The 60,658-nt window shown below is 38.7% G+C and overlaps 4 protein-coding genes across 18 annotated transcripts; 3 read left to right on the forward strand and 1 right to left on the reverse strand.

Annotated features, from left to right (window-relative positions):
- The first annotated feature begins 828 nt into the window (after positions 1 to 828).
- Positions 829 to 27,742, forward strand: abca1a (ATP-binding cassette, sub-family A (ABC1), member 1A). The gene is made up of 50 exons (XM_079462950.1): positions 829 to 1,043; positions 2,854 to 2,958; positions 3,609 to 3,702; positions 4,422 to 4,563; positions 4,782 to 4,900; positions 6,686 to 6,807; positions 7,673 to 7,864; positions 8,507 to 8,596; positions 11,519 to 11,762; positions 11,844 to 11,983; positions 12,061 to 12,177; positions 12,555 to 12,749; positions 13,491 to 13,696; positions 13,994 to 14,170; positions 14,371 to 14,593; positions 14,812 to 15,033; positions 15,125 to 15,329; positions 15,418 to 15,531; positions 15,836 to 16,007; positions 16,100 to 16,231; positions 16,337 to 16,476; positions 16,555 to 16,692; positions 16,775 to 17,007; positions 17,139 to 17,211; positions 17,382 to 17,584; positions 17,679 to 17,727; positions 17,839 to 17,943; positions 18,559 to 18,707; positions 18,807 to 18,931; positions 19,289 to 19,387; positions 19,551 to 19,740; positions 19,851 to 19,945; positions 20,038 to 20,070; positions 20,167 to 20,272; positions 20,377 to 20,451; positions 21,101 to 21,270; positions 21,350 to 21,527; positions 21,656 to 21,771; positions 21,922 to 22,066; positions 22,185 to 22,308; positions 22,597 to 22,726; positions 22,827 to 22,947; positions 23,088 to 23,150; positions 23,232 to 23,338; positions 23,466 to 23,607; positions 23,691 to 23,825; positions 24,670 to 24,773; positions 24,871 to 24,963; positions 25,138 to 25,381; positions 25,809 to 27,742. Exons 2-50 carry the CDS (start codon positions 2,893 to 2,895, stop codon positions 25,947 to 25,949), a joined length of 6,798 nt encoding a protein of 2,265 aa, XP_079319076.1. The 5' UTR covers positions 829 to 1,043; positions 2,854 to 2,892; the 3' UTR covers positions 25,950 to 27,742.
- A 4,743-nt stretch (positions 27,743 to 32,485) lies between these two features.
- On the forward strand, positions 32,486 to 40,817 carry slc44a1a (solute carrier family 44 member 1a). Its single transcript, XM_079462156.1, has 17 exons — positions 32,486 to 32,743; positions 34,787 to 34,867; positions 35,425 to 35,511; positions 35,652 to 35,794; positions 35,926 to 36,062; positions 36,166 to 36,259; positions 36,367 to 36,536; positions 37,095 to 37,184; positions 37,274 to 37,413; positions 37,569 to 37,755; positions 37,935 to 38,103; positions 38,179 to 38,335; positions 38,449 to 38,532; positions 38,786 to 38,923; positions 39,447 to 39,683; positions 39,784 to 39,861; positions 39,947 to 40,817. Exons 2-17 carry the CDS (start codon positions 34,844 to 34,846, stop codon positions 39,965 to 39,967), a joined length of 1,956 nt encoding a protein of 651 aa, XP_079318282.1. The 5' UTR covers positions 32,486 to 32,743; positions 34,787 to 34,843; the 3' UTR covers positions 39,968 to 40,817.
- Positions 40,763 to 42,981, reverse strand: aptx (aprataxin). 5 transcript variants are annotated; one of them, XM_079462158.1, is made up of 9 exons: positions 42,827 to 42,980; positions 42,609 to 42,741; positions 42,492 to 42,538; positions 42,366 to 42,419; positions 41,991 to 42,233; positions 41,787 to 41,846; positions 41,458 to 41,684; positions 41,246 to 41,349; positions 40,763 to 41,151 (listed from the first exon to the last, which is right to left on the reverse strand). In XM_079462158.1, exons 2-9 carry the CDS (start codon positions 42,736 to 42,738, stop codon positions 40,997 to 40,999), a joined length of 1,020 nt encoding a protein of 339 aa, XP_079318284.1. In that variant the 5' UTR covers positions 42,739 to 42,741; positions 42,827 to 42,980; the 3' UTR covers positions 40,763 to 40,996. The 5 variants fall into 5 exon arrangements, with proteins under 5 accessions (XP_079318284.1, XP_079318286.1, XP_079318287.1 ...); XM_079462160.1 differs by having other exon boundaries at positions 40,791 to 41,151; positions 41,991 to 42,282; XM_079462161.1 differs by having other exon boundaries at positions 40,935 to 41,151; positions 41,991 to 42,282; positions 42,902 to 42,981.
- A 766-nt stretch (positions 42,982 to 43,747) lies between these two features.
- osbp (oxysterol binding protein) lies at positions 43,748 to 56,679 on the forward strand. 11 transcript variants are annotated; one of them, XM_079463040.1, is made up of 19 exons: positions 43,761 to 43,853; positions 44,987 to 45,157; positions 47,669 to 47,877; positions 47,993 to 48,155; positions 48,320 to 48,431; positions 48,517 to 48,715; positions 48,860 to 48,974; positions 49,154 to 49,214; positions 49,456 to 49,623; positions 49,700 to 49,945; positions 50,057 to 50,177; positions 50,559 to 50,662; positions 50,805 to 50,900; positions 51,015 to 51,202; positions 51,394 to 51,623; positions 52,855 to 52,902; positions 52,992 to 53,030; positions 53,481 to 53,519; positions 54,758 to 56,679. In XM_079463040.1, exons 1-19 carry the CDS (start codon positions 43,789 to 43,791, stop codon positions 54,898 to 54,900), a joined length of 2,517 nt encoding a protein of 838 aa, XP_079319166.1. In that variant the 5' UTR covers positions 43,761 to 43,788; the 3' UTR covers positions 54,901 to 56,679. The 11 variants fall into 11 exon arrangements, with proteins under 11 accessions (XP_079319168.1, XP_079319162.1, XP_079319165.1 ...); XM_079463043.1 differs by having other exon boundaries at positions 43,831 to 43,853; positions 44,915 to 45,157; XM_079463044.1 differs by having other exon boundaries at positions 43,852 to 43,910.
- The last annotated feature ends 3,979 nt before the right edge of the window (positions 56,680 to 60,658 follow it).

A 60,658-nucleotide genomic window follows, 5' to 3' on the forward strand; every position in this document is an offset into this window, starting at 1 on the left:
AGTGACTTGAATCTGCTCCGGGCTTCAACCGGTAGCCAGTGGAGAGAGATGAAAAGGAGTGTCACATGAGCCCTAATGAATACCGACAATAATGATTATTATCGGTCATGACATAATATGGTTTCTCTCCACACAAAACACGTGGTACTAGGTACTAGGTTGTGTCTGTGATTGTTTTACCCGTGAAAATAGTTGAAGAAGTTTCTTGACAGAGATGTTTTACGTGCATCGATATGGATATTTTAGATTTGGTTTGTTATGTCACACCAATATAGAATGTACCAATTCCATGTCAAAAATATTTTCATCAACTTTATTTTACATTTAGACTACAAAGTATTGCATTACGATAAGGTAGCAGGGCAGCATGAATAGATCAAACTAAAGTTATAGCTGTGAACATAGCTTTAACAATAATGCAAGCTATAGCTTAGCATTTGAGGAGAATAGGTAATGGAAGAGGCAAGCATCCATTGATTTCATTCAGCGAAGTATCCCAACCTACACAAGTTACAGTATTCATCAGGCACGCACATCTTCATGCAAATCTAAGCAGAACAACGGTAAAGGGATCTGCCTTGAGTCTGTGTAAGATTGTCTACTTTTACTTCTTTACATTTAGTCATAGCTCAATTTATTCCTTTATAATGCCATTCCTATGCCTAATCCAAATATCTGTATTGCATTTAATTTCTTTTGGCGTCTGTTGTGTTTCGATGTTCTAGGACCATTATTTAAGACCTCGAGGACATCGACGTTGCCCCTTTAAGAGCTGTTTTGGGTCTGCACGTGCTTTCCTTATATGTAGGCTCGAACAAAAACAGCAGCGCCTTTGACCGACAGTAACCTCCCCTCTCAAACCGGCAGCATTGCTTCCAGTATAAAAGGATGGAGGAGAGGAAAAAAATGTTCGTCCATAAGAGCACACAGCACCAACAGGACAATATCGCTTTAAGATAGTCTGAAGAGATCTTTTTTTATCTCTTCTCAAAAGGAATTACAGTTCATTAAACCAGGAATAATCATATTGGAGGAAAGAAGCGGTGAGTCGAGAAGTTTCTTTTTTCCCCATTTGAATGAAAAAATATTTTATAAATTGGACAATGTGCCACGTATTTTAACAACTTTGGTGATAGTATATCTGTTTACACATTTTAAAAAATCATCGTGTAGTCAGAAAAGCGCTCGTGTTGTTTTTGACGAACTGCATGTCTACCACATCGTGTCCGCTTTATTGTAAACAACATTTGGACATTCGTGTAGAAACTGCTGTATCGTTGACTCAACTCTCTTGTTTATCATGATAGTGTTTTTTGAGGCCATAATTTGTTTTAATTACCGATCAGCGCGAGCTGCGCGAAATGACCGAGAGTAACCTTTCCTCTGCGGAACAATGAAGATCACATTGCGCTTCAACTCTTGAGCGTCTGTAAAGTGACACGAATGTAACGACTATTAGGATTAAAATGCTCAAACGAATGTTAAACACGACTGTGCATTTAATATAAATGAATGTCTTTCCGTGTTTTTGTTTATTTGTGTTTTTGTAATTTGTGGTAACGTAGAGGTGTTATCAAAGATCTCGATGCTTCTACATATACTTAGATTTAACATCGTTACATTCATTTCAACAGACTTGCAATAATTGTTTTCTTATAGTTTTAGGTCGGTCGCGACAGTTTATCCTTCATTCTTTCTTGTGTGACATCAATTGTTATTGTCAAACAATCGTCAAACAGTTGTTGTTTTGCTGTAGGGCATGTGCAAGAAATATAATGCTTTACATCACGACATACGACGCAGGTGAAGTGATGTGAGAAAATGGTAAACAAAGGGAAAAACAAGAAAATGCATGTGTCCACTAGAGGCGTCGTTTTTTTGGTGAAACGTCACCACAAACAGATTGAGTGAATATCTCTAAAAAAAGATAATAATCAAAATTATTTCTCCCTCAGATGAAAAGGAAACGAAAGCACATTTAATATATTCTAAAATTCAATTCAGGAAAAGTATTTAGTTTACGAAATGATGTCATTCAGTTTCTGATGTAAGTCATTGTTATTATTGAATCAAAACAACAAAAGGACATCTTAATATTAAAATCAAATCCTTTTATTGTCACTCAACCATATACACAATTGCAAGAGTAGGTAAAAAGCTTGTGTGCAGTTCCGGTCAACATGCAGTATAGAGATTGGCAATAATATACACTAGACTTGTCTGTACACAATTACAAAAATTTGTTCCTCTGTTCAGTGTTTAAACATAACAATACAACACAGTGTTTAAACATAACAATACAACAGATGACACATCATTTACAGAAATAGATATGAACTTATCTACAGTGATGTATTCAAGATTCACAGTTAGACTGTTGCAAATAATGTTATGAAACAAAGCAACCCACATATTGTGGTATTGCCTTTCATTCTTTGTGGTGGTTTGATATCTACAGATAAGCTAAATGGTGTTTCAGTGCTAAGACACTGTGTCCAAACAGTTCATTTTACATTTAGTACCTACTTCTTTTGGGGACTTTTTGCCCATTAAGCAATCCGGCTTTCATGTGATGTGGCTTGTTTAATTTCCTCTCTCAATTCTCAAACTGCACAAACAAATTGGCTGAAATGGTGGAAAACACAGATCCTCACAATCTGTTGAATGTTTACTTGTCCTATAGTCTCTGTTTATTTAATGCAACTCCCTACTTATAAAGGTACACTCAGATAAAGTGGTGAAATATTTGTATATTTGACTTGTACCTGACCATTCGCCATCATTCAAAGAAAGTGTAGCAGCATATTGAATTTTGTTCCCGATTTTTTTAACGACTTGCTTTTGAAATAACAGTGAAGAGAAGCGGCCTGGTCCGTGTAGATCTGTGGCAAGATGGCTGTCTTTACCCAGTTAGGATTACTGCTGTGGAAGAACTTCACTTACCGACGGAGACAGACTGTAAGTTAAAACCTAATGTATAGGTACACCCACACACACATATGGAGTCCCTCGGGTCACTTTTTCAAATAGCAACATCTGTTAAGTTCTAGAGGTCACCAACAGACGCTATACCCTTCGTAACTAAATTAAATCTAAGTGAATGAATGCATAAATAAATCAACAATCTGCTTAGCATTTATCAATTGTTTGACAGTTTTATTTATTTTATTATTAAACCATACTCTAATGTCATGACGCTTGAGTTAAAATATGACATAATCAATACTATTAATGCATCATTTTACTTCCTGTGACATGACAACACAAACTGATCTCTCCACACTTTCTTATCAACCTTTTTTAAAACAAGAATGTCTAGTAGTTTTGCTTCAAAAAACGTATTAAATGATGACATATTGGACACCAGGTGCATGTACTTTGGCATTGAATGTATTAACCAGAGATTCAACATTTGGGTAAACAAGAAGCCATCATCATGAAAAACAGGAATTACTTGAATTGACTAGAGCAATTTATTCTAATGTTTTTATTCAGGGAAGGAAAGCCTTGGTTGTATGCAATGCTGTCTTAATGCCAAGAGTATCCAAAACAATAAAAAATGTAAAATAATAGCTGTGATGGTCACTGGGATTGTCTTTATTTTCCAGATTCAGCTGCTGATCGAGATAATATGGCCGCTCTTTATCTTTTTCATCCTGATATCTGTCAGACTTCACTATCCTCCACATGAACAACATGAATGTAAGTGTTAAAAACATATGTTCAAAACATAGATGGGGAAGGTTTACTGTGAAACCAAAAGCCAAATAAATGTGATCCACAATAAAAGTTTTATTTCTGTTTGTGTGACATTCACAGTCTTAATTTACTTAACTTAATATAACCCAGACTATCAATATTTGCCGTCTTTGGAAATCACACCCACCTCAGGGGAGGTCAAGGACAGCAAAATAACTATTAACAACAGCAAGAACTGTTATATATCTAAATGTCCCGTGTGTCAGTTACTATTCTAAATAGTAAAAAAAGGAAATATTGTACTTTATGTTGTAAATTATTATAAAACTTTGCAGACGTGTGGATTTTAATGGACAGTGTTTTAGCAACAGTTTTATGAGCTTGACCTATTTATCTGTTCCGCACCGATTTCACCATGTTTGGTTGTTACATATTGCCCCAGTTTATTATCAATTTGAAATGAACTTGGACAGTGCATGGGATTTCTTAACAGTATTTTGGAATCATGGAATATCAAGGAATCATCTTTTTCATTAAAAACCTTCCAGATGATATCCAAAAGATCTGTTAAAATCTAAATTTGAGTATTACCTTTTTTTAATGTATGTTCCTTGTCTAATTGTTCATGATGCAACTTATTATATAAAAGTATATATTCAGTATATATTACTTGCTTACCTCATTAAATGTTGACTTCTGATTGCTTTGCTCTATTATTCCAGGCCACTTTCCAAATAAGGCCATGCCCTCCGCGGGAGCGTTACCCTGGGTGCAGGGCATCATCTGCAATGCTAACAACCCATGCTTTCGCCATCCCACTCCTGGAGAGACCCCCGGGTCGGTGGGAAACTTCAATGACTCCATGTAAGCATTACAAGCATTGGAGATGAGTTGAATCGTGGAGAATTCAACTGTGTGAATAACTCACGATGCCTTCACTCTAAATGACATATTGTCAGCATTTATGATTTCGGAGTCATTATTATGAAACATATTATATTGGAAATCTTTATCAAGTTAATTTATGGTATAGGTTTTCAAGTTATGTATTTACCGTATATGTGTGACCGTCACATTTACAGTATCTCCCGACTGTTCACCGACGCCAAGAAAATTCTCCTCTACAGTCAGCAAGACAAGAGCTTTGTGGGATTCAAAGGACTGGTTAGGGCCTTGAGAAAACTGCAGAGAAATACTGAAGGTAAGTCTCTTCTGAAGCATATCGCTATTAAATTGGGAATCTGGAACGTGTGTCAGAGTTCATTCTTGGCATAAAGTTCACAGTTCTTGAAGTTTCTCTACCACTTAAGCATTTGTTGTTGAGTTGGCCTCAGATAATTTGTAGAAAAAAACTCCAGCTTATTCGTTTGAAGATACGTTTTGGAAGTCTTATCATAAAAGAAATACATCTAAAGTTAGTGGACTTTAGGAATCTGCTTCTTTTTTCCATCTTAAATCATATTTCACATCCCTCTGGTTTAATAACGGTGATGAATAAAGAGAAATATCTAAATTTTATCACTGAGCACTTAGGAATGTATTCTTCAGACATGTTGCATAACTACGAACACTGACATTCTTGATACTGACTGTTGGATTTAAAATCAAAACTTGAACTTAGGTGCCATTCATGTCTGTTAAACGTTGAGTTTTTTTCAATCATCAACCTTTAATAAAACAAAAGAGTTAACATTGTTTATGTTTATACTAATAACAATCATGACACATTTGCTGATATCTTCAGTTTTTTCATTTAGTCTGAAGGGATTGTTTGTTGTTGTTGAGAAAGGCATGCTGGAAAGACATCCTCTCACGGTTGACAACATTTAATTAATGTTCCCTGAAGATCCCCTGTTTGCACCTGGGGTTTGATAAAAAGGATGCGAGCATTGGCCGCAGTGGATAGTAAAGCCTTTTGAGACATTTAAACATAACAATTGTATTTCACCGGGACATGCACAAAAAAGTGTTCCGGAAAGATGTTTATTAAGAAGAGCTGTCAGAGAACATGCTGGAGTTATAAGAATCCTTTTCCTTCTGGTCACGTCCAGCTTTGAAATCATCCAGTTATGTAAATGATTGGCTGAGATTGTGGTTAAACCGTCAGAGCTGATGCCTATACTAAAGACAAATGTTTATTTTTACTTCTGCTAAGAACTTTCATGAGGAACATATCTATATTTATAGAAAGACCTTTTATCGCGTCTGTACAAATACATCCAAAATATAGAATTAACTAATCGAAAAAGTGAAAAAACCTGGTAAATTCTGAGAACTTAAAGACGAATGACCTGCAGTAACCTCGGCATAAAGAGGGAAGATTCAAAACAGTTCATACCATTGACTTCTGTGGAATTTACTGTCATAACACAATGAGCTCTGTGAATAAGCCTGTTTTTTCTTCCTTCTATAACTGAACATCCTGCACGATTAGAACTAAATGAGCAATCCTCTCGTGACTGTTGCAATAATCTAACGCAACTCTGCATTACCTCATAGGCTTTATGATCGCGCTGGGAATAGAGTCATGCTTTTCACAATGTTCTCAACTACACCCTTTGTTCAAAAATATAAATCATGCAGAAATTGTAAATCGTTGCTTTATGTAATGGGTCCATTTAATAAACAACAATTTGCATTTTGTTATCAGAGTGAATTGTAAGCGTCATCATACTTTTTGTATGAGTAATCTACACATTAGTAAATGCATTTGGACATTTACTTTTTATATTATTAGATTTATAAATTCAAAAGAAAATTTGAAAAAATGAGATCCATTGTCTTATAGTATAGCTTGGGCTTTTTCAAAATAGCCACTGCATAAAATATATTATTGCCATTCTCTCAATAAAATAAAAATAAAATGGGGTTTAAAAGGTTTGAGAAACATAAATTCAGTCTACTTAAATCCTACTTAAATATATACATTTATACATACAGTATATACTCTCTCTCTCTTAATGCTTACATTTAAATTTTTTCACAGGTTTCAAACTCAAGGACTTTCTGCGTGATAATGAAACGTTGTCTGAGTTTCTCGAGAAAAACGCGTCTCTGTCAGAGCATGCTGTGAAAGAGATAGTGGAGGCCAATGTCAACTTGGAGAAGGTAAGCCAACTGATCCAGACTAGCGAGTGTCCTTGAACAACCAATCAGAACAGAGAGTTTAAGAACAACAGTGAACAAATTCAGGATTTTTGCTGTGTTTTCTATAATTATCTTCACTCGTGTATGCACAGCATTTAAAAAACCCAGCATCAGTCAATTAATATAGTGTGTCACCCACCCATTTAGCTTGGAGAGGATTATGTAATTGTCGCTGGGTTATAGAGATATGAGACAATCTGTTTTTCAGACGTTTGAAGGAGAGTGAAGCCTCTATAGGTCACAATGGGATATCACGGTCAGATGCTGGAAAATGGATCGCTCTGCATGTGCTGTTGCACGGCGGAGGGGGGATGACGAAGCATAAGAGGGAGGGTTTAAAGTCACATGACTGTTGTCCTACAGAGCTACAGCCTGGTGACTATTCCTGGAAAACTAGAAGGGCTGATTGAATCTCGCACCTATGGCAGATGTTTAGAAAGACAGTGGCCGCTACGTGAACATTCAGCTTTCGGTTTTTGGAAAATGCATCTTAATCAGATTCCCATTTGGCTGTAAATCTTAGACAGAAAAATGGTTAAGCCACATTAAAATACAATACATATTTATTTCATTTTATTTTGAACAGATTAGAATTGACGATTGATTACATTTATTTAGTTAAAAGTTTTTCCTTTAAATTGTACAAAAATGAAATGTTTGTTGTTGTCAGAATTTGGTATGTAACGCATTGACATACTGTAAATACAATTTTAAATGTGGAGGTATATATGGTGTTTCTGACAAGAAATATAATTTATTAGGTAAATTTAACTTAAAAATGCGTTTGAATCCACAGTCGTTTTAACAGTGTTTTTCTGACCTACAGGTCCTTATTAGAGGTTTTGGAGTTCACCTCATAGACCTCTGCAATTCTACGTCTTTGGAGGATTTTGTGACCATAGCTGATAAGGATGTGTCCCAGCTGACACAAAACATCATCTGTCAATCATCTACTGAATGGTTAAACAATGCAGAGAGCCACTTCCTTTCCAATCTGGACTTCCTGAAGCCAATACGGGTAATACAATCTTTACACAAACTCTATTTATAGAATTCAGCCTTGTTTTTTGATAACCATTACAAGCAATAAGATGAGGCAGAAGTTTTTGCTTGATTGTTGATGATGATTCCTCTTATATAACGACCCGTATGAATAAGGTTGTGTGTAGGCTACATTAATACAATAAATGCTTTGTAAAGTACACGTTATCAGAGTCAAGTTCAATCTAGGACAAATATATTTTTGTATTACAGACACAGTGAACTTTGTCAGTAAACAGACTAATATTGTGGTCACACACAATATGTCGGTGTAATTAGTTCAGCATATTTGTACATTAGAGGCTAACAGCAGTGGCCACCAACCAGAGGTCTTCACATATGTCTTTGTGAAGAGTCTGTGTGTATCTGAATGTTTCCTTTGTCTTTTGAGTAAAAAGATCTCGAGACGGTTCATCATTACCGAGTGATTTAGTTATGTAAGTGAGGGAACAACGCGCCATTTAACGTTTCTTTTGTAAATCACAACAGTATAGTGTTCGCATCACCCCAGTTATACCCGATGACCTGAAAGATGCGCGAGTTCGTAAATACAAATACACCCAACTTGATTTTACCATGCACTTCATCAAATAATTGTTTTTATTCTATGGCCTTGCAGAAAGATGTAAAGTCTGACCCAAAGATTATCCAAGATGTGTCCATGGCAACAGACAGCCTGCTGGAGAGCTTGGGAGCATTAGCCGTGGAGGTAAGTGCCTCCTAAAATATCCGGCACCCCCGTTTGAGGATAGAACTAGACACCAGACTGAAGTGTTTGTTTACCCCTGAAGCTCGAATGTTCTAATCCCAGATTAGTCAGTAATGACTGATCACAAAACAAACTGCAACTTGTTGAACCTCTTCACGAAGTAAAAGCTTTGAGAATTATTGACACACATGAAAAGTACAATTTTATGCAATTGTCAGAAGATTGCACCAGCTGTTGACCTGGATTGTACTGCTGGTTTCAATATCTTGAATTTTGACAAGCTAGGCTATTCTCCTCCCCAATTATTTTGCTTTGCTGTGGCCAGATAGTAATCTTTAACCTCTCCGCTTTGCCTCAGTATCAAGAGACACGAAGCTTCTTTTGCTTACGGGGTGAAAAGCAGACAACAAATTCCTCTTTCAGTTTGCACCCCAAACATCTCCGCCATCAGAAACTCAAGAGCTGATACTTTATATCTGTTAGTGGGGGTCTTCTGGGGTCTACTCTCTGCTTATGCATCGGGCCTCAATGTCCCAGCTGTAAAAAGCAGACCCAAGGGAGCGTTCGGTGAGATAGCGACGGAAACTTGCCCCGGCAGTTTCAGCTTTTCTTGCCAGCATCGGGGAAAAGTGCTGAGCTCGATAGATACGAGATAACACCCATTTAGATCTCTCGCAACATGTCTTCCACTCAGTTTCCTCATCACACACAGTGTTTGTTCGCTGGGAACTTGGAACATTTTTAGCTAGGCATGGTGTTATTTTCTGAAACAGAAATCGACCAAACGCCAACACAGGCCTGACAGACATTAGTTCCTCTTTGTTCTTGCATGAACTCTAATAACCCGTGCTGCAGCAGGCAGCCCGGAGGTTACTCTAGGTCGCAGCCTATTTCTTGAGTTACTCGGCTTTGTTTGCATGTCTGGCCTGCAGAGCTTCCTCAGACACCTCATCTGACATTTAACAGATAGTCGACAGATATAAAAGCAGGCCATTACTAGCTATAGCTGCTTTGTATGAACCATTCAGAATTCTAAGATGTGTCCAGAGGAACTCACTGTAAAGTGGAGGAGGTGCTTGAAAATGTTTGTAAAAAATAGAAGTAAGCCCTTTTTCCTTTAATTGATGGATATTTTGGAATTTGCTCATGACAGTGTTTAAAGGGATACCACACCCGAAAATGAAATACCTGTCATGAATTACTCACCCTCTAGTTGTTCCAAACATCTATACATGTTTTTGTTTGGTTGAACACAAAGAGAGATATTTTGGAATAATGTTGGCAAACAACTGTTCTGAAGTACCATTGACTGCCATAGTAGGAAAATATATTGTAGTCAAAAGTGCCCCAGAGCACTTTTCCTACATTCCTCAAAATATCTTCTTTTGTGTTCAACAGAACCAAAGATTAAAAAAAAATCTTACGATGGCAGTCAATGGCGCTTTAGAACGGTTGGTTGCTAACATTATTCCAAAATATATCTCTTTCCAAAATACATTTATACACGTCTAGAAGAACTAGGGGGGGTGATTCATGACAGAATTTTTGGGTGGAGTATCTCTTTAAAGCAATGGGAATCATATTGACTGATCCTTTACAAACCTCCTCCTTAATAACCGTTCTTATTTCACATGACAAATGTTTATGTAAGATACGATGTCAACGATTTATTGTAGAATGAAAACATTCTCGCGTTTGTATTCATAATACCGTTTCACTCATTGACATTGATTGAATCTCATGAAGTAGGTTATCTTCCTGTGTTCCTGAGTATGCTTTCCATTTCATTGAGAGATCGACCGATAGTAACCTTGCCTCCAACAGGCTCGCTCTAGCATGTCACAGCACCGCCTCCATTCGGCTTGTTGCTGGGCGAATGGCACAAAAATTCCTAGATCCAAAAATCTAAATTCTTTCATTTATTCACTTTCATGTTGTTGAAAACCTGTATATGAAACGAATTTGGGAAATGTCTCAATGGAAGTCAATAGGGGTCAATGTTGTTTGGTTACCATCGCTCTACAAAATATCTACTTGTGTGTTCTGCAGTAGAAAGTCATTCAGGTTTAGAATGACGTGACAATGAGTAAATTACAAAATAATTTTCATTTTTGGGTACACTGTCCCTTTAAATGCATTACCTATATGTTAGTTCTGTGTACCTGTAATGTAAGTTCTGTGATCTTTTACTCACTTTCAATCGGCTTGTCATTTTTGAAAGGAACACAAACTTTTTCAATAAACATCCTATTGAACAAAAGATTTTTCCTTTGTGTGTCACATATAAAAACAGCGTACAGCAATAGTTATGACGGTGACTAAATGATGATAGAATCTTTATATAATTTCCTTGGTTCATGATTATTTCAATAATCTCATGACAAAATGAGTTGCCTTCGCCCTAAAAATAGTAAAGATTAGATGTATCGCGTTGCATGTGGACAAGCACGTTTCTCTATTATTATTGTTTTGATGATGTTTGGGTTAAGTCACCATCTGTAACGCCCTCCAGCTGACAGTTAACACTTTATAATAACACCCTGTGACACAACTGGCTCACGTGGACCAAAAAAACAACATAACACACTGATGTTGATTGTGTTTAATGAACGTGCAACCCAGTTACATCTTGTCTGTTGGAATTTTCTTGCAGTCCAAAAGTGTTAGTCTCATCTCGCGTCCCTTATGCAACTCTAACAGTGAATGATATCTGGGTAAACTATTTATAAACATGAGCGTTAACTGTCATCTTTCATGCAAAAACGTTGTTGTCAGATATCCATTGTGTCTCTCCTGGAAAAAAGTTTGTCTATCATTATGTCTTCCGTCCACAATTCTAATTGTAGCTTCCGTCTCCAGTGTAATTGATTTAGTGTTTTCTTTCAAATTCCTCATATTTCATCTCTTCTCGTCTTTGCACAGCTTGCGAGTATGAAGAGCTGGCGTGACATGCGAACAGAGATCCTGTACCTGACAGGAAACAGCACACAATCCCCCAACCACATGTACCAGGCCGTGTCTCGCATCGTGTGCGGTCATCCGGAGGGAGGCGGCCTCAAAATAAAGTCCCTCAACTGGTACGAGGATCACAACTATAATGCGCTGTTCGGTAACCACGGCAACGACAGCGATGAAGAGCATGTGTCCATGTACGACAACTCCTCCAGTAAGTAAATTAGAAATTTCACTCCATCTACATCAAAAATTAGGGCTCAAACCACTCTAAATAAACGTTTTTTCCCTCTAGCGCCCTACTGTAACAACCTAATGAAGGGTTTGGAGTCCAGTCCCATTTCTCGCATGATCTGGAGGGCTCTGAAACCATTGCTCATGGGAAAGATCTTGTACACACCAGATACACCTGCCACCCAGAGGATCATTCATGAGGTTAGTAGAGCTAAAATGAGAGACACAGCAAGATCAACCATCAGAAAACATTCTAACTATATTTCACTTACTCTTAGGTCAACAAGACATTTCAAGAGTTTGGAGTGCTCAGAGATCTTGGAGGCATGTGGGAGGAGATAAGACCGAAAATCTTCAACTTCATTGAGAACAGCGAGGAGATGGACCTGGTTAGGGTGAGTTACGCACACACCGTTGTTTGAACGCAGATAACCCTCCTGCAAAAAGAAACTAAACGATGTTGCTCTTAATACTGCCACCCTTTGTAATTAAGTGGTACTGCATGTAGACCTCACAGTTGAACTCAAATGGCACACAATGTGTGCTTCAGGAGACTTATTGGCAGGACAGGGATCTTAAAACCCCTGGATTTGTTGACGTGACTACTAAAATGTCATACTATATCTATAATGACATATTTAATTTTACAGTATGAGTTTTTTATCATTTATTTTTGCATTGATGTGACGTATTTTTACTATCGTTCTAATATCAATATTTTATGATGCATCCACTTTTTATATAATAATTAATAGAATCTCGTCCTGAACAGACACTACTGCAGAACAACGCCAGCGCTCGTTTCTTCAATGCCAAGCTGGTCGGGACAGACTGGCGCGTGGAGGACGTGTCCAGTTTCCTATCCAAGGCCTCGGAAGACACACGTCCCCCTGGAACATCATACACGTGGAGAGAGGTCTTCGACGAGACCGATCAGGCCATACAAACCATCTCTCGATTTATGGAGGTACACACACACGCACACAATTGTATTTACAGAAATATCTACAAACTCCTAAACCAGTATACATTTATCTCAGAAGCAAAATTTATATTTTGTCTTGTTTTCCGAAATGATAAAAATGTAAGTAAGTTTATGCTTAAAATCAAGAAAAAAAATTGCACTTGAATTAGACCTTAAATTACGTTTATAAATGTTTTACCCCATTGGAAAAAGAATTTGTTTAAAATTTGAACTTTTTCAAGTAAATCCCTCTCAAGTATATTAATATAAACATTTTTAGGTATTTTTACTTAAAAATGAGACACACATTCAAGAAAAGCATTTTTGGACATGTTGGTTTGGGTATTACATGAGTGTAAGGTCAAATTTTATTTTTATCGGTTGGACCGTTACCTCTGTAGATCTGCCTGAATGCGACAACCATACAAATGGGCAACTTGTGATCTATCCTTATCAATTTAATAGTTCCAAGAACCAAGCTAAATAATTTTGTATCTACTTTTTTTTAACTGCACGTCTTTGTATTTTTCTGGGTCATTGTGCCACTGCAACAGACAGTGAATCAACTTTCAATTCTCCAATAAATTACAGTAATGAATCAGTCACGCTGCTCGAGAAGGTCATGTCCGTCCAAAACTCAACTTCATTGCTGTGATACGATCAAGTAAACTGTATTAAAATTAAAGTGCTCTGTAAATTCTGTCTCTGCATGATGTTTTCTAATAATTCCTGTCCCTCCTGAAGTGTGTGAACCTGGATAAGCTGGAGCCAGTGGCCAATGAAGAACGGCTGGTAAATAAATCCATGCGTCTGTTGGACAACCGCAAGTTCTGGGCAGGAATCGTATTTCCTGATATGCAGTTAAACACATCTGAACTGCCACCAAATGTCAATTATAAGATACGAATGGACATTGATAATGTAGAGCGCACCAACAAGATCAAGGACGGGTATGATACTTTATTCTTATACATTGTTTAGAACAAAAAGGCTTATTTATCTTATATTAATCTAAATTTATAGTAATAAATATATTACTGATAAAGATCAAATATATGACTCATAATGTTAATATAAGATTTATGTATATGTTTTTCATAATAGCTTCTTATAGCTAATACTTGCCATTGCAATGCTATTCTTGTCATATTTGGTATTATTCCTGAAAACAATAAAAGTTTTCACAACTTAAATCAAACCAAGCATCCAGCCAAGCCAGCAAGAGCTAACGGTTGTGTTTGTTTTAGATACTGGGATCCTGGTCCTCGGGCTGACCCGTTTGAAGATCTGCGCTACATCTGGGGCGGATTCTCCTACCTGCAGGACGTTATTGAGCACGGAATCATCAGAGCACTTACGGGCAGCAAAGAGAAAACTGGAGTTTACATTCAACAGATGCCTTATCCCTGTTATGTGGACGACATGTAAGACATGTCTATTTAGTGATACTTTTTGATAGTACATTTAACTTTTCCACTCTGCCTTAAAATACTTAAAAATATTGTCTATGTCGGCAACCAACTATGTTTTAAAACAGCGCCTTAAATACTTTACTGACGGAGAGAGAGCCATGTTTGTTGTCTTTTTTGTAGAGGTCTAATCCGTCCTATCCTCTTTGCTGTAGGTTCCTGCAGGTTATGAGTCGCTCAATGCCTCTGTTCATGACTTTAGCCTGGATGTACTCAGTAGCGATCATCATCAAAGGTGTTGTTTACGAGAAAGAAGCACGTCTGAAAGAGACCATGAGGATTATGGGTCTAGATAATGGAATCTTATGGCTGAGCTGGTTTATAAGCAGTCTGATACCATTGCTCATCAGCGCCGCCCTTCTGGTAGTCATCCTAAAGGTATATTACAACATATTCATTCTTAAAGGAGCAGTTCGTCCCAAAGTAAAAATTACTCCCCAACAAATCTGTACACATTTCTTTGTTGGGATGAACACAGGAAAATATTTTTGGAATAATGCTTATGACCAAGATATGAAAGAGCAATGCAATATTGCACATTCTCTGTTAAAATATATATCTAACAAACATGTATACATTTCTTTGTTTTTCTTCAGATGGGCAATCTACTGCCTTACAGTGACCCTGGCGTCGTTTTCTTTTTCCTGACTTCCTTTGCTATTGTGACCATCATGCAGTGTTTCCTCATCAGCACGCTTTTCTCTCGCGCTAACCTCGCAGCTGCCTGCGGTGGCATCATATACTTCAGCCTCTACCTGCCTTATGTGCTGTGCGTGGCCTGGCAGGATTACGTGGGCTTTGGGGCTAAAGTGGTTGTGGTGAGTGTGGCTTCTGTTAATGTATTTTTGCATCCGCTGCTGAACAAACATTCAATTTTTTAAAATGTTTTCCCTTGCATCTGTTCCGCAGAGCCTCCTGTCCCCCGTTGCGTTTGGCTATGGGTGCGAGTACTTCGCTCTCTTCGAGGAACAGGGTGTAGGCATACAGTGGAGTAACCTGCTCTCCAGCCCCCTGGAGGAAGACAACTACAGTCTCACCACATCCATCTCTCTCATGCTGTTTGACTCTGTGTTATACGGCATCATGACCTGGTATATTGAAGCTGTGTTCCCGGGTGAGCATTCAGAAACTCTGTAGAGTGTCACTCAGATGATGGAAAGCTGTGAGATGGTTTTTGATGGTGGGAAAATTAACTCTTGCAGGCCAGTATGGCATCCCACGTCCTTGGTACTTCCCATTCACAAAGTCATACTGGTGTGGGGAGAAGTGTGGCTGGACGACATCAGTATCCAACAACAAGAAAGATAATACTGAAGGTATAGAAACAACAAATATACATTACAAAATATAACATAATATATATAAATAACCCTCTGAAGTGTGCAGCTTTGTTTGATGTGTTGAAGATTTCCAATGATACATGAAGTTATGGCAGGAAATATTGACTAGCTCATCCCCTTTTTAAAACAACCAATAGCATTTAAAATACCTTTCAGACTTCCAGATGATGTCATAAAATTACTAATAATCTATATTGGTGGAGAGAGGAAAGCTTATATTTTGATTTCATGGGGACTTTAAGAATTGTGTGCAAATATGTTTGACATGTTTTTTTGCTAGCCAAATGTGTTGAAAAGGAGCCATCTCACCTGGTTCCTGGTGTTTACATCAAGAACCTAGTGAAGGTCTATAGTAACGGGAAACTGGCGGTGGATGATTTGACTCTGGGCTTTTATGAAGGCCAGATCACCTCCTTCCTGGGTCACAATGGTGCTGGAAAAACCACAACCATGTACGGCAACTTAACAATAATTTATATCTGATGTTATTGGTTTCAGGTTCATAATTCTATATAATTCTAAATATTTCTTAAATGTTTATTAGGTCTATTCTCACTGGTCTGTTCCCACCCACCTCGGGCACAGCTTACATCATGGGCAAAGACATCCGCTCCGATCTAAACACTATACGGCAAAACCTGGGAGTGTGTCCACAACATAACGTCCTGTTTAGCATGTGAGTCATATCAGCATTTTAACCCATGGTGGATTTGAAAAGCTACATGTTTTGGTATGTGCTTAGCTTGGATCTAAAATCATAACGATTCTCAATGTCATCCAGGCTCACCGTAGAGGAACACATCTGGTTCTACGCTCGCCTGAAGGGTTTGCCTGAGGAGAAGGTAAAAGCAGAGATGGAGCAGATTGTGATGGATATCGGTCTGCCTCATAAGCGAAAGGCTCGCACCAGTCAGCTGTCAGGTACGCTAATATCAATAAAGAAAATAATGCAAATCGAAATGTAGTGTTTGGTTTTCTAAGTCTGATGATTTGCTATAGGTGGAATGCAGAGAAAGCTGTCCGTCGCTCTGGCGTTTGTCGGAGGTTCAAAGGTTGTGATTCTTGACGAACCCACTGCTGGAGTCGATCCTTATTCTCGCCGAGGCATCTGGGACCTTCTGCTAAAATATCGTCAAGGTAGGCAGAGCTTGTTGAATCAAACATTCCTGCATTGGTTTGAATTAAAACGTCAATTAAAGCCAAGTGTCGATTTGTTTAGCTCGCACAATCATCCTCTCAACGCACCACATGGACGAAGCCGATATCCTGGGAGATCGCATTGCCATCATCTCCCATGGAAAGCTCTGCTGTGTGGGTTCCTCGCTGTTCCTTAAGACCCAGCTGGGTACGGGATACTACCTCACGCTGGTGAAGAAAGACTTTGATCTCTCCGCAAGCTCTTGCCGAACATCCAGCAGCACCGTGTCTTATTTCAAAGAAAGCCTTAAGAAGGTGTGAATCCTTGTAGAGATGCATTATGGGTTAGAGGGTTGGCTTGGTGACATCTTGGTGACATTTTTCAACCAAGTGTTTCCTACTTTAACATTGTATCATTTACCCATTGACTTTCATTATTTCTGTAGGTGGACAGCGTGTCTGAGAGCAGTTCTGATGCTGGACTAGGCAGCGACCACGAAAGTGAAACAACCACAATAGGTACAAACATCTCAAAACACAAACCCTCTATGGTGTCTCCTAACAAGTCAAAAAGAAAATTCTAAACTTTGTAAAGCGTGTTCCTCAACTTTGCAAAAAAGGTAAAAATTGTGCCCATGATGGCTGTGTAGACAGACCAAGTCATACGTGTTTTGAAACTCCTGTTCCAGATATCTCCCTGATCTCCAACGTGATTTTCAAGCACGTTCCCACAGCCAGAATGGTTGAAGATCTGGGTCATGAGATCACTTACGTTCTACCCTACAAGTACGCTAAAGCCGGAGGGTTTGTGGAGCTTTTCCACGAGATTGATGATCGACTCACCGACCTCGGCATTTCAAGCTATGGCATCTCTGATACGACTCTGGAAGAGGTGATGGATTATAAACATTTTAAAGTTCAGTCCATTTCCTACCATATAAATTTATTTATTTTCTTTCTTTATGTTCATTTTTATGTTTGAGCAGATTTTCCTCAAAGTCGCAGAGGACAACGGGGTGGATGCTGAATTGTCAGGTAAAATCCAACACAGTTCAATCATTGTGTTCAATACTTAAATATAGAAATATTTTCTTAAAGTCAGTAAGAACCTTGAAGTAACAAAGTCTCCCCTTGTGTTGTTAACAGATGGAATTCTTCCCACACGGAGAAATCGTCGACATGCTTTTGGTGACCATCAGAGCTGTCTGAAGCCCTTCACTGAAGATGAATTAGATTTCAATGACTCAGAAGGTGATCCAGATACTTATTCTACTCATTCTTCATTCATTCCACTTCTTGGTTTATTTCATTCTCAAGTATTTAAAGTTCACGTGTAAAAAATTGAGTACTACATTTTTCTTGCATCTAGGGCTGTCTAACAATTAATCGCATCCAGAATAAAAGTTTGTGTTAACATAATATATGTCTGTGTACTGTGCATATTGGTATTTATAAACATACTGTATGAACTTTTGTATTTATAAACACTAAAAACACAAACATATTTATATTTACATGTATTTGTGTATATTTACCAATAATTAAAATTATAAGTTTATATCTTCGATAAATGCATTTGTGTATGTTTTCATAAATACAAAATCAATATGCACATAACACAATCATATTACGGAAACACAAACGTTTATTCTGGATGTGATCAATCGTTTGACAGCCCTACTTGCATCACACATTTTGAATTTACATTTCAACAGAGGCTGTTTGATAGAATACAGTTTATAGAATGAAATATAGACCAAATTGCTAAAAATAATCAGATTTCATCTTATTCCGATCTTTAGTTCAAATGTAAATAGCTTCTATAAAATATGTAAAGATCTAACTGGAGTTAATGTGCACATGCAGAATCGCGTGAGACGGACTGGTTGGGTGGAGCTGATGGTAAAGGCTCGTACCAGGTGAAAGGCTGGAGTCTAAAGAGACAACAATTTGTGGCTTTGCTCTGGAAGCGCTTCCTCTACGCCCGACGTTCCCGCAAAGGTTTCTTTGCTCAGGTACGACCTTCCCTTCTCTTTACACAATCACAGATTGATTAAACCTCTCACCTACAGCGGATCATCAAAGTCTCTAACTCTTTTTGTTTGTGGTTTTAGATTGTTCTGCCTGCTGTTTTCGTGTGCATTGCCCTGGTCTTCAGTCTCATTGTACCACCATTTGGAAAGTATCCAAGCCTCGCTCTAAAACCCAGCATGTATGATGAGCAGTTCTCCTTTATCAGGTACCCAATACCAGCCACACACCCTGTGCTTTAAAGTAATAGTTCACCCAAAAAAATGAAAATTCCTTCATCATTTACTTCCTTCTTTTGCAGAACACAAAATAAGATATTTTTAAGAAGGTTGTTAACCAGCACCCCATTCACTTGCATTGTTTTGTGTCCATATAATAGAAGTATATGGGTGCCGGCGCTGTTCGGTTATAAACTTTCCTCAAGATACATAATTTTGTGTTCTGTGGAAGAAAGAAAGGTTTGAAGTGAATAAATCATGACAGAATAAAATTTTTTGTGTAAACCATCACTTTCCTGCCAGTCTACCCATTATCCTTTGAGTCTAATGATTCTTTAACACCACAGCAATGATGCACCTGAAGACGGACATACGAACAGGTTACTTGAAGCACTGATGGATAATACGGTTCACAATGAAAAATGCTTAGACAAGCCGAAATCGATGTGAGTTCTGACCTTGTTTAACATACACAAATTGCTGTAGTGCAAATTATAAATATTTATTTATTGAATTTACACTTTAACATCCATTTATAGAAAGTGAACTTATACACACTTAATGATTTTTGTGGGTTTTAATGTTGTTTGATTTTTTGGTGTGAAACAGTAGCAAGTCATGTTCGGATGGGGATGCAGAATGGTTGACTCCAGAGGTTCCAGAAAGCGTTCAGGATTTGTTTCTCAACGGAAACTGGAGCATGGAAAACCCGTCACCTTTTTGTGAGTGCAGCTGTGAAGGACGTAAAAGGATGCTTCCGGAATGTCCGGCGGGAGCAGGCGGTCTGCCCCCACCTCAGGTACACACAGCCGTCGAATATCGTACCATATTACTTCAATGTAGCATTATTCTGTATTTTAGCATTGTATACTTCCAAAAATCTGATGCGCTTAATTTTAATTTCCTCAGATTCAAGTCACCAGTTCTGAAACCTTACAGAATTTGACAGGCAGAAATATTTCAGATTACTTGGTGAAAACATACGCTCAGATTATCGGCAAAAGGTGTGTTGAACATATCCACAAATGCCATTATTTTTTACCTTATTCCTTTTCATCCTAATACCAGTTCTATAACTGTTGTTTTCTCTCTTCAGCTTGAAGAACAAACTCTGGGTCAACGAATTTAGGTACACATACCACTTTTTAAGATTATAACAACAATTATTTACACTTAACGTTTGAAAGATTCAACTTTCAATTATTTCTAACTGGTTGGTCTACAGGTATGGTGGATTCTCATTGGGTGCTAGAAGCTCACAGGCCCTCCCACCTGGCGATGAGCTCAATGATGCCATCACTCACATTCGTAATCGCTTCAGTCTTAAAACGGTATGTCAGCTTACATTTGATCGACAGCTACTCCACAGAGATCAATGTGACTGCCAGGTGTTTGGATTTTTGGCATGTGTTAAACCCAGTTTTGATGCCCACAGGGCACTGCATCTGATCGCTTTCTGAAAGGCCTGTCGACATTTATCCGAGGACTTGACACAAAGAACAACGTAAAGGTGTGTACACTTTTACTTTTGTACAAGCTGATAAATAAAGAGCTTGTAAACAGATGCTTTGTTGTTGCATAAATATGCAAATAATCCGGCAACATATTGTTTATTGTCCGGCTTTTTCAATAGAAAATCGGCTAAAATTCTATTAAATAATTTGTCAAACCCTGTATTGTTCAGGTTTTAATTTTGTATTTATGCAGGTGTTTATTTCTGCTTATTTTCTCTATTAATTTTACCTTCATGATTTATGTACTTTATATATGAGGGAATTACTTAATTATATTTAAGAATTTTAGTTATTTGTATCATTTCAATCTAAAATTGTAAAATATTCAGATTTATGTTTACATATTTATGATTTATATTTTAATTTGAATTATAGAACTTTAATTATTCTCATCGTTTTATTTAATTATTGTAATATTTTTTATTTATATGTTGAATTGTACTACAGAATTTTACATTGTTATATCAGAAAGTCTTAAAGGTTGTCAGAGATTAACACATTAGGTTTTGATAGAGCTGGTTAAGTTAATCTATTTTTATAAATCTTTAGCCAAAACTCACATGACTGCACCATTTCAACTGGATTTAAACTCATTCCCCAATAAGACCATGTCCAGCATTATGACTGTGTCTTCTTGTTGTTTAGATCTGGTTTAATAACAAGGGTTGGCACAGTATCGGAGCGTTCCTCAACGTCATGAACAATGCCGTCCTGCGCTCTAATCTCCCCGCCGGCCCTGAGCGCTCCAAGTTCAGCATCAATGCATTCAACCACCCGCTCAATCTTACCAAAGAGCAGCTTTCGCAGGTGGCCCTGTAAGTAACCACAAAATCAATATACTCTCATTTTACAATGCCACCTCCATCTCTAACATTTTAAAACATCCACCTCCAGAATGACAACCTCAGTGGATGTGCTGGTGTCCATCTGCGTCATCTTCGCCATGTCCTTCGTCCCAGCCAGTTTTGTGGTATTCCTCGTTCAGGAGAGAGTGAATAAAGCAAAACACATGCAGTTTATCAGTGGAGTGCAACCTTTGCTCTACTGGCTGGCCAACTTTGTTTGGGATATGGTTAGTGTGTGCTAAACCTGTTAAATTGGACTGATTCTTCTAATGATTGTATTAAAATAATTAAAGACTCTATATAGATCTGTGGTCTGTTTAAGCATCTTTTAACAAATTTTGTCTTTCTCCTCTAGTGCAACTACATTGTTCCAGCGACTTTGGTCATCATCATCTTTATCTGTTTCCAGCAGGAGGCTTACGTGTCCTCCACCAACCTCCCTGTTCTCGCTTTACTGCTGTTGCTTTATGGGTAAGGCCTAAAGCACTATAATACTATAGAGACTATACTATGGTATAGTGCTATATGTGATTTTAACACATATGATCTCCAAAAATGTGTCAATAGTATGAAAGCATTGAGCATAGATAAATCCAAAAACAAAATGTTGTGTCCTTCTAGCTGGTCCATAACCCCCCTGATGTACCCAGCATCATTCTTCTTTAAGATCCCCAGCACAGCATATGTGGTTTTGACAAGCATCAACATCCTCATTGGGATAAACGGCAGCGTGTCCACATTTGTCCTGGAGCTGTTTGGCAGCAATGTAAGTCAAATTCTGTTACTGGAGATAAGACTTGATACATATAATATGATCAAAGACTGCTACAAACAGCTTGGAAAGTCCCTGAATGACCTCTTGATGTTTCTCCTGATTTGTTTAGGAGATTGGCGGCATCAACAACATCTTGAAGAATGTGTTCTTGATCTTCCCTCACTTCTGTCTGGGCAGAGGTCTCATCGACATGGTGAAGAATCAAGCCATGGCTGATGCTCTGGAGAGATTCGGTGCGTACTGTTTTTTTGATCATTTAGAGTTGATTTGGCAAGCTGTAAAGGTCCAAGTGGTATTCTGGACTTGCACTGGATGGTTTCCAGGAACATGCATTGGAATTACAGTTGCTCAAACATGTTTACCTCTAAACAAAATACTTTCTGAGAAATAAATCAGGAGCAAATAAGGCTAAACCTAATTTAGGCACTCATGACAGAAAGGCAGGAAGCACTGCGCGTATCCTTCATGAACATTCAATACTAAGACTATGTCTTCTAACACTGCCTTTTTGATTGTTTCAGGTGAGAATCGGTTCCGTTCTCCTCTGGCGTGGGACATGGTGGGCAAGAATCTTTTTGCCATGGCTGTAGAAGGAGTGGTTTTCTTCTGTATCACCGTCCTCATCCAATACCGTTTCTGCATCAAGGCCAGGTGATGACCCAACATGACCTTTCATCTTTTCAAATTGGAAAAACTGAAATGAATCTAAATGCAATGTTACAAAATAAATAATAAATGTTTTGGTTTATAGGTCAGTTAGCACTAAGCTGCTGCCAATAGGAGAGGAGGATGAAGATGTGGCCAGAGAGAGGCAAAGGATTCTGGGAGGAGGCGGACAGACTGATATTCTTGAGATCAAGCAGCTCACAAAGGTATGTGAAATTTTTGTGGCATCTAACATCTCACACGCATCTCTGTATAGATGAACAGATTTCAAATAGTAAGAATTGCACGTTTCTAAATATTACGTTAGTTGTTGTTTAGTTTTACAGTAATGTTGTTGTTCCTGCAGGTGTACAAAAGGAAACAGAAACCAGCTGTAGACCGACTGTGTGTGGGCATCCCACCAGGAGAGGTAAGCACACTTCCTGTTACTTTATAGTTTGGGATATTCTGATGAGGATTATGATTTTAATGGTGAGATTTGCCTCATCAGTGTTTTGGTTTGCTCGGTGTGAACGGTGCTGGAAAGACGAGCACGTTCAAGATGCTCACTGGAGATTCTGTAATAACTAGCGGAGAGGCCTACTTGGCGGGCAAGAGGTACAACAACAGCATACATTTAAGACTAACACATGCTAATTTTGTTTACTACCATATGCAGAAACCAGTGTCTTCAAAATCAGGTTATGTTTCTTGAACCTTGACCAACTTTATGTTGTTTCTAAAGCGTGTTGACAGAAATCAATGAAGTCCATCAGAACATGGGATACTGTCCACAGTTTGATGCAATCAACGACCTGCTAACCGGCCGGGAACATCTGGAGTTTTACGCCATTCTGAGGGGCGTCCCGGATAAAGAAGTGTGCGAGGTCTGTTGTGTGCAAAACTTTGACCACATCATTATATCGGAAGTAATAATCGAGTCATCTGATTGGTTGTTTGTTTGTTGCAGGTGGCAGACTGGGGTATTCGTAAACTGGGGCTAATGAAATATGTCGACAAAGCAGCGGGAAGTTATAGTGGAGGAAACATGAGAAAACTCTCCACCGCAATGGCGCTCATTGGAGGCCCTCCTGTAGTTTTCCTGGTTCGTGTGCCACTTATAAACTTTGTAAAAAAAATTAACCAGTGATTCAATGGGTTTAATGGAAAAGGCAAACGATAAAATATTGTGGGTAGCTAGATTAGCAAAGCGAATATTCTTATGAATAAGTTGATGGACAAAATGAATTCAGTTTTTATGACAGACTTACTAAAACACAAAACCACTAAGATTTCCGTGCTTTCATACTTTTAAAATACTCCAAAATCGCTGCAAATGGATGTATTTGGGTGACCTCGATTTCATGAAAAGAACATTCATTCCAATTTAGTTCAGAGCTGTTGTGTAACCGTGCTCAGATCGACTGCTTGACAGACCTATTTTTTAAAAGCAACTCCCAGAAGTTCTCTTTGTTTTCTGCTTTGTTTTTAATGCGCCATAAAGTGTTTAAATCTCAAAGAAATTCGGTTGCACAGGCCAGTTCAAGTGAAGCAGCGCCGCCGCTCCCACCACGCAAATCACGCGCTGTGCATAGGGCACCAAGTGCTGAGGGGGCACCAAAAATAGCCTAATGGAAATTTTCTTGTTTTTAAATCTAATATTATTTCATTATGCTATAGAAATATTATTAGGCAGGCACATTTTAGCCATGTATATGTAAAAAAAAACGGCCAAACAATACGCGCTGCAGCGCTGCATCATAATGGAATTATGTTTAGGGCACCAAAATGGCTAGCAGCAGCACTAAGCGCAAGACTGCTCAATTCGACTGTATGTCAGTCTGAATCAAGGACAATGTTTACTCTCCTTCCTCTGTTTACGGTGTTCTGCTTGTGTTTTCTGCTGAATCTGTGGGCCACTGTTAACTTGGCTGTCGCTGTGGTTACAGGACGAACCCACCACCGGGATGGACCCCAAAGCCCGACGGGCACTGTGGAACTGCATCCTCAGCATCATTAAAGAGGGACGCTCGGTTGTTCTGACATCACACAGGTGAGACAGAGAAAATTCAACCTCTTTTTATCCAAAACATTCATACTACGACACAGCAACAAATGCTAAATTTGTATGGTTCCATGTTAATCTGCAGTATGGAGGAGTGTGAAGCTCTCTGCACTCGTATGGCCATTATGGTCAACGGCAGGTTCCGCTGTCTGGGCAGCGTGCAGCACTTAAAGAACAGGTAGGAATGCAAACCAAACACTTTCCATATCCATACAACCCACAAATTCATGAGGTGCATCCTGGGAGACTTTCAAAGGTTTTCCTATGTACAGTGTGCCGAATTTTATTCACATCTGTTTTTCCTTTATACTGTAAGATCAGTATTCTGAAAGGCCTTTGTCCTCTGCACCAGGTTCGGTGACGGGTACACCATCATCCTGCGGGTGGCAGGTTCCGATCCGCAGCTGGAGCCGGTGATGGAGTTTATTGAGCGGAAGCTGCCGGGAAGCACCCTGAAGGAGAGACACAGAAACATGCTGCAGTACCAGCTGCCGTCCTCCCTCACCTCCCTCGCCCGCATCTTCAGCCTTCTCTCTAAGAACAAAGAGCTGCTCCACATCGAGGACTATTCCGTCTCACAGACCACCTTAGACCAAGTAAGAACCCCTGCTCGGATTGGTTTCCATTCTGTTTGCAATTTCAGTTCAGTTGGTTCCACAGCAGTATTGTCATTGATTAAAACTATTAACCTTAGAAAGGAGTTTGTGATAGAGCAAAGCTAAATCAAATATTTTCCGTATTTTGAATCATGTTAAAAAACAAACAGTTCATTTTCTGAAAAAGTATTGTGTGTAGTCATTTAGGAATATATTTATATTTAGGAATATTTATAAGGAATAATCATTTTAAAACACAAATTATCTAATATGGTTACTGTTTCCTCTGCAGTTCCAAAAATGAACTAAACTAAACATGTACTTCTGTTACTAAATTAAATATATTTTATAAAATCTAAAAACTAATAAAGCTTTATTATCCCTTCTCGGCAAAATATATTTACCCTATATTTATGCAAATTTTCAGGTGTTTGTTAATTTTGCCAAGGACCAAAGTGATGAGGACCACCTGAAAGACATTTCTGTTAACAAAGGCGATGCCGTGGTGGACATTTCCCAGCTAAAGTCTTTCCTCATAGACGAGAAGGCCAGAGAGACAGTCGTGTGATCCACTGCGACCTCCATTCAGTGGATAAAAAATCCATCTTTCTCGGACTAGCGTGGGTTTTTTTGTACTCTTTTATTTTTTTGTACTATTTTTTTGTTCATTTCAGTTAAGTGTGTGCCCGCACGAGGGCAACGGACCTTAGACACACACTACTGATACAAATGCAAATCAATGCATAAAAATGAATCGCAATCGAGTCAAATATACTGACGGCGCTGAGCCTGGCGCTCACTGCCGTCTCAGTGTTCGTGAGGGTGAAACATGAAGCCGTTCGCTCCACTGGCGTTGAACATTCGATTGAAGAGACCATTAAAAACATCAACCCAGACACTGCCAAACCAGATGTCTAAATCAGGGCAGAGGTTCATCTCTTCCTTTAGCGCCAGCTTTAAACTTTCGTTGATACTGCCTTTCAGCGACAGCTCTTTGTCTTTGTACTTTATTTTCAGATATGCATTTAAACCTATAAGCAGATGATATTTTGAAGATGTGCAATGTTTCATTATTGTGTTTGAAAGTGTTGTGCCTTGAATCAACACTCCGGACTAAAAACGATGCCAGCCATTACTGGATGCGAAGCGATGCCAAAAGCGATTTGAACAGATGGCTTTTTCTCAAGCACACACTGTCCTCTGAACGGCGATATTTACATCTACTGTGACGAAAACAGTTGCTAGCTGGTTTTTTACATGGTGAATTTGAAAGTTTATTGCATGCTTTACATGGATTCCGTGTTTAGGAAACAAATGTGAGCTAAATCATGTGTTCTGTGCAGTTCCAAGAGCCATTACAGCTTTGTCATCCTGAAGTTTTTCAATGTGAGTATACCCTGGTGGTTGCTGTTCAATGTGTAAACTCGTGTGAAGAGGGTTTAATCGGATTTCACTGGGAGATTCATGGTTGTTTCATAAAGGTATTCAGATGTAAAACGCAGGAGAGGTACAGACACAAAATGTCTGGCCATCTTTTTATAGAAAATGCATTCATGGGTCTAGTACAGGAGTTAATAACTCAGTATGTGCCTCCTTATTCTGTTAAGCTTAATTGTTATATTAGTAATACCACAAAACCACTTTTTCCACAGCCATTTTCTCTCAACATGGCACCTTTTTATCCGTGAAGTGACCAAAAGCAACGATCGGTGCTACATACTGTTTTTTTTCCAAATCCCTGTGGTGCTCTTTAGTCAAACAGCCCCCCCCCCCAAAAAATAAAGCAACAATCCTGCTGCACATCAGATGACTTGGAAGAAAAAATGTATTGTCTTTGGTCCAAAACTGAAGCACTTTATTATATTCAATGGTCTTGACATTCACACTTTGAAAAGACAATTATGTGTTTGACAAAAGATTGCTAGACATTAATATTACATGTCCCACCATGGCCATTGTTTTCTGTGTTACAATGTATGTGTTTACAATTTTAAATATTAAAAACGTTATTTCAGTCAAACTTGTGTTAAATAGACAGATTTTTTATTTATAATGTAACTCAGTGGTAGAGCGCATGCATGTACAGTATGAGGCCCCCGGTTCAATCCCCGGCATCCCCTTTGCTCCTTAATGTCTTGAAAGTAGGGCTATCAACGTTAAAGGGGAATACACTTTTGTGATTTTTTTAGAGAACGTGTTTAGAGAACTTCCGGCGTCTTGATATAAAGCGTTTACCGTAATATGTAATGAATGCATTTTATTTAGCCTACAATGAATCTGTACGTTAACATGTATGATATGCTTTTTAAAAGTCTATTATAATTTTTTTAAATGCGTCAGAATAAAGGTAAATGTACTGGTAATGTTTGTACTGGCAATGGGATCAGTAGGGTTAATTGTTTTGCCTGTAGCCCGTAAGTAGCAGCATGCACGCATCCCGACTAATTTTGCCATGTTCTCGCCAGGCTTGGCTGCATGGGTGGGTATTTATTTCCATGAGAATGTAAAATATTTTTTCCATTTCAAAAGGAAATGTGGCTGTTTATAGAAAACTTCACTGCAGTTCCACACACGATAGCGTCATCTCTTCACGGAGGTAAATGGCAAGGCATTTGGCATTGACTTTGGCTGTGTTATATTTTAGTTAATAAGTTCATGCTTGTTACATTACTATCATTGCGCAACATATTTGCGTCTCCTTATAGTCAATTATTTTTTGTTAATTTAAATCTTAAATTAACCTAAATCACACGGGTTACTGATAAAAGACATGCATAGACTAAAAGGCCCCTGTAAGTCGCTTTAGATAAAAGTGTCTGCTAAATGCGTACATGTAAAATCTATTACTGTTAGTTCGTCCTGTTTATAGCATTAAAGTCCATCGATGTGTGAGTTAAGCAGCAACAGTCAAGTGCAAGTCGATAACTGAATATTGACAAAGAAAATCTCCCAATCCAGACCTCCTTTTTTACTGACCACACATTAAGTATTGAAATATAAAGCTACAAATAAGCAGAACAAGACCAACAACACAAAAACTGTCCAGTGGTCCGAGAGGGCCTCGAACCGTCAAATAATTCAGTCAGCAATGACAATTCCACAACGCTAACCAGCATGCTAACATCCACTGTTCCAGGCCCCGGCTACCTAAGAACCTTTGAATGATGTCTGGTGTTGGAACCACATAAGCAATACGCTTAAATGTAATAAGCAGGATACATACGATGGGATTGGTTGGCCTACAATTGCTGACCACATTGTGCAACATTAAATTACCAAAGAGAAGTAGTTGTTTCTTCAGAAAGCAAGCAATGATTTGTTTAATATTAGCAAACACTCAACACATAATAAAATCCTGTAAAACTATCAGTAGTAAATAGGCCTTTTTCACTTGACGTCACGCATCTTCCATTCTGCAGCGACCCAGCAAACAATTTTTGGTTCCCAGAACAGATATTCTAACGTTCCCTGTTGGTTTTCCAGGAAAGTTTTCTTGACGTTAATAGGACGTTCCCTGTAGGTTAAGGGAACGTTCCCCTACCTTTGTACTAACGTTAGGGGAACGTTCTGTGTTTGCTTCGTTACTTCCGCTAGTGCCTCACAATGGAGTTTACCAAGTCCATTGCACGGCGCCACAAATACGGCTATATGATATACAACATCTTGCAGACATATTTTCGCTTATGACAAGTTCAATGCTAGATAAAGGATACAAATCCTTCGTTAAACAGTACCAGTTTGATTATGAAGGTAAGTGTTTTGTTTTCTTTTTGTGTTAGCGAAGGTGCTAGGATAAGTACTTAAACACGTATTCTGTCAGTTTATTTTCACAGTTTTTTTTTTATTTCAGCGCGACGGCAAAACGGAAGTTCTTCTTCTTATTTGTTGCAAGACGGATGTTATGATACACTGCTTTGCGAAAAAGGCGGAAGTTAAGTGACGTCATTGTGAAAAGGGCCAATGGGTCTGGCTCAGTTCATCAGTGATTGGTTGACAACAGTTCAAATTTAGTGGCTTTGGAAATCAGTGGGGGGGCTCATTATACAACATACAAAAAGCCGTAAATGACGCGCGCTCTGTTTTTTACGCCGTCATATGGGTGCCTTAAAACGCCGTTAAATACGGCATTATTGACGGTTTTTTTACGGCGTTTGGAATCGCGACGCCGTATTTTGCGGAGCAAATACTGTTTTAAAATCCGTCAAAAACGGCGTTAGGGTAAACGCGTTTAAACAATGGCGTAATTGTGACTTATGTACTAAAAAGCGGTCCCGTCTGGTGTACACGTGGGCTAAAGGCTGCGTGAATGTGTGAATTACTATCATTATAAATGCATTACAAAACCATGCAAAAGATAATTCTGATTTAAAAAGACAATTTTAGAAGGCTGAAACAAGTGATATTATCATTATAAATGCATTACAAAACCATGAAGATTTAAATAACTTATTATCATTATAAATGATAAACTTATTAGCATTACAAAACCATGAAGATTTAAATCACTTATTATCATTATAAATGCATTACAAAGCCATGAAGATTTAAATCACTTCTATTGTAGATTTGAGACCCTAGACCAAACACTTTACACCCACCCTGACCATCTCTATACACAGCCATCAACACCTCCAGCCATCCCCCTCTCCTCCCACCCTGCACTTCAGATCAGTGAGGATAACGTACGCCAGATCTTTAGAAAACAAAAGAGAAGAAAAGCACCAGGCCCAGACGGTGTTTCAATAGCCTGTCTGAAGACCTGCGCTGACCAGCTGGCCTCCATCTTCTCACTGATCTTCAACAGATCACTGGAGCTGTGCAAAGTCCCTTCGTGCTTTAAACGCTCCATCATCATCCCAATCCCAAAGAAACCAAAGATCACTGGACTCAATGACTACAGACCTGTGGCTTTAACATCTGTTGCCATGAAGTCATTTGAAAGACTGGTGTTGGCTTATTTGAAGGTCATCACTGACCCTTTGCTGGACCCCCTGCAGTTTGCCTACAGAGCAAACCGGTCTGTGGATGATGCAGTTAACATGGGACTGCATTACACCCTACAACATCTGGACAAACCAGGGACTTATGAGAGGATCTTGTTCGTGGACTTCAGTTCTGCCTTCAATACAATCATCCCATCACTGCTCCAGACCAAACTGACCCAGCTCTCTGTCCCTAGACAACAGTTAGTCAGAATGTGCAAAATCATGTCAGACAGCCGCGCCATCAGCACTGGTGCCCCACAGGGATGTGTTCTCTCCCCACTGCTCTTCTCCCTGTACACCAACGACTGCACCTCTAAAGACCCCTCCGTCAAGCTCCTGAAGTTTGCAGACGACACTACTGTTATTGGTCTCATCCGGAACGGTGACGAGTCTGCGTACAGACAGGAGGTGGAGCAGCTGGCTCTATGGTGCAGGTACAACAACCTGGAGCTGAACACGCTCAAAACAGTGGAGATGATAGTGGACTTTAGGAGAAACCCCCCTGCACTTCCCCCACTCACCATCATGAACAGCACTGCGATTGCAGTAGAGTCATTCAGGTTCCTGGGCACCACCATCTCTCAGGATCTGAAGTGGGACGCTCACATCGACTCTATTGTAAAAAAAGCCCAGCAGAGACTTTACTTCCTCTGGCAGCTGAGGAAGTTCAACCTGCCACAGGAGCTGCTCGTACAGTTCTACTCGGGTTTCATCGAATCCATCATCTGCACCTCCATCACCGTCTGGTTCGGCTCAGCCTCCAAAACTGACCTCGGAAGACTACAGCGGATAGTCCGGACTGCAGAGCGAATCATTTGCACTACTCTTCCTACACTTAAAGAACTGTACTCATCCAGAGTGGGTAAAAGGGCTCACAAAATTACCCTGGACCCCTCACACCCAGCACACTCTCTGTTTGAACTCTTACCATCTGTTCGACGCTACAGAGCACCGAGCACTAAAACATCCAGACACAGGAAGAGCTTCTTTCCTCAGGCCATCTACCTCATGAACAGTTAAATGTTCACCTTTTGCAATAAATGTGTGCAATATTTTTGTGCCAGATTTTTCGTATATAGCACCTTAAAATGTGTATATTTTAAACACCTGTAGATATCTCATATAATCTGTATATACATATCATACACCCTACAGTGCAATAAATGTGTGCAATACTTTCCCTCAGACATTTCACATATATAAACCCATAACTTGTATATTTTAATATGTCACACTGCACTTTCACCTTTGCGTGCTTAACTTTTATTTTTATTCTGTACTTTCGTTGCTTTTGTTGATTGTTACTTGTCTTGTAACCTCACTTGTGTACTGGAAGCTTCTGTAACCAAGACAAATTCCTCGTGTGTGTAAGCACACCTGGCAATAAAGCTTGTTCTGATTCTGATTCTGATTACCTGGAAGCAACAAGGTACCAGAAGTAAGGCATGTAGTAAACATACTATTAGTCTTACTTCAACCACAACACAATACGTTACGTATCTCGTTTTACGGCCTAGTTGATAGAAACACAAAATATTTATTAGAATATTGACCTTTATGGTGTGAAGCACACTGTGCTTCGTGTATTTTGGTTTCAATTTGACCCTCATCAAGACTAAAATTTCTGCGGGCAGAAAATATTTCCGCAGTATTTCCTTCTTTCCGCTAGATGGCGCCAAAGCGAGCTGCATACGAGTTGAACGTAATGCTGGAAAGTCTGATTCCTTTTGCCAGTCGGTTCATTCGAGCTATTTCAGTCAAGTTTTTCAAACACATAATTTACCACTATTTGTAAATGTTACAATTTCACAAAGTTATCAATATCCTTAACAATTTCACAATTGAACAGCTTAATTATTAACCTCCTAGTGGTCCGCACACGCATTGTGACTTTTTGCGGCCGACTCATTAAACGAATCGGTTCAAACGAACCATTCCTACACGAATCCCACAACACCGCCGCTCAATGACAATATCGAACACCGGCAGATCAAACGTAATGCGATCTGTCCTAACCCATGTCTAGCTTTCATTCAGTTATGGATAGTCACGTGAACGCGTTTCTACCCCTGCTGCTGGAGTGTAACGTTAAATATCAGATTTTGATCAGATGTCGGCCAATGAGGCAGAGGAGGAGGACGCGACAGCTCCGCCTTCACCTTGTCACAAAATGCCCCTGGGACAATTACTACGATCCTGGAAAAACAACGAATAATAACTCATTTCCGAAAACCAGCGAAACGTAAATGAGAGGCGTTATGGTAATGTGACAGTGGACGGTCTTTTCGTTTATATGAACATTTAAACGCGTTTATTTATTACGCACGTGTAACTTTTACGCTGAGTTACTGCAGCAGGACGCGTCGTTCTTGCGCTGGCAACTATGAAATAAAATCACTGTCAAAAATAAATGTACGTAACTGAAAGAATTTGTGTGTAATATTATTTTATTCGTGCGTAATTTTAAAAATTGTATGTAATTCAACTTTTTGTGAGACTTTGATTTCAAAATCTGCGGCCACAACAGTTTACAAGTATGACAATTTGTTTTATTTGTTAGATTACAACTTCAAATTCTACGACTATGACATTTTACAGACACAACCGCAACTCCGTTACGTGCACGAAGTGCGAATTACGAACACGAAGCACTGTGTGCGAAGAGACTGTCAAAAATACGTCATCAGCTCACAGGCATTACTATCCGAAGGAAGATTGATCGATTCCACGACGTAGTGCGCATGCGCCCCCGCTTAAACAACTAGCGCCAAAATGACAGCTCAACAGCCAAGCGCTCACTCATCGTCTCAAGTTTTAATTCGGACACTGTTATGTATTCATGAAGCAGACAACCAAATGCTATCGAACATGCTTTACTGCAAGCATAGGAATTAGGGTGGCCATACGTCCGGCTTTTGGCCGGACAGTCCGGATTTTAAGCCCCCTGTCTGGCGTCCGGCGCAGCCTCAAGCCGGACACTCATTTGTCCTCCTTTTCGGAGTTGCGCTGAATCGGCCTTAAAAAACGCGCTGTAAAACCTTTATTGGGACGCAGCAGCATCGCGTCTGACGCCGTAAGATCTCCTGTCAAACAGATGATTGGCTGAAAGAGATGTCAAATAAATATCTGATATATAATTGGTTAAAAACGTAAACAAGCCTTCACGACGTGTAGGTGGGGCACGTACAGGCTACGTCACATCATAACGTTAACATGCCGAAACGTCCAACATCATTTAGTCCGGAATGGACACAAGACCACGAATTCATATCAAAAAGCAGTAGAGATGCTTTCCATGGATTTTGCACACTATGTCGCTGTGTAGTGGACGTTAGTAGTAAAGGGAAAGCCGCCATTGACCGACATGCCAGCACTGAAAAACATAAAGGTAACCAAAGAGCTGCTGGTGCGTCTTCCCTTAGGTCTTAATTTCGAGAGGCAGCATCACCTCAGGATGACAAAATCTCCGCTGCAGAGCTTTGTAAAGTCTATCACGCAGTCAAGCATCACCAGTCATACAGGAGTGTCCTGAAGAAATACAAATACTGTGAACAAACACTTTTTTGCCTCTTCTGTTACACAGGTCTACATCAAGATATGTTGTTGATCAAATTGTCTGGCAAGTAATAGAGTAGGCTATTTCAGAATCACTGTATCATGATACCATAGATATGATAGACAAAATTGTATTGTTTTTGTGAGTACACCAGATGCAGTTATTCTTGCCTCACTAAATGCCGCAAAGTGTCCTCCTTTTTGGTGTTATGGAAATGGCCACCCTAGTAGGAATGCAGTGAAGACCTCCTAAACCAGCGCGTTAATCAGTAGGTTCGCGAGACATAATAAAACCTGATTAAGCTTGTTTGTGTTTGTTTTATTAGAGTCGGGGGCTAAACTATTCTTTGAGCAGCTAAACGTAACCGAATCTGTCTCTATAATATATCTCCTATCTGTTACTAGAAATAAGTAACTGTTAATCGTGTCCGAATTAAAATTAAAACTTGAGACGCTTGGCTGTTGAGCTGTCATTTTGGCGCTAGTTGTTTAAGCGGGGGCGCATGCGCACTACGTCGTGGAATCGATCAATCTTCCTTCGGATAGTAATGCCTGTGAGCTGATGACGTATTTTTGACAGTCTCTTCGCACACAGTGCTTCGTGTTCGTAATTCGCACTTCGTGCACGTAACGGAGTTGCGGTTGTGTCTGTAAAATGTCATAGTCGTAGAATTTGAAGTTGTAATCTAACAAATAAAACAAATTGTCGTACTTGTAAACTGTTGTGGCCGAAGATTTTGAAATCAAAGTCTCACAAAAAGTTGAATTACATACAATTTTTAAAATTACGCACGAATAAAATAATATTACACACAAATTCTTTCAGTTACGTACATTTATTTTTGACAGTGATTTTATTTCATAGCAACTCCCTTTTTACCTGGTGTGTTTGTGGGTTGGATTTACTCGCTATTTTGTTGCAATGGGATGCTGCGGTAGCACACAGGTAAGATATACAATACAACATCGTGTGAATGCATGGTGATTCATATTTGGGAACTTTTCGAGTTCAATATAGCATCACACGAACTGCACGATACGTGTCTGAACTTCAGGAGTTACCATACGATTAAACTGTTCATCGAGATTTATAAAATACTTAAGTGACAGAAATGTAGTAAGTAATGATCCAAGATATTTATTTAAACGAAACTTATAGTGGTTCAGTGAGCAGATTTTTGTTTGTCAACAGTGAAAAGCTCATTTCCGGGTTTTACTGAGAATGTCCTCCCAAGCGCTTTGTAGTTGACAAAGAACGTCACCATTAATTCTTTCTTTCTCCATTCAAATTCATCAATATCAGAATAATTGTTAATAAATACAACATGTTTGAATGATATTCTTGCCAGTATATATGAGCCTTCAGCTCAAAAATTTTTAAGGAGGACATTTTCCGTCAAGTGACCTTTATGTTAAGTAATGTAATATAAAAAATGTTGTTTTAAGCGGTTATAATATCTTATGTCATACTTTCTGACGCATCATGTCATCTACCCCTTACAGAAAAAGAGAGACTGGAAACCATTGGAACAGAGGAGGTGCACAGACATCCCTTGGCTGCTGTTGTTCATCCTATTCAATATTGGCATGGTAAGAGACATCTTCTGTGTTACAAAAAACTTTTTAGAAAACTCTTCCCCTGAAAATCAGTTCCAGGTGGCCAGCATTGCCACTTAAGAAACATTCCCACTGATATAGGGCATGTCTTGATCATCATCTTGTCTTTGCAGCTCTGCATCTGTGGCTTCGCCATAGCAACAGGGGCCGCCTCCAGACTCATATCAGGGTACGACAGCTATGGGAACACCTGTGGTCAGAAGAATGCTGAAATCCCAGGAATCGAGCTCAGTGGAAGAGACCAGACCTCAAGAAAGTGTGTAAAACCCCGAATTGTATCAGTCTATACAGATTTATGCTGAAATCATGGTGCTGTCACTGTAGATCTGATACATGATCTACAACATGGTGATCTTTTGTTAATGCATAATGTTTATGGCTTTACAGGTATGTGTTTTTCCTGGATCCCTGCAACATCGATCTCTTCAAAAGAAAGATTAAATCCATTGCTTTGTGTGTCTCAAAATGCCCAAAGGCAGAGCTAAACACTTACGGGGATCTCACACATTTTTCAGCAAATAATGGTGAGTTATATGGTGTCCTAGAATAGCCTGGATGGAATGTTATTAACATGTCAATGTTGATACATCTACTAACATATTTATATTTCAAAATGATTTTCTTTAGGGTCAGATTTATGCTCTTATGAAATTAAACCGGACCAATATTCTTCTCACCCTGACAAAGCTACAAAATGTCCTAAACTTCCTGTCCATCCAAGGTAGACACCTAGGACATAAAAAAAGTATTGATGTGTCTATGATGTAATCTAAAGTCTATTTATTATTAATGTGTTTTTGATTTTGTTATTGTTTGTTGTTTCTTTAGTGCATCGATACCACTGTTTCATCGCTGTATGCCAGCTAATATTTCCTGCTACTCCAAGTTTGCCGAAGCATTCATCAGTTTTGTCAGTGATAATAGTGTGGTGCACAGGGTCGTTGCCGGGGTGATGACCTCCAAGGAGATCATTATGGGCCTGTGTCTGCTCGCTCTTGGTGAGATCAACTATGTTACCTTGACTGTGACCAGTAAATTAAATTTAGCAGCATCTAGCGGTGAGGTTACGAATTGCAACCAACGGCTCACTCCACCCATCCTTTTTCGAGCACCATGGCACTAAGATGTCGTCACGTTTTAACTTCTTTGCCGTAGAATTTTTTTAATTTATGAAACACGGTCTGTAGAGACGTTTGTCCGTTTAGGGCTACACACCTCTGAAGACATAGTTATGTATATTATAATGCATTTCTGTTAATAGATCCTCCAAAGAATTACACACTGGACCTTTAAAGAAAGTATCTAGAAAGAAACTATATATTAATATTAATTGTTACAGTAGGGAGTAAATTATTATTTTTCATTATTCATATTTAAAAACTTTTAATCTTTAAAGATTAAAGTCAGTGCAGGCCAAGAAAATCATGACACTTCACTTACATAATTATAAAGCTTGATTTCCCAATATTCAATAATATACAATCTATAATAATATATCATGTTATAACTTAATATTGAATGTCTGCGCCAACTCTTTTTTTAAAACTCTTCTCTAGTTCTGTCTCTGATTCTGATGGTTGTGATTCGGTACATCTCAGTCGTTCTGGTGTGGATTCTGACGGCTGTTGTCGTGGTCGGCTCAATTGGTAAGACGATGAGAACAACATTAAAATAGAGACCTGGTAAAGTAATTTGTACAGAGATACGACAGCTCGCATTATATTTTGTCTGGCAGGTGGTTCTGGGGTTCTGTGGTGGCTGTATGTGGATCACAGTAACTCTGTGAACGCCACTCTGCCTGCCAATGAACTGCAGGTGGGCAAAGACAACCAGCAAGCTCTTCTCATCTACGCCATCGGAGCCACTGTTTGCACGGTATGATCTGTTGTTGGGGTCGTTTTTTTTATTTCGACAGTGTAACATTGCACACCGTACAACCTGATCTCACCAAAAACATAACTATTTATTGAGATTGAAATTTGTATGATATCATCAGCTGGTTGTGAAGCTGTCAGTTGCTTGTGTATCAGGTGATTCTGCTGTTGCTCATGTTCTTCATGAGGAAGCGTGTGGCCCTCACCATCGCTCTGTTCCACGTGGCTGGTAAAGTCTTCACTCATCTGCCTCTACTGGCACTGCAGCCCTTCTGGACCTTCCTCGCCCTCATGTGCTTCTGGGTTTACTGGATCACTGTGCTCCTGTTCCTCGGAACTGCAGGTCCATCAGCATAAACCACCTTTCTAATATAATCCATTTATAACCATATCATGATATAACCTTAATGCAAATAGTTTCAGAGATAGAAAATAACACTCAAATTGTCTCAAATGAAATTTCTTAGGAATTATTTGAAGAGCTAACCATCAAATATTGATCCGTTACCTGTATTACTACAGGAAGTCCAGTGAAGAACAATGAGACAGGTCTGGTGGAGTTCCATATGGACAGTCCGCTGCAGTACATGGTGTGGTACCATGCTGTGGGTCTCATCTGGATCAGTGAGTTTATCCTCGCATGCCAGCAGATGACTGTGGCAGGGGCCGTCGTCACGTACTACTTCACCAGGTGAGAGGTCAAAAGTCATTAAGTCGTCAGATCTTAGTTTGAGAGTTTATTAACTGTGTCTTTGTCTCATTTTAGAGATAAATCTCAGCTGCCCCTCACACCAATCATATCATCTTTCCTGACACTGACGCGATATCACCTGGGCACTGTGGCTAAAGGAGCTTTCATCATCACTTTAGTGGAGATTCCACGGCTTATTCTCACCTACATCCACACTCAGCTGAAAGGAAAGGTGAGACCGGTGCCAGCTGTTAAGAAGCAGAAACTTGATTTTATTCCTTATTCTTTGATTTTAATTTTTTCTGTAGACAAGAATGAAGTGTTGATATATTTTGTTTTGTGCAGGAAAATGCATGTGCTCGCTGCATGCTGAAGGCGTGTATCTGCTGTCTGTGGTGTTTAGAGAAGTGCCTCAATTACCTGAACGTGGTGAGTGACTCCACTGTGTCATAAACTGTACCCATAGAACAAGCAAATATTGTTTTAAAAAAGATTTTTACACATTTCTAAAGAGATTTGTGTGGTTTGTCATTAGGTGATAAATTTAGAATGCCCTAGTATTTTTTGTAGTAGCTGATGTGCATTAAAACCCATACATAAGCTACAGGGCAAAAATATAGTATCAGTAGAATTATTGAGCATTTATTTTATGATACATGTATGATTTTGCTTTCGTCATCAGAACGCATACACAGCAACAGCGATTAACAGCACCGGCTTCTGTACATCAGCACGGGACGCATTGTTCCTCCTGGCTGAAAATGCTCTGCGCGTAGCAGTGATCAACAGCGTTGGCGACTTTGTCCTGTTTTTAGGAAAGGTATTTATTCGGACACAAAAGGATTTACAGAATATACCGTTATTCGCTGTGGAATTAAAGGGATAATTCACCCAAAAATGAAAACGTACATGCCCTCAGGTTGTTCTAAACCTGTATAAATGTCTTTGTTCTTATTTGTAAAAAATTTTAGTATTTCAAGTATTTCACAAAGACATTTTACTGTATCGATAACTTAAAGCTGCAGTCTGTAACTTTTTGCCTTTATATTGCCATCTCCGTTTCAAAAAACGGAAAACTACAGGTTACTTTACATTTCTGCATTGTCAACTGTAATGATACCAATATTTCCTGCTAAATTAAACCAAACACCTCATCTTATAATTATTATAATCTTACCATTAATGATATTTTTATGTATTTGCTGTTAACCTTTATTTTTAACCAAACACGGATCTTATGTTTAAAAAAATATTTTGTAGGCAAGCTTCACTTTCTGTTTGGTGATTTCAAGCATTTGCATTGCGATGTCAGATTCTCTAACAGATTTTTCTTGTGCTCACAGGTCTTGATTGTGTCGTGTACGGCGTTTGCAGGCGTCCTTGCGCTAAACTATCAGCGAGAATACACCGTGTGGGTCTTGCCTCTTATTATAGTGTGTGTGTTTGCCTTCCTGGTGGCTCACTGTTTCCTGTCCATCTTTGAGACTGTAGTAGATGTACTCTTCCTCTGTTTCGCCATCGACACAAAGAACAACGATGGCAGCCCGGGCAGCGAGTATTACATGGATAAAGAGCTTATGGTGAGACCAGTATGCATGAGTCAGTGCTAAAATACACATTGTAGTATTAATGTTGTTTTGTATGAATGAAACCTATTTCTCTCTGAAATTGTTAATGTAGGAGTTTGTAGAGAACGCCAGGAAAGCTACAGAACTGCACAGCAAAGAGGAAGGTGACCGTGGGGAAATGAAACCTATGGTGAGTTTAGGTATTAGTGTCATTTTAAATGTCAAATGTGATACTTTTAAATTCACATAAACTCAAATCATATATTATTTTTCAGACTGGAGGTACATTGGCATGAAGACTGGCATGTTATATCAACCTACCGTACACTCCAAAGAAAAATGGGTTTAAAATGCAAAAAAGCTACTATTCAGGGATCATGTGACAGTTTTTGTCATGACTCAAAAGGACACATTTAGTTTAGAAAAGCTAAATGTCTGCATTTAATCTGATTTGAGCACAGATTCAGGAAATGAAACAGAATTCTGCACTCATATTTTAGCTCCCTGTTTTTTGCCAACAGATATTACTAATTATTTGGATATTTGTTTTGCTTTGTTATACATTTTAAAACACATTTTGGGAGCCTAAATATAAGTTCTTTATTCAGCATTTTTAGTTCCATACTATATTTACATTTTACCTGCAAAATATGTTTTATACATAAAAAAATTACTAATAGTTGTTATTTTGGTTAATTGAAAAGTAGTCTGTAGAATATATTTTTAATGTAACTTTTTACTTTGAAATGGTGCTTTTTGTATCTTTTAGTTTTGTTTTTTAATTGAACCCTTTTCTGTTACAAGTCTAGTTGTGATATACACCCTTCTGAGCTTAAAACAATCTATGTTCTTATATGCAAACTAAACTTTTCTCTTTAGCTGAAGGGTTAGTTTAAAGTCGATACCTTAGTGTGTAGATCTCTTTTTTTAGAGCATTTCTATATTTGAACTTGTATGTTACAAGTAGATTTAGTTTCTGTTAACCAAATGAATAAGAGGATATTTAGACATCCATTCATGTGTGCCAATTTAACCCTTTTTAACAAGTGCATTTATATAATGTGTGTGTATATATATATATATACTCGAAAAGTAAATCATGCATTTACTTTTGGTTTTGACAGCTGCATTGGAATACACTTGACTAAATAAAAACCAAAGAAAAGTACAAACTGTCCTAAATTCATCATTGTTAATTTACCTCATGGTATAAATCCTCTATGATAAGGATTATTATGCAAGTCCCAGATCAAAACACAGTATAACCAGAACAAACGCAAGTTCTTTAATTCACAACAGACTATACAGACAAAATGTTAACTAGTCTAAGACGACATGTGAGTTGAGAGATGATCTTTCAGTTTTGGGATTGTTGGTTGCTCTTTACGGCAAATGTGACAGCGCAGAGGAAGCTTCAATAGTTCATTTGTGCTTTCCCTAACTGTCACCTTTCCATCTGCTTCCAGCATTGCAATGACATCTGCATCAAGACAAAGCATAGATACAGTAATGACACTTTTTGATTTTATTTTATCTTAAAAAACAAGAAAGCTTGATGAAAAGGATATTCTCACCTTGAGACTCAATAAAATATTCAGTAGTGAAGGAATTCCAATGTTTCTTGTTCTTTAAACAGGGCGAGTCAAAGTCCTGGCTGATTACATGCATGTGAACGTGACTAAAAACAAATAAATATGAAATATGAATGACAAGCATACATTATACATGTCATCCAAGCTCCGCCCTTACTCTTACCAGCAGCCAATTAAAACAAAGACAACAGTACCTCATGCTGGGAATGGCGTGATAACCCAGACGGAAACTGAATTTTTGGGCATCCGCGCACTGCTGCACCATCCTGTCCCCAACCTGCTGCATGTGCTTGAGCAGGTCGCAGTGTTCTGATCTCAGAACCTTTAGACTAGAGATGGAGTCCCACGGCAACACCAGCCAATGGTACCGCGCCTTCGGGTACTTGTCTTTGATGACCACCACCCTGTCGTCTTTATACACCTGAGGATGAATACAGGTTAGCTCTGATAGGTTTACATTTTAAATGATAATACTGGTATTCCACATAAAGACATCAGATTTAATATAGCTGAACAGACATACTTGCATCTTTGGGTCCTGCATTGATACTTTAAGGCCTTGACTCCAAAAACCTGCAGATTCCTGAAAAACATTTTCTTTCAGAAATGTATTTGTGTTCAAAATATTTAAATAGCTCATTTCCAACACATTATGCGAGTGAGAGAACGCAAGCAATTTATTAAAAGCGTCCTCGGACAAATCCTTTTCTATGGTAAATGTACTCACCGATTTATCAGAGCCTGGTGGTGGAGTCTTTTTTTGTGGAGGTGAACCGCTATACATTGCATGACGGTCTGTATGGGAGGATGTTGATATATTTGCAGGATTCTCGCTCTTCTGATGGGGTCTTTTGGTGGGTTTGATCCCCTCTGCAGAAGATCTAGGTGTGGATGTCTCTTCAGTGAACTTCACTGTGTATTGATATAGTTGATTGACCATGTGAAGTCTTTGGCCGGGCTTTATCATCACCTGGTTGAGGAGGTGGGTGACATGCGGTTCGTAGGTTAAGACCAATAACCTGCGCAATATAGCATCAAAATACAGACATTTGCAGCTGCAACTTAAATTAGTAAAATTGACCCAAGATATGACTGTGTTTACCTGATTGCCTTTGCCCACGAGCACACAGTCCACATTTGTAGGATTCACACCTAACTGTAACAAAAAAAAAAACTTTATAATACTTTTCTCCCATATTTTATTTATATTGTTAACATTCGGCAATACCTGTTTAACACTGACAAATCCTCTGTTGCAGTCAGCCTTGAATTCCACTGCAAGAGAAAACGTGTTATTTATAATCTGGGGTTACTTTCAGCACACTAGCTGATATAATATCTCTACCTTGCTCTCTGGAGCACTTTTTGTCTTTAATCTTAGTTTCCGGTCCTCGACCCAGAGTCACAGGTTGATGGTGACAAAGCTGAATGGGTTTATGAGAATCATCTTGACGCACTAGCCAGCAGAGAGGCATTTCCTTTAAAACAAGACAAAATGCATTACAACATTAAACACTCTATACAACACGCCGTAAAACTGCAGCTATTGCGTTTATAATTTACCGTATAAGAGGGGAGATATATTTTGAAAAGAATGTGTTTTTAAGAAGTAGACAGCATACAGTAGCAACTGCTCACTTCAAAACATGATTCCCAATCTTCTTCACGGCTTTGCGGCGCAAACGAAAGGAAATACGTATACTGCCACCTATCGGCCAGAAGACGCTACGAACTCGCCAACACTTGAACACTTCGGAATGTTTACATGCATTCGACAAGAAACAAAATGAGAGTGACTCTTATTACTGCTTTGGAGAGTCTTTAAATCAATAGAATATAATATAAAACAATCTATTTATCTTCAGCATATAAATAGTTATATTTAGTTTCACATTTGTATAGATATTTATAAAAGCCTAACTGTATGTCTCCAAAAATAAGATTATGGCAAAATCACTTGAAAGAGGGAATAAATAAAGATAATGGAAAATACAATAGAGGGAGATGTGTTATAAATATGCCCATATCAACCAAAGCTGTTTATCTGCCTCTTACGGGGTAAGTCACGTTGCAATACAATGTCCTACCATTTCTTGTTAAAAGCGGTTGATCAAAACATATATTTAAACATGCTTTTATACATATACATATGTAAGTGTTTCCAACACAGTGAATATGTTAAAATGACTGAACAGGGAATTGCGTTGCTTGGCAACCCCACCACAGCTATTTTGCTTCTTTTCTTGATTCTTATTAGTATTCTTAACATCATATCTGTTTATTAAATCAAAATTAAAATCAAAAAAGTTTCAGTTTCATCAAAACCTTGTGTTACAGTGATTTTACCACGAGGCCCCACTGTATGCAACCATTACACTGCTTCATTTAAATCTGAACAGTACTTTGAAACTAAACACAACCCGAGCTAAAATACAACTATCAAAAGAGATAAGTCATTCACGTTTATTGATCGAAAGCAGGGCATTCCCTAAATTGTGAGGGGGAGATGAAATAATGTGACTTTTATGCGAGTTGTGCGCTCTCATGTCACTGTGACTTCCTTCTTCAGAGAGGATCATTCAAAGATCAGGTAAGAGCTGTGCTGGACACATAACGCCCTTTAAATCATTGAAACACCCAATGCACTGTAAGTTTCGTATTTTCCCGTTACGTCATGCAGTTAGGTGTGATTTTCTCTAGATATTACCAAATGTTGCGCTTTATTTTGTTTTATATATGTCATTATAGATTGAAGGTTAGCACAAGCTAGCTAGCTTCACTTGAACCCACATTTCCCCTTGCGCTGACATGATTAAAATACCTTTGAGGAATTGACGCGCATTTAAATGGTTTACAAATGATATATCGGTTCACATGTAGCTATTTAGAGATATATTTGTGCTTTTTACGATATGTGTCCACGTCTCGCGATAGCGCGTCAGTTTTATTAGCCGTTAGCTGAATTAGCCGTCAAAGTCATTTTGTATGTAACTTACGCGCAGGCTTTTGACAGACATTCTATGCACCAGAGGCTACTTTAATTCAAAGAATTATAAGTGTTCATGTTGTGTTTGGTGTGAGTGCACATTGTCATTGGGAGGTCGTTTGGGTGTTGTTGTAAGTTATGCCTCGCACAGGCCGCATTTATTTAAAGTTTAAACTTCCTCGAAAATTGTTTATTTATTAATGGCATGAATACTAACTCATAACTGTCGTTTAAATGGTTTTCGTTTCGTCGTGCCTATAAAAATCCTGATGTAAGTTGTTGTTCCCCCAGCGAGTTTGTGTTTGGACACGTAAGCGAAACCAGCGCACGTATGAACCTCCATATTATATACGTTATGACTTAGTAATTATAACTCTTTTCGCGCAAGAGTTGGGCTGTGTTTCAAAACCTATGTGCTGTCTACCTAGACGACGTGTTTTGGGAATCATTAACGTCATGCCTAAAATGTCTCTGGGTATACAGCACCTGTACTGCTGCCTATTATACAATCTAGATAGGCTGCCACGCACCCTTGGTCTATGTAAACAAACCGATTAGCTGTTGTATATTATTTGGACTTTGGGTGTTGTTTGCTTATTTATATTTGAAAAAATTCTATGTCAATAAAGTACAGATTAGTAAGTTTACGCCCTTCCATCTCACAGATGGATATTGGTTGGTTGCTCATACAGGTAAAGTAGTAAACAAACATGTTTAACCTGTTTGTATTGACCAAGGCCCCCTAAAGACACTGTGAAGCCACGGGCTGTCGTGATGTCGGAGCCCAAGGCACCCACCCCAGCCCCAGGAGACATGTACAAAGGCTGGCTCTTCAAATGGACAAATTACATCAAGGGATATCAAAGGCGATGGTTTGTCCTGAGCAACGGTTTGCTGTCTTACTACAGGTGAGAAGAGTTTACTGATCTTTGTCAAGAACGTGAATGTATCGACTATCTGCAGACTACAGGTCTCCCGTGGGTTGATAGGAATGTCAGATCTGTTCTAATTAACATTTTTTGTAGTGTCATAGTGTTCTTTGGCCCCTGTCAACATCTGATAAGGTGGAAAGTTAAGGTGGTGTTTTGATAACGAATTTGGTCATGATATTGTGTAAAGTATTGTCCATGAATATTTCTAGTCATGATTAGCATTATGACATCCAAATCCTATATATTAAACCTTATGCCTGGAACATGGATTATATTGGATTTGTGATGTTTCCCTGCCGTGCAAAAAAAGTTTGAAATTGGAGAATGGACCTGAAGTTCCCAGAGACTTTGGAGAGCCTTTGTTGATGTGAGCCCCCTAGCAACCACACATCAAAGCCCTAGCAACCACACAGAACAGCCTGGCATTGTTGCAACACGTTTAACACCGACAAGCAACGCTCACTCAGTATTCTTCCTACTGCGCAAAATTTGTCTACAAAGCTCTTTTAGGAATTTATCAGTTTTGTTTGGCCTATCTTTGTGTTTTGTTTTGGCCTTGTTTACGTTTGTCTGCCCGTGAGATGATGCCTTTTGACTTAATTAGATTAGAGTCACACCGATCAGATATGAAGCAGTATTCATCTCTGTCAATTATTAATTGTGTGTGCAACTTGCGTGTGTGTTTGAGTGCACAAGAGTGCCGGCGTGTGTGTTTGTCCGTGTGATCGTCACTGTTTGCTCAACAGTTTGAGATGAGAGGATAAGACATTCTATCAAATCCACCCACTTAACTTGATGTTTAATTCTCTAAATAGAACAATTACCAACCCATCAGCTGTTGGAAAGTGTCAGTGAGGATCCACGTTATTTTTAGACGCGCTTTCATAATTATTTGTATTTTGTCTTGAATACAATTAAACAAACAGTAGTGCAGACAGTTCATGCTGATAGTATGTGTATATATGACTAGTTTGGTTCCAAAAGGAGAACTTCATTAAAAAAAATATTTGTATTATGTTAATATGTTTTTATTAAAACAGTGATTTTTTTGTTAGTTATCTGTATTATTTGAGTTATTATGGCTCAATTCAAAAGAAACCAACTGCAGTTTGATTGATATTAATTGGACTGCACAATAAAAAAAACATTGACTTTTTTATTTTTGAAATTCTTTGGTCATCTCATTTCGGAACCAAACTCTTCATATGTATTAAATCACTTTGTACAAAGAGGTGTTCAAGAACGACATTTCTGGGTTTTTTAGGCACCTTGGAAAATATATTGTGACGAAATGTGTAATTTACAATCGTATTCTAAGACCATATTTATGGTTTTATTCAATTGCACAATTGCCTTCCAGTCATGTTGCTGTAGTAAATATAAATATTTACATTGCCGCTTGTCTATGATGTGATTTCTTGGCTAGAAATCATTTAGTTTTTATGTTCTTATATTTTTATTGAGTACCAAGGAATATAACACCGTTCTCGTGATCTGGCAGATTTTGGAATAATGCCCAAAACGCTACAATTTTCTAATGGTTTTAATGCAAAGAGATAACAGTTCACAATGGTATTTTAATGAAACCCATTAATTTATGTGATGGCTTCTTTTGGGTTTCTTTTGTTTATATATATATATATATACTGTATATGTACAGTATGGGGGCGGCAGTTTTTGTAAATGGCTTACAGGGGGGTGCGACCATGAAAAGGTTGAGAACCACTGCTCTAAAAGATATATGTCCAGCTGTAATGTACTGATTGTTCTGCCTGATTTGGTTCATATTGAAGTGTTTTGTAAAATGGATATGGGGACAATGAAAACCAGGAAAATATTTCAGGATGCAGTGGTGCCCCTGTTGGGAAAGTTATCAGGTTATCTTCTCTGTGTGTTTATCAATATATCTGAACACACAAGACACATTTTCTATTTGATATAAAATAGAAGGAATAGGACAGCAGTAATAACAGTTTTTCTCTGTCACAAGATTGAGAGTAAAACTATCTGGAGGCGTTTCTCGAATGTAAGCATTTCAGCGCTGATTCATGAATATTGCATCAGACACTGAATAACAGCTGTCAGGTTCAAGTTTTGCTTTCAGGCTTTATTCAATGAACTTTGATAACGCTGAAGCATATCATTTAAAAACTTGTCATGTTTTTGCACTGACCCCAGACTGATTTGTTAATGAGGGATGATTGTTTGTATCTGCTTACCCACAAAAAAGACAGTAAGAATAAGAATTATCTGTTTTTTATAAAGTGTTACTTGATTTTCCAAAAAATCATCACATTTATAATAGTTTTAATACATTTATAAGACTTTATTACCACTGTATTTAGCTTTGAAAAGTTTCCTGCTGTGAACCTTGCAAACTTGCAAATCAAAAAAACTAGTTCCATAAGCATTTATCTTAAATGCTTGTTTGTTTTAACACATTGTTAGTTAAATTCCGTCATTACTAGTAAGATTGTTCTCTTTCAGGACCCAGGCAGAGATGGGTCACACATGCCGGGGCACCATCAACCTGGCCACGGCCAACATTGCGGTGGAGGACTCATGCAACTTTGTAATTTCTAATGGTGGCGCACAGACGTACCATCTGAAGGCCAGCTCAGAGGTGGAGCGCCAGCGCTGGATCACCGCACTAGAACTGGCCAAAGCCAAAGCTGTCCGCATGCAGGCGGAATCAGGTCAGTCATACAGCTGAGTCTGGATAAATGTTGTTTTTTCCCGTAACGGTTGTTCCAAAAGCCTTTCAAATCAACCAGTGAGCAAACTAGAAGTTTGTTTAATTTATCTCTACAGATGACTCTGAAACCGAGTGCATGGCCAGTTCTCCGGCGTCAGGGCAGGGTGGAGGTTCACGCAACTCAGAAGTTCAGTCCACCCTCCGAACTCTGGGAAGCAAGGTGGAGGATCTTAGCACTTGTAATGACCTCATCGCCAAACACGGCTCTGCTCTTCAGCGGTCAGTCACTCTTAATATCAAACTGTAAAGTCGGATTTGCCCTTTTTTAGTGCCTAAGAATCTAATCTATTAATATGGTGTTGTTTTCTCCAGCTACTGGTGTACATTAAAGGCACATATCACCACACAAAGTGTAATATGTTGATTTTTGTGCTCTCCCTTAGGTCCTTGTCTGAGCTTGAAGGCATTCGACCGGGAGGAGAAACGAGTGAAAAGATTAAGCAGGTGACGGAGAGAGCCACACTCTTCCGCATCACCTCCAACGCCATGATCAATGTAAGACAGCTACACGTTTACTTTCAGTAAAAGGAAATAGTTACAATATGTAAAAAAAACACTGCTTTGTCAATCTGACAACCAGGCTTGCCGGGACTTCCTAGCATTGGCTCAGGCTCACAGTAAGCGCTGGCAGAAAGCACTGCAGGCTGAGCGAGAGCAGAGAGTGAGATTAGAGGAAACGCTGGAGCAGCTCGCCAAACAACACAACCATCTTGAGAGAGCCTTCAGAGGAGCTACTGTACTGCCTCCTTCCCAGAGCAACCCTGCCATTGACAGCAAAGGTACTATACTTCTCTTGCCATGTACTAATTCCTGCACCGCTGCTAAATCTACAGCCCCCTTGGCAGAGGCGTTAACCCCCAGAGTGTATGCAGTCACTGATGTTCAGTATATTTTTTACTTCCCGCTTCTGATCGGTCCCACAGGCTCGGCTCCAGTAAAGGGCGATGCCAGCGACGAGGATGACGAGAATGAGTTTTTCGACGCATGCGAGGACGTTCAAGGGTTCATCACTGTACCAGCAGATCCCAAATATCACAGGTCTTTATTTCCTCCTTTTCTCCTGTTGTATACACTCCTCCCATCCTTCTTATGTATGTGTTACCTTACTGGACCTAAGTGTGTATCCTCCTCTTCACTCCCCTTCCTTCGTTCTCCTTCTGCTTCTCTTTGTCACACCCTGTGGCTCTCTCATACCCTCTTTCACTTTGTCTCAGGAGATCTGGCAGTAACGTCAGTGGTATCAGCAGCGAACTGGGAATGGATGATGGAACCACATCGGTATGAGATGCTTGTGGGATCATTTTAACCAAACAGCCATATTGTCTCGTCAAAATGTTGAACATAATAACGTAAACATAGTTAATTATAACAAAGCTGCATTTAATAAAATTGTCCATGGTGGCGCAAATAATTGATTGAATGAAGAATCGGAGCATTAAAATGAATCGTTCATGTTGAATCAGCTTGAACTGTTTCACAAAAATGAATTGAACTCATCAACTCATTTTATCTCTCACAGCTGGATGAGCAGTCCATGGCATCCAATCCCGAGTCCCCGCAGTCCCAGGAGGTTGTGCCTATGAAGAAGAGACGGACCCGCATCCCAGATAAACCAAATTACTCGCTCAATCTATGGAGCATCATGAAGAATTGTATCGGAAAAGAGCTCTCCAAAATCCCAATGCCTGTATGCATATCGATAAATATTTAAAGCAGCACTGAATCTCAATTTCGTTTGTAAATTCATTACCCTCTCTCGGCAGGTGAACTTCAACGAACCCCTGTCCATGTTGCAACGTCTCTCAGAAGATCTCGAGTACTACGAACTGCTGGATCGGGCTGCCAAGTGCCAGAGCTCTCTGGAGCAGATGTGCTACGTGGCAGCTTTCACCGTTTCCTCTTACTCCACTACAGTTCACCGTACAGGCAAACCCTTCAACCCTCTGCTGGGTGAGACATTTGAGCTGGACCGCTTTCAGGATTGCGGCTACAGGTCCCTCTGCGAGCAGGTGATTGGACGTGTTCCATTACTGTAGATCTTAGTGAATAGGAAGTGACTTAGTGAGAAATAATGTGAATTTAGTTTGAATGTGAACAAAAAATTCGGTCTCTCTACTCAGGTGAGTCATCATCCTCCGGCTGCGGCCCATCACGCAATCTCCGAACGAGGCTGGACCCTGAGACAGGAGATTGCCCTGGCCAGCAAGTTCAGGGGCAAATACCTCTCCATTATGCCTCTTGGTAAGACTTGTCATATTTTTATCTGACTGCGTCAGTATGTCTGAGATTTATGATGACTCGAGCAAGTGCAGAAAAGAGTTTGTGTTCTTAAAACAAACGTAGTGTGTTATGAAACAGGACGTGTAATGAAAAACATTAGCATGTAATGTTTGAAACAGTTTTGCTACCCATTGAACCTAGTATGGTGAAAAAGTGTCCTAATTAAAATGAATCCCCTCAGTTTAACATATGTTTGCTAATCCAATGATATTTGTACTTTGGTTTTGCTGGTCTAAGTGCTCATATGCTGCTGTAAATGATAATGGTAATTTTTTATATGTTTATATAGGAACAGTCCTTCTTTACACTAAGATTGTCTAAATTGCTTCGTTGTGTCCTCAGGTTCAATTCATTGTATGTTTGAGAAGAGTAACAATCACTACACCTGGAAGAAAGTTACAACCACAGTGCACAATATCATTGTTGGGAAACTATGGATAGATCAGGTAAGAACCTTCACTGTCTTGTATGATCAGAATTTCTTTTGCGATTTGTAATTTAAGATTGCACTATACAAACATAGCTCCTAAATTTGTATAATGCCTTTTCTTCAATCTATAAGACTATTTGTATCTATATCGTTTCTAGTCCGGAGAAATAGACGTTGTGAACCACAGAACGGGCGACCGGTGTCATCTCAAATTCGCTCCGTATAGCTACTTTTCCAGAGACGTAGCCAGAAAGGTGAGTCACTTCTACAGAATGTAAACATACCCACTTCCTTTTTCATCATCTTGTGTAGGGTTTGATGTTTCATCTGTCTGCAATTTGTCTTTGGTTTTCTCCTCCCTCCTCTAGGTCACAGGCGTGGTGACAGATAAGGATGACAAGGCACACTACGTTCTGTCTGGGACGTGGGATGAGAAGATGGAGTGCTCGCGTGTCATGCAAAGCAGCAGAGGTGGGGAGAACGGTGCAGAGGGCCGACAAAAAACTGTCTATCAAACACTTAAAGCCAAAGAGCTGTGGAAGAAAAATCCTTTGCCGTAAGATGTTTCCTGATGCTCTCGAATACATTACAGTTTCAGGATCTCAGACCGGTTTCATGTGTAGTGCACTTGTAATGTTAATTTCACTTTAAACATAGCAAATCTTTGACTTTGAAGACAATTTTAAGAAAGCTGTTACAATAATCTGTCAAGCTTGTCACTTTTTGACTTCCGTTGTCTCCGTCCAGGGAGGGTGCAGAGAACATGTACTACTTTTCTTCGCTGGCACTGACGCTGAATGAGCCGGAGGATGGCGTGGCTCCCACGGACAGCAGAAGACGGCCGGACCAGCGCTTGATGGAACAGGGTCGCTGGGAGGAGGCCAACGCTGAGAAACAGCGGCTAGAGGAGAAACAGCGCACCACTCGCAGAGAGCGGGAGCGAGAGGCCAACCGTGCCACCAATCCTTCAGAGGAGGGTAAGATTCCACCAGACTCACTCAATGTTACCGTTTCCTGTCTTTCATTCACTCCTGTCTGTCTCTTATTCCCTCAAGCTCTCATTGAGGATTCAATATCTGACTCGCCTTTCAAAAGCAAGTACTCCTGCTTTTCTTTAATTGTTTGTTTTCTGTTTCACCCTCTGATGCATGAATTGCAATGGATAAGAACGATCTTAGTATTTATTTTGGTTTTGAAACAAAGTTTCGAAGGCCACTTTTATGACGTAGCAAATAAAAAATGGCACCAAAAGGTATTATGGACAATATTTGTATCTCTAAGTTTTTGTTTGTGCAAGTATATAGAGTATTTGTTTAAACTAGGGCTGTCCAATCGATTAATCGTAATGAATTGTATCCTAAATAAATGTTTGCATTTTAATAAAACATTTTTGTGTGCATATAAATGGACACACATACATGTGTACACTATATCGACAAATATTTGCATAACTATTTAGAGAATGTGAAGCTCACGCCATGCCCTATGTTGCAGTGGTGCCACCATCTTGGGAGGATCATACTTTACTGCTATTATTGTTTTGATATGTACCATTATTTGTTTTGTTTGATCTAAAGTGTAAGAACCAGGGGCTTTTCCGGAGTGACTATGCGGGATGTTATTACAGTTTTTAACACAGCAGGACCAACCTACCATAGTTAAATTTTTCAAACAAGAAAAAAAAGAACACTGCGTTAAACACAATTGCAGCGATCCTTCCAAGATGGCACAAAAGAAGGCATGACGTAGCTTCGCATTCTCTATATACACATTTAAATAATATTGTGTACAAATAAAACGTGTATGTATATTTACGTATTCATTTATCAAAATAACACATTTCTTAAATACATACACGTATGTTTGTTTATAAATATATGCAAATCAATATGTACACACATGTGTATTTAATAAACACAAACATTTATTTTGCAATCAATTAATTGAGATTAATCGACTTGACAGCCGTAGGTTAATTCGTGTCTTTTAGGGTTCCCCATGCATCAGAGGTTCACCGATGTCTTTTCTCTTCTCTTCTCTAACAAACAAACACACTAACAAAACACTCTGTAATGATGCCTGTTTGCCTCGACATTAATATCCAGCATGTTCCTCACCTTCATCGTGTCATTCATTGTATTCTTTCTTTTTGTCTTAATTTGCATCCCCCTTTTTAATTTCCGTGCTGCTCGTCTCAACTCTGATCAGCTGATGAAGTCGAGATTGCCTGCGAGCCCTCTGAGACCTCTTTCAAAAGCAAGTATCATCCCATTCCACTCTTAATCACGCATGTCTGTCACATTCATCATCCAATCATTTGCTTCCTCTGTCTGTCCCAACATCAGCTGACACAGATGAAACTTCCTCCGATCTCTCGCTCTCAAGCAAGTAGCCCTCATGTAGCTGAATTAGCACAGCTTGCAGCTGTGTAGCATTCAATCTGTTTAGACTCGGGGCTGTTTGCAGAATTTGCACAGTTACTTTGATATCTTGATCTGAACGGTGTGGTTCTGAATAGAGTTCAGTTCCACTCTGCAGGTCTGCTTTACCGGATTATTATAAAGTTGTAGTTTCCCAGAACAATGAGCAGATCGTGATATGTTTTTAATTAGACTTAGCCCTCATTACATTTCTCTTCAAATCACGTGTCTCAACCATGATGCATGATTTCGACTGCCCTCATTTAACATCCAGCAGGGGGAAGCGTGAGCTCATAAGTTTAGAGGATTTTGTTGATATTTATTTTATTCAGTTTGCACCTCCCTTACATGCTGACATCTCACACTCATCTTCTGTTTGTCCCCATTTCTCCGTCCCCACCTCTACCAATCTAGCTGAGACACTGCACGGGTGTCACCCACCAGAGTACTCAAGCAAGTACCCCCCACACACACCCACTCACATTGTTTGTAAAGCTTTAACTTCTCCACACACTATATAGAAAGTATGTCCGTGTTTATCGGAGTTTATACATTGATATACTATCACATAAAAAGCACGTATTAGAATCACTGTACATTTTGTATCACTGCTGTTTACACAGAAGTCAACATTGACATAAATAAGTATAAAGCTACAGTAATGCTGCAATCATAACTTTTTTAGGTTACAAATAAATAAAAATCAGTTATTGTGCAATTACATAAAAATGTATACATTTTACTACACGGCGGTTTACAACGGCAAGCTTATTATAATGAGTTAGAAGTTGAGCTGTCAGGTACGATTTCTCAAAGATATTTGACTTCAACATATGCAAAGATAAGTACTTCCAGTAGCCTGCAATTGTATGTTTCAAACAGAGATGGCGATATAGAGATGTGCAGTCGCAGTGCTTTTCTATTGGCAATTGTAGTCAGAATCCATTGTCAGATCTAAACATTTCATAAAATTTACTTTTGCAAATCTTATCTTTTTTAGTAACAGCAGTGTTATAATCCACTGATGTCACACTTGTTTATATCACTATACTCTCAAAAAAGAGAAAGAAAGAGAAATTCATTATCTTATTGTTTGCTATTTGTTGCTCTAGTGGAGGGACCTTATGGAGCTCCAGTCAAAAGCAAGTAACATCTACCCAAAGCCCTTTTAGGACTTCAATCTATCACATATGCCCATATCATTCCCTTGGTTTATTAATTTTTTATGTTAAGTTCTTTTTTATCAACCAACTGCTTAAATGTAGTGTGAAATTAGTAGAATCAGAGATTGTAGGTTTCAGAGTCATATAATCTGTTGTCACCTCCAGTTAGTTGTTGTTGCTGATGCAGTCCAGTCATTGTTGTGTTCTAGTGAGCTTCTAAAAATGAGAACTAGCTGTATTTGTGTTTAGCGTTTAATTTTCTTTTTTGTGCACTTTGCCAAATTTAGAACTGATTCTGGCTGGTGTCCCACTAACTGTTTTACTCATTGACTTGCTGTCATTCTATCAGCGGTTATGTAGTCTGTGACCAGTCTTTCATAATCAGTTTTTGTGACAGGTTTTGTTTCTCAACCAAAATTAAGTCAATTTATAATTTAGCTAGTGGGACGCTTCCTCTACTTGCTCTCATGTAACTGCTCGTTTGCACAATTACGTTGTTGTTTACTTTTGTTTGTTGCATTCAAACAGGCGTTCACCAGGACAGCTACAAGTCAATGTGGTTCGAGCGGCAGGTGGATCAGGCGACTGGGGAACCCACACACATCTACAAAGGGGGATACTGGGAAACTAAGGATCAAGGCAACTGGGAATACTGCCCGGATATCTTCTAATCTAAATCACGCACACCTCCCCTTCGCCAGGAAAGTGAACTAAACCACCCCACGAAACCCCCCAGATAACAAACACAAGCCCAGATAAACTTGAACACGCTCTCCGCTTCTCCACCTGTGCTGTACTTAGTGGACAATGAGGGACAACATTTGGGAACGTTATCCCACTTCTGTTTTCTCTTGTGTATTAGCAGAATAATTAAGACACAGGTTTTCTGGTTTTGTTGGTAGCCTTAGAAAAGTGTATCCTAGCATCACATCCGTGTTCCAGACTCTTCCAAAAGCTCTGGACCGGTTCTCTTACACATCTATTGGGGGAAGGGCGCGGGGCATTTTCAAAATGAAGGGATTCTGAGGCGAGACTCTGAGTGAGTTCAGAGAAGCGCCTTAGAGCTCTACCTTTAATTACTTGTGCTTGTGCGAGAGAGATCTAGTAGTTTTCTTAGATGTTGTTCGCCTTAGTTTGTGGACTTTTTCGTTTAAAAAATTGACATTTATTGACCTTCCTGTTTCAGACCTCTGTGTTTGCATTTCATCTATTAAATAGATGAATGGTTTTCACATCTGGATATTCCTCAGTTATCTGCTTGAAAGAGTCTGAATATCTTCCAGATCTCTGACTAACACCCACTGAATTAATTCTTAACAACTGCCCGGCGAGTAATTGTGGTCTACAGATCTGGGTTTTGCTGAGCTGAGACCTGGTGTTGATGCTCACATGAAGTTGTTTTATCTGAAAGAACAGGAAATAACGTTGCCAGAGGAAAATAAAGGATGATTATTGGCTTTATGAATCTTCAGAAACCATGTTGCTTTTCTTGATTTTAGTTTAGGCATATAAAACATAGTCACATTACACACATCACGACAGGAACAACCTGTTTTTTGATGTCATTATAAACTGTATCCTCGCTTCTCAGAAAAGCATCTTAGATCTGCCCTCCTGGCCTTTCTACACTGGCAGTAAGATAAAGAAACCGTGTCCACAAACTGAGGCGAGTGTTTGTATGCAAGTGAGGTCAAGAGAGGACTTTAAAATCTGTGTGTGTGTGTGCGTGTGTGTATGTGTGTTTTGAGTGATGTTTTTGGGGTTTATTATGTATTCCAGTGAAACGAAAAGAAAAATCAAATTTTATTTTCAAGTGTACTTAAACACACTCGTGGAAAAAAACAATACAGAAATGCAAAGTCATCAGATGTTTGTGTGTGTGTATATATATATATATATATATCACATAATGAAGTAAAACTATTCATACTATTAATAATAATTCTTCTTATGCTGACACTGACAGCTAGAGTTATAATGGTGGTAATTGATGTAGTTTTGAGGGTTGAACACAATTATTTAGACTTTTTAATTTTCTTCATGGTGTCTGTTTGATGTAAACAAGTTAGGAAGCGTTTATTTTTCTCCCTATATCAAAAAGAATTGATTTATTTGGAAATTGTCCTGGCTCTGACTAATGAAAATTTTATAAATATGTATATCTATCCCTTCATTCCATGAATTCACACTTTTACCGCTGTATACCATAGTTTCATAATAAATTTTTCTTTTGAGAAACTGTAAAACATTTTCTTTCTCAAGTGAACGCCATTCCACAGGTTTTCCTTATTGCAGCTAGTTTTCTTTATCCTTTTCCATCGTTTGTGTCTCTCTCTCGGCCTCTGATCATTGTGTAATGAACACAGAATTGCTCTGGACTGTCGTCCTGGTGCAGACTGATGATGTAATAAAAGCTGGTTTGGAAAAGGAAAATAATCAAACACACAACAGCCTGTTGTCATGTCTTTGTTTATGGCCTCTTTCACCATGTGCATGTTGCCATGATAAAAAAAGATCTGCTGCGATTATAAATGCAGTTTGTGGAGAATTCACTCTCATCAAGTACTAATCAGTATATTGCAAATGGTGATATTTCGGCCAAAATGAAAAACTTTCAGTCTGTCAGTTTATAATAATGAAAGTGATTTAATGTGCATACTTCTTGTTCTGAAACACATTTGAACAAACACGACTCCCTTGACAACAGTTCCTCCAAAACATGTAGCATGTTTGTCATTCAGTTTCATCTTAAGTTGGGTCATGTCTTGCAAAGCACACTGCAGCAGTAGTAATTTACCAACAGCAATGAAAGTATAGGATTGGAAATAATATGCATAAACATTATCTAAAATTGTAATATTTAAAAATGAGTATATGAAACATATTGATAAAAATGCAACATTTTCTGTGTGTGAGACTGGTGACTGTCATAAATTTCATTCATTTATTGCTGTTAGGGACTAAATTATAAAAAAAGTGTCCTGGTTAATTTGCCCTCTCTGGTTACTTGCATCTTTTATCTTACTTGCTTGAGGTACAGTATCCTATATAATATAATTCATTGCTTTATTATTGGTTAAACTGAATTCAGTTAAGTATTCAACTTAATTTACTTTTTTAAATTGAACTGAACTTAACTCAATTGTATATTCTAACATTTCTTGTCAAATGTATTTACATTGCTTTATTATTGGTTAAACTGAATTTAGTTGAATGTAAAACTTGATATACTTTATTCAATTTAACAGAATTTAATTAAATATACTAAAATGTAGTTCCAAACAAAAACAATTTAATGAGTGATGTGTATTTAAGCAAAGCAATGTTTTGCTTAACAATGGCGCTGAAATGTGATCACTCCAGTAATGAGTTTGGAAATGATTCAATGCTGGTTGTACTGGTTTCTATCCTGAACGTATTCGTTTTTTTTTCTTTGACAGATTTACAGCTACAGCTCAACATTTCAAGATGTAGCACCTAAAATGTCCCATAAGTGCAAAGGCGCATTGAAGAGTATTGTGAAATATGCCAACTTCAGGGGTCCATAACTCCAAAATGTTACAGTAAAAATGTCTGTTTTTTGGCCAGGTGGTAGTCAAGGATACTGGGTATAACCTATATGTAGAACTTTTAATGCACCCTTAAAGGTTTTCGAGATGTAGCACCTCAAAATGTCCCATAAGTGCAACGGCCCATTGAAGAGTACTGTGAAATATGCCAACTTCAGGGGTCCATAACTCTAAAATTCTACAGTAAAATTGTCTGTTTTTTGGCCAGGTGGTAGTCAATGATACTAGGTATAACCTATATGTAGAACTTTTAACGCACCCTTAAAGGTTTTTGAGATGTAGCACCTCAAAAAAGTGCAACGGCCCATTGAAGAGTACTGTGAAATATGCCAACTTCAGGGGTCAATAACTCCAAAATGCTACGGTAAAAAGATCTTCTTTTTGGCTAAATGTTAGTCGCAAATGCTGGGTATAACTCCAATGTAGAACTTCTAACGCACCCTCAAAGAAAGTCGAGATATGGCACCCCATGCGGTAGACATTAAGACAAGGTATAACCCACCTGTGGAACTTTTAACGCACCCTCAAAGACATACTTGTACAAAAACACATATTCTGTACATACAACAAGTGACAAAGTTTACATAAATCCAAATACATGTAACTACATAGCAGTAATATACGCACTGGCTAAGACCAACAAGAGTATAATAAATTGTATAAGAGCAGTGGATCAGAAGAAAATTCGAATAAGCTTTATTTTCCAATTGTGCACACACAGACAAGCAAAAAAAAATACAGTATAGAAAATCATAGGAAATGGAAATATATATATATATATATATATAGAATAACAATAAAATACATCAATGATGAAAATAATTAATTTACATAAGATGTACAGTTAATTATAGATATGCAAAGTATTACAAAACGGTGTATACTATGCTTTTTACAAATATACACGTAATTTACTTAATTATGCATAAACCGTATTGCAGGCTCTGCACTAGAATATTGCACTTACAAACATGTAGGTACTTTTGGATATGATTAATATTCTGAGGCTGCCTAAAAAACGGTCCTATCAAAGTAATATAGAGAATGGTAGGGGGAGTGGGTGATGGAGGTTCCACGTGAAGTTCACGTTCATCCAAGGGGCATTCAGCATGTCATGACTTAGACAGCAAGCAGCATCCCACCCATCCTCTGTGCACTCAAACACACACACACGCGCGCACGCAAAAAAGTTTTTATTTTAAAAAAGTAAAAGAAGAGAAACGCGAGATGATCCCTAAAATAAGCTCGAATAAGAAACTGGAAAAGCGGATTGCTTCGCGTTTTTGAGGTGGAACGGATAGCGTCAATAAGAAACTGCGAATAAGAAGCTGGATTCAGCCTCGTTTTCCAGACTCCGCTCCGCCCACTAACAATAAAAAAGGCTAAACCAGATTGTGATGTCAAAGGCTACAGATCCAGCTCAAATAAGCAGGTAAATAGTGCAGTTCAATTTTTTTATTGTCTTCAAAAAAATATGCTTATTAAAACCAGTCCTTTCCAAATTCCGTCTCCATGATTTAATTAGTTAATCCTGAACTTTTCCAAATGAAATCGCATTATGACAACCAGGGCAATCGTGACAAATATTGTGCGTTAATAACCCGTGAAAGCGAGACGCAGAAGATGTTTATACCCTGACAGCACACGTACGTCTAGCAGACAGCTATTTGATGTCTGCATTTTCATCTGCAAGACGTCATAGACCAGATGTCTGTAAGATGTGTATGTTTTAGAATGGATGTACAAAAGCTCTTTCTAAAATGTTTAGCGGATGTTTTTACACAGCTGATGTTTTCCAAATATGAAGATCTTTAGCAGACGGGCACGTTTATTTGATCAATCATTGAATGTATTATTACTCTAAAAAATGAATAGGCTAAATAAATTACCTATGAGTACAAAAATGTATTGTTCTTGCGTGAAAACTTCAAAATGTTTTACTGTAACTGTAACCTTTTCATATTTTCCCCAAACACAGCTGTTAAAAATGGTGGGAACCTTGAAAAATTTATCCGAGCTGAGAAAATCCAGGTTTGGTCAGCCATATCCCAGACATGGTCTCAGTTTACTTTTTTGGTTTGCAATGGATTGTGTCGACATCGACAGAAAAGGCAGGATATTTACGTGGTTCAACCCGGAAGACGGATCTTTCGGCTTTCACAAATTTTATAATCTAGAAGGACTTCTTCCACGTACACATCTGACGTACTATGAAGTGGGTAACCTGAGCAACCGTCTCCACCCTCAGCGTGCACTTCCTCATGCTGTCACTAAGAATTACGATTCCGACGTACCTGACAGCAATACAGACCGTATAATCGTGTTAGTCCGATCGCCCGGAAACAAAATCGTTTTTGATGAGATCTATGTCACGCAGCATTCAAATCAGTCGCGTTTTGACAAGAATCGCACCTATCGCATCAGCCGAGCGATTATATCGGACATTAAAAATTTGTCACCAGGAGAATTCCTCAGACAAATGAAGAATGACCAGAATTCTGAGTCAATACAAATTGAACCTATTCAGGATTCAACACATGAACAGCAGCGATCATATCAGTCTACAGGTGATGGTTGCAAAACATGCTGTTGTTTGATAGGATGTGCGCTCTTTTTTGCTATTGTTTTTTCTCTCTATTTCGCTAAAAAGCTATAGTGCCTCTCTCTATATCTCTCTATCTCTCGAATGTGATTGATAGGCCAATTATACTTCAATTAAGAGGTGTGGTAAGAGGTGTGGACATTACATATCTTGTACAAATATTTAAGTAATGTACTGTTCTATATTAAAGGTAAAAACATGTTAAACATTTGCTTATTGAATGCAGTGGCGTAATCATGCTTTATAACGTAGTGAAGA

The sequence above is a fragment of the Barbatula barbatula genome (assembly GCF_947034865.1).
Source record: "Barbatula barbatula genome assembly, chromosome: 8".
Lineage (NCBI taxonomy): Eukaryota > Metazoa > Chordata > Actinopteri > Cypriniformes > Nemacheilidae > Barbatula > Barbatula barbatula.

Bases quoted from the DNA above. Each gene is read 5' to 3' on its own strand.
- abca1a (XM_079462950.1), top strand. From the start codon at position 2,893: ATGGCTGTCTTTACCCAGTTAGGATTACTGCTGTGGAAGAACTTCACT. The intron at 4,901-6,685 runs GTAAGTCTCTTC...ATTTTTTCACAG, and splicing joins ACTGCAGAGAAATACTGAAG to GTTTCAAACTCAAGGACTTT. The intron at 11,984-12,060 runs GTTAGTAGAGCT...ACTTACTCTTAG, and splicing joins CCCAGAGGATCATTCATGAG to GTCAACAAGACATTTCAAGA.
- slc44a1a (XM_079462156.1), top strand. From the start codon at position 34,844: ATGGGATGCTGCGGTAGCACACAG. The intron at 37,756-37,934 runs GTCCATCAGCAT...GTATTACTACAG, and splicing joins CCTGTTCCTCGGAACTGCAG to GAAGTCCAGTGAAGAACAAT. The intron at 38,336-38,448 runs GTGAGACCGGTG...TGTTTTGTGCAG, and splicing joins ACACTCAGCTGAAAGGAAAG to GAAAATGCATGTGCTCGCTG.
- aptx (XM_079462157.1), bottom strand. From the start codon at position 42,738: ATGCCTCTCTGCTGGCTAGTGCGTCAAGATGATTCTCATAAACCCATT. The intron at 42,539-42,608 runs GTAGAGATATTA...TTTCTCTTGCAG, and splicing joins AAAGTGCTCCAGAGAGCAAG to TGGAATTCAAGGCTGACTGC. The intron at 42,420-42,491 runs GTATTGCCGAAT...TTTTTGTTACAG, and splicing joins GATTTGTCAGTGTTAAACAG to TTAGGTGTGAATCCTACAAA.
- osbp (XM_079463036.1), top strand. From the start codon at position 43,789: ATGCGAGTTGTGCGCTCTCATGTCACTGTGACTTCCTTCTTCAGAGAG. The intron at 45,158-47,668 runs GTGAGAAGAGTT...GTTCTCTTTCAG, and splicing joins GGTTTGCTGTCTTACTACAG to GACCCAGGCAGAGATGGGTC. The intron at 51,203-51,393 runs GTAAGATGTTTC...GTCTCCGTCCAG, and splicing joins TGGAAGAAAAATCCTTTGCC to GGAGGGTGCAGAGAACATGT.